The following is a 72089-nucleotide window of genomic DNA, read 5'->3' on the forward strand; positions in this document are numbered from 1 at the left end:
GAAATACTGACGGTTGTTGAAGCTTCCTGTGACTTCCTGGTGGGGGGGCGAGGATCGACCTGAGCATGTGCAGTGTGAGTGTCATCATTAACACGTGTCTGATTAGAAGAGTGAGATCCTGCAGAGTTTCTCCGGTGGCCCTGGATCTGTGAACGTGAATGTGCGAGTGACAACCAGCTGTTAGACACGTGCCCTGCACGAGGCAATCTGGTCTTTAATGTAGTCCCTGCAGGGACAGATGCGAATCAAGGACTGGTTGATGAGCAGGGGGTCAGACTGGAACAGACAGTGTTTGGTACCGTTGTAGGCAGGAAACCCCAGGTCACTGTCGGACACTTCTGATGTTTGACAATCTACATCATTTCTGGAAAAACAAAAAGAGGCAATAATCAGCAGCTAGGGACAAAGTTATAAAGACTAAGATTGTAATGTCAATGGAAATGGTCAAAAGCAATTTACAGTTTTTTTTTGTCTCGTGAACTCTTAGTTACTCTTTCCTCTATTTCAATTTCTAAATTACCTGTTATTTATCGTATATATTTGCAAAATGTCAAATCATGACTGAAAAGGCAGAGACAAAAGACAATGAAAGACCATGGAAAGACAGTGACGTTTGACTTGAAGGCAACCTCTTGAAATTGAATCATATCTTTATATATCCCCGGGTCACCTCACAGTGAAATGAAACATCTTCTCAATATTGATGGCAAAAAGAACAAGCTATATCATTTGCTACTGAATAATGTGAACAAATATTGGGGGAATTCTGCATAAAAGATGTAATTAAGGTCGGTTTTGACTCATATGATCAGTTTTAAATCGAATCTATTGTTATTCCAAAAGGTTTTTCAATGGTATCATAGAAGTCTGTGTTTGTGTGTGTGTGTGTGTTTGTGTGTTTACTCGGCAAAATCTTTAACACTGTTGAGCTATGGGAAAAACACAGGTTCACAGATCCTTCCAACCCTCTGACACGCCTGTTAAAAGGAAATGCCCGGCTCCGCCTTCACATCCAAGACTGGGGCAGAAGTCCTAAAGCAAAAAATATATCAATCTATCATTTTAATTCATAACTCTATTTCCTCTCCATCGTTTAGGCAATTACACAGACAGGCTCCAACCTGTTTCTCAATCAGGCCGCTGAGCCTCTGGAGCATCCCTTCACACGTGAACTCATAGGGAAGGTAGGACTCAATCTGAAAGGTCGAAGCAGAATGTTTAAGATGCAAATAGCTTCACTTCAGTGTGATGGTGATGGAAAATTGTGTGAAGGACAAAGTGAGGAAGGTATTTCATGAAGTGGAGCCTGTATTTTCACTTTTCTGTTTGAGAAACAAGTGAATGAGGCACAAGTGGAAATAATCGTACACTTTGATTGAGAATAGCAGTGAGAGCTTTCTCTACTTCCGTCTCATTGAACATGTCCACCAGCCATACGTACGGCTCTCCTATGGCCTCAACGTAAGGAGTCTGCGATGTCAGCTACAACACAAACTGATCAAGTGTCAGAAAATATCTTCCTGTAAAATGATTTGATTCGTTCTGGCCCATTTCACTGAGGTTTGACTCCACCAAAGGTAAAATGCTCTCATATCTTTAAATAATATATCATAGGAAATGTCACAGCTTGGAACATGAACACGGACCTCTCTGATGTTGGGCTTTCCTTTGAGGAACTCTGAGTTCAAGCTGCTCAGTGGGGGGGTGCAACCGCGGGTTCAGGAAAGCACAGCCATTGGCTAAGGCGTCCAGAGGGTCGGGGCCTTTATATGGGAAGGAAAGCCCAACAAAAACCTACAGACCACAGATAAAATAAAAACATTTTTTTCCACATGTATACAACATCTATTATATGTAAAGTAAGTATGATGAGCACATGCACTTGTTTATTTTCACCACAAGGTGCCAGACAACACCAGCACAAGAAATGACTGCACCTACAGTTCCTGCTTCTATACACAGGATCCATCAAATTCATTTCGCTTATATTTTAATTATTTTCAAACATGATATGATGAGCAACAGCATTTTCTAATGGTTATTCTACAATGTGGACATATTAAGAAACATGCAATGCTGCTTACTTTACACTGATGCATAAACAGAATATGTTACATTCATGATTAGTGCAAATAACTATTTAATCCTTCAAAGCAAAGATCTGTTTGTGTTGCTTGAAATCCCTGCTTCCACATATAACAACATATAGTACTGTGAAAATATTGTGGGCACACAAGGTGATCAGATCCTCAGTCTTCATGCAGGTGCTGGTCCACAAGTTATTCCGTAGCAACAAGAATAAAACATTCAGCTCGAGTTTCAAACAACTTTCGATCAATAACTAAATGAACAAGTAGTAGCTACTTGTGGTTCCCACATGAATCAGATCTCTAAACACCAAGGCCTGATTCCCAAAAAAATGTTATAATGAAAATCCATTTATTATTCCCAAGGGAATTAGTGAAAAAACGATTTGCAATGTGAAAAAGAAATATGCCCCTTTTTTCTGGATCCGCTCCAACAGTTAATTAGTTCTTTCTTGGCCTGTGTTCCATCCTTCAACCAAGTTTCATGAATATCAGTCGTTTTTTCAACCTCTTGCTGACAAACCAATAAACAACTTCCTCGACTGTAATTGAATACAACAAACTTAATATACACAACTAATTATCCACATTAAATGTATAAAATCAGGAAACTACTTCCCATTGCCCTGTGCTCAGAAAGTTTATGACTTTTTCCTGATAAACAATGCTAAATTATTAAATTAATGAATTTCCTGCACAGAACAATGTCTTTTAAAGTGTCAGTCTCAGTATCGTGTGGTTGAGCCACCTTAGAAATGGTCACTTTTCTGGTTCTGTTAAAGTTTAAATCCCTGGTAAAGGTTGTCTCAGAGGAACGATCCCTGGGTTTCAGAAGAATGTTAAACAACTGACACGGAACACGTTTAGTGACTGAATGGAAAGTTCACTGCTGAATGTGCTGCTTGAACTTGAACTGTCTGAGTCTTCTTTTGTTATTGGGAAGAAGTCTAGATGATTCAGAATTCCTCTTATCAATAGTTGCAGATAAGTGTTAAACTCATGCTTTGTGGTCATGTCTTCAACATCAATTTTTCAAGTCCAGGTTGGGGCAGAGAGAAATGCAATGCTTTGTAACATAGTGGAAATATTTAGCATGAGGAAGTGGAGCCTCAGTTCGTTTCTGGATAGTAGGAAGAAGAGGAGACACTTCCTCCATCTTTATACACAGCCTGTGATATAAAACAAACAATCAAATGCTGTAGAAGAAAGACTTATTGAACATGGTGTAGAGCTGCGCTGGGGTCAGCCTGGAGCCACCGAAGGGATTTTTAAGTTTGTGCTTCTGGGCCCAAACTGCATGATTGAAGTCTGGTTCAGTGCCAAAAGTGTCCAACACACATATCATGCATCTGGTGGACACACAAACACATCCCACTTATAATACACTTAATGGGAAATAACATGTACTGTTTTTTAACAACACAACCTGTAGCTCCATTATCAAAACACATCCTCTACAATTAAATATAAGATGGCCAGTGTTGGGGGCGCATTGAACCCCCAACCTCAGCAAGCGGACGCCCGGACATCACATCTGATTATTGTTGAACATTGTGTTTCAGAAGCATTCGCATTAATATACTGCAAACTAAGGCTTTTACAAAGCAGCTGCTGGGATTTGCTCCCACTCGTCCACGAGAGCATCAGTAATGTTGAGTCACAGTGATCTGCCTCAAAGCCAACTTTTCAATTCTTCACAAGAACGTTGGATGTGATCAGATCAGTTGTGTTCTTCCCAACTTAAACCAGAAATGAGATCATAAAAGTAAGAAGAGGAAGCAAAACGAGTGGTTTAAAACCACTATGTGTCTAAAATACACTCTCACTGCTCTCTGGAAGATAAATAAAGGATTAATGATCCATTTATTAATGACAGATAGACTATTTATACATTCTAAATATATCTGTACTTCAAAATTGTACTTGGAAGGTATGTAACAGTTTGTAAGGGTTAACTGAAGCCACTCAGTAAACAGTACTTCTGCTTCACTACTGGAAATAACCACATCTTTTGCAATTGTGTAGCATGATTTGAACGCTTCAGTATGTGCAGCTGAATTTCACACTGAAAAGCACATACAGTCACACATCAGAGTATCAGTGTGTTGAGCTGTTCCCCACCCACACATCATTCCATTCAATTTACAGAAATGTTCATACATGAGACTTACGATTACATGGAGATGCAGTTATGTGGTTGAAGGTTGAATGCCAGCACGAGCAGTATGGGAGTCTCTCATGTACCGCTATAGTTTCCATACACTCCAGCCAAATCCAATCTGCATATTTTTCTCTTCAACCTAATCGTTTTCTCCCAAACTCAAGTGGCAGTGAAGTGTGTCCAATGTTCTCCTTCCACAGCTATGATGAGTGATCACCTTCATCGTAAAAGGTTTTTTATCAAAATGATACTGTTCTCCATGATGACAAATGTCCCCCCCCCCCCCCCCCCCCCCGCAGTGTGAGGGGATGTGTGTTTATAAAAATGATATGAATCATCAGGCCTCCACACTCATCTGATCTCAAGCCAATTTAACTTCTACGCTGTGAAAGAAACTATGCGAAGAACGGTTCCAATCTGGCAAGTTAACAAAAACAAAATCTAGCCCCCTTGTTGCGATTTTGGCCACTGAGAGACATGGATGAGAATAACACAATTGTGGCAGTGAGCCTCATTTGCAAATTATAGTGTAAATCAGGCCAAAGTGAAGGCTCCATGGATACTACACTGTACCTAATCATGCAGCTTCAGAATGCACGATCCAGTATCTTTGAAGGAGTGATGTTCATTCCTCCAGTAACGTACAGAGATGTACAATCAGGGCCGAGGTGCATTGAAGCCGTCCTGAAAACCAGAGGGGCCAAGAAAATCCTGAAGCGGTTTCGCTTCATTGTAAGTGTATTATTCTATTCCTCTATAAATGTAATGTGTTTCAATATGTATTCATACAACATGAGGTCTATGGAACAGAGTACCGTCGATATATGAGTCACTGGTTAAAATGATTATCTTAAAATCTGAGGCTGAAATTGTACAAATTGTTGATTTCTTTATCCTAATATATACCCTTTATATTTTAATACTTTATATTTCGATACTTTATATTTTATTACATTATATTTTAATACTTTACATTTACCTCGGGTCTTGTCTGCAGAGGCTGGCATTTTTTTAACAATCGTCCAAACTAAACCCCTTAGGGTTAAGGGTTAGGGTTAGGGTTTTTTGACAACTGTTGGCGACCACAGGTTCTCTTTAATATCGGAGGAGGAGGGGGAGGTGACACATTGTCTCAGTCAATCTCACAAGAATATGCGACTGATAAGATAATGACACTCACTTGTATTTGATCCAGGATTTCTGAAGTACTTCCTGAAACTGTCTGAGCCCAACGATGCCCATATAGATCAGCTTTGTTTTTGATTTTGACTGACGAGAGGGGCAAACTAACGAGACAGAGAAACAAACCTAGAATGAATACACAGGAAACAATCAGGGAGAAATTAACAAGCAGATTATAACTTTAAAAAAAATACTACAGTGTGATTTTTTCATCTATAACCTCTTGTTTAAATCTAATTTTGTCTTCTCCCACTTTTTATTTTCACAACAACATCCTGATGGACAGCCGTCGGCTCTTCTCGTGTGCAGCCCTCACTTCTTTAGATCAGGTACAGAGGCAGAAAGGTGAAGATGGTGACAGAGGATTGTGAAGTGTGGAGATAAGGTCACTCCACTGGACTAGTTCCCCAAGGGGGCCGGCCACTGAAGGACCTGTCTGCTGTTCTGAAACCTGACTCGTCTCACTGGGCTCCAGGATCTGGGGAGAGGAAGACGTCGTTTGGCAGAATCCAGTCATTATCATTCTCCGTTTATTCATGTCTGTAGGGCTGTGGGCTCGGCCCCAGCTGTTGAGCTCCATCAATGGCCTGTATGTTGTCCCTTCTGATTAGACGTTTGTCAGACCCTGGTGATGAAGATCTGGTTTTCAGTCTTTTGTTTGCTTCTGTATCAAACTGACTACCCATTGAAAAATTGCCAGGAATATCAAGTAGAAAATCTGCCTCCATTGTTATGGTAAACTGCATATCTGGAATGGAGGAGTGCCGGAGCACCACAGACAAAGTAGAGCAGAGCTTAGCAAACAGTCGTTCACAGGATCAATGGGGAGGTCAACATTACGTGTTTGGCTTTTCGCTCTGTGAGGTTGGTTTTGGCTGAGAGAGACAGGGCGTCTGAGCTCGACCCAAATCTCATCCATACTTTGAATTCTTTGGTGAATCTCTGGTGGACTGTGTTTTTCAGAGATGAGTACAGACCCTCCAGACTGGTCCACAGTCTGGTCAGACTCTGCCTGCAAAAATCAAAGAGACACAAATTCACTGCTTTGTTGAACTTTAGTGCTGATATATAAATTCTAAATCTGATCACACTCAAACAGCCACTGCTTTTGTTTAGATAAGCTCTGCTTGTGCACAAACTGCAGGGCGCTTGCACTCAGATATATTTGTGTCTTGAATAGTGCACAGAAGCTTCAGCTCTTCTCCTTGTGCTTCTCTCCACGCTGAAAATGTCTGCTCTTGGATTTTTTCTTATATTTATTTTTGTCAAAATTCCTGAAAAAAAATAAATATGCAAGGGGTTGTGGTGAGAGTTGAAATTGTCCAGCCTTTGTTGTGGGTGTGATAGCTTGCATAGAAAATTTGGTAAAAGCTACAAGCATAAAAAGCACAGAGAGAAATAACAAAAAAAAAAACGCGTCTTGGATTCTTTGGCCTCGTCGTTACCTCCGACGTTTCTTCCCGAAGAGGAAGATCGACCTGGGAGCACAGAGCACCACGATTCAATCTTCAACACAACACGGAGAGGAAGCGAGGGCGAGTTAGACCCAAGCATTAACACAAACATTGCGTTGCCGAGCAGGTGCTATGTGAAATTGAAACCAGCTGGGTACCTCGCAAGACTGCTATAACAGGGATCAGTCCTCCACATCGCCTTCATCCACTGGAGCAACAGCAAACCACAATGGCCACAAGAATGTCAATACAGTGACGAGCAGAACAGCACCATGTCCAAATGTCCAAAATAAATCAGGCTGTTGAAGCAAGAACAGCTTCAGAATAAACCCCAGATGAGCTACGGGTGAAGATTGCTGCTCTACCTCATATCACATTCCAACTATGTTGAGAAACTATATGTTGATATTGTTTCGGTGAGGAAAACAGGCTGTCATCATTGTGGAAGAGCAAAGTTCGTTCGTGAAAGTGAAACACAAACAATGCAGTTTTTGCTCTATGCATTCAAATATAATAAGAGTCAAATGGTAGGAGATAGCAGTACAGACTCCTGATGATCGCTGTATGCATTTCAATTAGTCATTTCATGCTCTTTTTAATTGGTGATATCATTAGAAAAAAGAACTGGAGTAGATTATTTTCTTTCATTTCCATTCTGCATAAATAAACATGAGCTGACCCGAAGTGGGAGATAATGCCACTTTAATGCAAATGTAGCAAAACCACATTAGTTGATTAAAAGTCTTCATTAACATTCGAGGGTGAAGCCCGTGGGTTTTCACCTCCTGCTTGAGGAAGTCAATTTTTTTTATTTTTTTTTAAATCCAACTCTAATTGACAGGGATTCAGCCAATTTGTGGTGTGTATCGATTCTGTCTTTAATAATTCTACAAAAACTCCTGAAGGCCCATGGGAGGAATAATGAGTCGATTCCTTCAGTGAGTCAGCTGCTAAGTTGTTTGCTCAAACTCCTTCCAGCAGTGAAAAAAAATAAATGAATGAAGGAAAATAAGAATCTGTTTGTGTTTCTATGTGTCTGTAAACCTTTGAGCATTGCATGTGAGCTGGCTCTGCAGTAAACACTCAATACTTACTCTACACTGCACAATAAACACAGTGTGCCCAACTATAAACAATTGTACAGTGTGGTGGGATTTAAGATTAAAAATGTATTTTGATTTAATTGATTCTGAAACCATGACAGGGACCTATAGTCAAAAACATTTTTAACGGTGTCTGAATTGTTAATATATTACCCAAACCTTGCTGCTTGTTGCTAAGTAACTGCTGACAGAATGCTTATCCTTTTTAGTTTTGTTTTATATATTTTTTGTATTCATCTACTTTTTATCCATTTTTTTTTTTTAAATACTACATTTAGGCATTGTCTTATGTTTTTTATAATCTGTCACAATGTTATTAACATTTTACGTAAAGCCCTTTGAATTGTCTTGTTGTTGACTACGTATACACAATTAAACTCTCCTTGTTGATTTCACAGTAGCTTCACATCATTGTCAACAGTAACATTGAAAATCAGTTACATCAGTGTTTACTAAAACAGTAATTGGAATACGTTAACATATCAGACCTCAGCTGGAAATAGTCCCCATCAGTTACCACTCATTCTTAGTTGTTTTGACGGACTTGAACCTCTTCTGAGATACACCTCTTACATATGAATTATTTAGCTTGGGGTGGTGTGTGACAGACACTGAAAGGATCTATGGCACCATATATTTAATTCGTTTCATCATTTAGTCAACATGTCCGTTCTTTTCTATTAAATAGCGTTCTCACATGCTGATTAAATGTAATTGCTTTCCTCTGTACTGATCTGGTAACAGTTTTTCACTGTTAAAAACAGACAAGGTGTGAATATAGTTAGAATCCTCCTCTTAATTCGATCACAGGTAATTTAATAGTTATTTGGTGGTTTTGCTCTCTTCCTTCTCCACCTGTAGCTTCCGGAGTTCCTTCAAGTGAGCCACTTGCTGCTGCAGATGCAGGTTATCAGAATGCAGCTGCTTGATGCTTGAAGCTTGCATCTGAAAAGGACAGTGGAGCCAGCTGACCGCTGTGTATCACTATTCAAAGGGTATTCAGTCAATAGATATGTTCTGCCTTCACAGTACAAGCATATGGATTTTACATCTGAAAACATTTTAAAATCACATATGGAATAAATGTAAAACAAACTTGTTTCCTCGTCCCTATTCGATCCCATCTAATCCCCTTGGTTTCACATCTGAAGTTATATTGGCTCCACACATTAAAACCATATGGGAAATGCGTTAGGTTGGTCAGTGAGGTTGGGGAAATTCCAATTTTAATTGAATATAATAATACATATTCACAACTATGATATTAAAGGTGTGCTTACAATAATTTGAGGATTTCAAAATGTTCAGGAGATAATCCACAAACTTGACAAATCTCTTCAAGTCTAAGAGACGTGAGCGGGGAAGTGGAAGTGTACAAAGTAGTTAAAGGCGAGAGAAGACAGAGCGGAGCCGGAAGAATTTAGAGAAATTAAGTCTATTACAACATATTCATTTGAAAACAAAAGATTGTTCTGACATGAAAGAATATTGCTTTTTTTTAAATCTAATGTTAGTTAAATAGCCTGTTTTTAAAGTGTGATTTTCAAAGAAATGGTTTCAATTACTATCTATTCATTGGCACTGCAGTGGCCTTGAACTTATTCAAATAGGAAAAGGAGCCCAGGGTGAAGAGCTGCACATTCACTTCACTGTTTAAAGGCCATGTGAGGAGCAGAGCTAAAGAACATTAAATGACATCTAGATTCTAACAAAATCACTTTGAAATATAATTTTCTTCTCCTTCATGGCCACTCTTTTTTCACCTCATCACTTCTTGTGTTTATTTCTCATCTTCAGCCCTAGGCTTTTCCATCCACACTTTGTCATGCCTCTTCAGTTTTGTGGTTGTAACACAAAACACTTTTGTCCATTCTGAATGGGAGCAGATTAAGGTATTATTGCTGTTCTCATCAGCAGTGTCTGGTCATGACCTTCAGACTTTACGTTTAGTGTGAACAAAAGCGCGGTGTGAAAGGTGCCTTGGATCAGGATTGCCTGCTCTGACAATTTAATGTTTAAACAGCAAAGACGTTCATATAGCTTCCACAATGATTTTATAGAGGGAACGAGACTAACAGAGTGACATTTATTTAAAAAGTTAATGGATTAAAAGCAGAATTATTGACAATATGTTAGGCGCACACTCATCTACAAACAGAACAGTGTCAAGTAAGATAGATGCAATTAACATTTGTTGATCCCAAAATGACAAATTATGATTAAAGTCTTTAGTCCACTCACTGAAATGCAAAGGGAACCAAAACTAGCTGGATCAAATGTAACAAAGACCTGAACCTTGGTTTGGACCATGGGGTTCTGGATTAAATCAGCTGGTTCTTTACCTGAAGCATTTTCCATGTTATCAGTAAGTTTCAGTGGCTGTGCAGTGAAAAGTGTCATCGTGTTATTTAGCAGTGTCACTGCCTAACAGTAGCTCGGGATGTTGGATACTTAGATCCAAGATCAGATCTTAGATTAGCTCTGGATTTGTTAAACAACATGTTGCTTTAGAGGCCACTTAAATGTAAGTGGAAGAAGGAAGACACACACCTGGAGGAGATACAGTCAACTCAGATGATATCAGAGCCCAGCAGCACACACGTGGTCCTCCGCAGGCGGCGCTTCAGGATTCTCATGTCTGGATGACGTGTGACACTGGAAATCAAAATGAAGCGATTTTAGATCACAATGCGAATGTTAAAGATAAAGAAGAAACATAAAGCTGGGATGTGATGATGACAAACAGCAGAACACCTACAGACTTGGTGAATTAGCTTTCTGCATTTCTCACGCTACTTTGACTCGTTCCTGACCCGTCACATTGCTTTTCAAGTATCAAAAAGAGCTAAACTCAACTCCTCAAACACAGAGCAGTCATCTCTAACCTTGAGAGGGTTGACCATTCCTTCCAATACTACTGAATGAAACTAAAATACAAGTTCTTTTAGAAACATAAAATCTCCTTTCTGTGCCTTGACAGGATCTGTCAGGTGGAATGACCCTGTTCACCCGTTCGGCCACATACTGTAACTCCACGATAGTTAGCTTGTTCGCTCATTTGTTCTTCATCATTCATTACTGGACAAGCCCGTGTACTGTACATTATCAACATTCATCTGGAAGTTTGACTATTTCCAAGCATAGAGGCGCAGCAGGATCAGTTTATCACGGCTGGCATGTTTGGCAATTATTTCAAAAGTTCACATTGAAAGTCTTTTTATATAAGTAAATGTCAACGAGTTTTGACTCAGGCTTGGATGCCATAGCTGGTATAATATGATTTTAATTCATTAAATGTATTTATATAGTGCTTAGTCTTGATTACCACTCAAAGTGCTTCACAGTACAGCACAGTTTGCCAGTCCCATTCATACAGTGCATTAATGGGCAGCACTTTTACTACAAGAGGCCGTTCAGGGTTCAGGGACACTTCAGAAGGCGGATGGGGAAGACTGGGATCGAACCGCCCTGATTGAAGGACTACCGCTCTACCCCTCAGCCTCAGGCACAGCCGCCCCTCTCTTCCATATGTTCTGTTTCTTAAAATAGTATTCACATACAGGCCCCTTATAAAAAGGGTTACTCTCTCCACAGAGCCAATCAAGGCAGCCAGATTTCATTTTCTGATAAGGAAAGACATTTCAGGAAGTTTGATAAAGGTGACAAAAGACTTTAAAAACTTCAGGGAAAAAAACTATTAAAGTCCTGCAAGAAGTAAAACTGGAAAGGAAACTTGGTAGGAGGAGGTTCAGGGTAAACCTTACCCAGCAAGACAGACACACCTAAGCTTCTCTAAGACATGCACTGAACTCCTGATAATCTCCTGAGACTCTCCGGAGGGGGCTGTAAGTGAAAGTGCCTACGTCCCAGTGAGAGGCTCGGGAGCTTCTCTGGACTTTCTCCTGCCTGGTTCCTGAGCCCATGTGAGGAAACAGCAGGAGATCCTCAGTAGGATTTACAGCGAGCGAGTGGGCATGTTGATGTTGCAAAAACAAAAACAAACAGAAATACAAATACCTCAGGAATAAAAAAATGTTGACCTTGATCTTTGACCAATCAACTCCAAAAGTTAATCAGGAGAAACCCTCTGGATTAATATTCTATCCAAGTGTTGGGAAAATCCTTTTTATACACACACACACACACACACACACACACACACACACACACACACACACACACACACACACACAAAGCATGATGTGTGAAGTATACTGAAGTGTTTGATACCTTTTTTCCTCCACTTGTTTTAAAGTGTCTCAGATTGGACCTGGATCCGATGGAGAGGCTTGAATGATCCTTGAATCCTCTGAGGTGAGCTCAGGTGAAACCAATGACTGCTCATGTGTCGAAGATCGTGCACAATCGAGGACTGAATTCTAGTGTTCCATCAAGGTGCAGTTGTATTGTATATGAAGAACTGTGTAACTCTCCTTCAAGTAACACAAGTCCACTGTTGCTGTTACTTTTCTTTTTCTTGTTGTGCCTCTTGGATTGAGCAGCAATAACAGTAACGTAGATGGCTGAAGACTGCAGCCAGTAGCAAAGCATTTCTGGGCCTTTGATTGAGTTCAGGCAAGCTGTGCGATCGATGGCAGAATCAAACCTGTGTGATACTGTCTTATGTGCAGCAATTGATCCAAGTGGTTTTTTCTCTGGAAAAAAACTCAGGGGAAGATGATGAGGACACTTCTTTCTTTTTTTTGTCTTCTTCAATACGACAAGGGAAACCAAACGCTCTCTGTTACTTAGCAGAAGTACTTTGCAAGTGGTATTGACCGTGCAATTTGATACTGAGCTGAATAGCTTGGGTGCAAGTCATTGACAGTAATCTATATATTTAAATTGAATACAAACCAATTCCAATAAACTGGATAGGACGGGCGACATGGGAAACACTAGACACCAGTGTTGGAGGGAGGGAAGTTAAGATACTGGTATTATAAATGGTAGATCTCCTTTTCTTTTGCTAGGATCTTTCTCACGGAATTTGAAATAAATAAATTATCAATATGCTGGACAATAATGACTCACTACAGGACGCTTTTTTTTTTTTTCTGTTTCAATTATGACGACTTTACAAAAAAGGACATCCAAGGACTGTCATCTATTACATAGTCGTAAATAATTTGTTTGAAAAATAATCTTCTCAGGAGGAAATCTTGGAAACAAGTTGTATCTTGCAGTGATCGTGAGTTCATGCTACATGACTGACTGGACAGGAGGTCACACACTAAATGATCCTTGTCTTCCTGTTCACACACGCACACGTCAAGCTGGAGGAGTTCAAATGCTTCAGTGGACGTCATTTGTACAGAATATAGACTTAAACCATCCAAGCCTGAGTAGCATCCGGTCTCTGTGTCCGAACCCGACTAATGGAACAACTGGTCCTTGTCTTTTCTTCATTGATGGGTCATCAAACCATTGTAGCGGTGAACCAACAATTCGAATTTTCAAAACAGTCCAGTTAGTCATTCAGAGCATGATTTATATAACTGGCTCAACCTGACCTCAAGTGCACTGCCATCTGGTTGAAAATCCTTTCTCTTTTGTTGCAGCTCTTGACAAAGCAAAGCATGCACTGGTTTTTGAAAGGCTGCTATGTAAATAATGTTCCCCTGAAAGGCCCTTTTAAAAGCCAAATGCGTCTCTGTACGAGAGCACTGCAGGAGGAGGTGAAACGGTGTAATACAACTTTTGCAATGAAATCACGAACACGCTGAAGTGAGTGACGGACATCTTTCATCTGAAAACAGACAGGATGTGCCGCTCAGTCCTGGAGCTGCTGATCCTGGTAGCACTCGGCTGTCTGTCAAGTGCCGAAGATGCTTCCTGCCCAGAACCCCAGAGGGCCTTTCAAGGCTCCTGCTTTGAGTTTGTAGCTCACCATCGCTCCTTTGTCGGTGCTCAGGCCTGGTGTGAGGAGAGCGGAGGACACCTTGCATTCATTCCTGATGAAAACACTCAATATTTCCTGCAGAAGCTCCTGGACCCGCAGAGGGACATGTGGATTGGAGTCGCACGTGCCGCCTCTCTGAACGTGCAGTATTCTGCCACAGCTGAAGGTAAGAGCAGTGAAATGTGGAGCACAGACAAACGCCATCATGAGCTTCATGGTGTGCCTCCACTACCTGAAGTACAGTTTGGAATGATACATTCTTTTTTCACAAATTCAGATCATCAGTTGGTGCATTGTGACAGTGTATTCATGAACTTATTCTAAAGTTGGTAAAACTTTACATCAATTCACATCCACATCCAATTATATATAATTGGATGATAACAATTAAATATAATTGGATGTATTTAAGGGGAATGTGTGTGTTGAATGGTTTGAAATAGTAGTGAGAGAACATTTTGATGCAGCTGTTCACCGGAAGAAATCTACATTATTCATTGAACCAATAAATGGCACTTAGTTTAATGTATTCCTGAGTATTGTATTTTGAAATATGAAAGAGTTGCTGTGGTCCTATAGGGTTAAAGTGTCACCCTTGAAATGTTAGTGCCGCATTGTTTGGAATAATCTTAATGTAATGTAATAAAGAGATGTGTTCAGCAGTGGTTTGTTCCATCCTCAGGTCCTCTCTCCTGGTTGGATGATTCACATATCACCTTTTCAAACTGGGCCAGCAGCCCAGAGCCTGGAGCGGCTTGTGGACACATACTGAAACACTCCGGTTTCCAGTGGGAAGCCACAGGAGACTGCGACAGAGAGCTGAGCTTCATGTGCCAGTTCGGTACGTACCCGGACTCACAATGGAAACAGAAAACAGCACAGTCATTACGCATTTTGTCACTGGCCCTGGACCATTTTGTTCTGTTTTTTTCACAGAGTCTAGGAGGGCCATCGTGTGTGCTGGCCAGAACATCGCTCTGCAATGTGCTTCTGGCCAAGTGCTGGTGATAGACGGTGGATTCTATGGTCGCAAGAACGTTCATTACTGTCAGTCCACAAGCTCCACAGCAACCATCTCCTCACAGCAGTGTGGCTGGGTGAATGTTGTGGAATCACTTAAAGGTAAAACGTGCTCTAGATTAAATCATTAGTATTCATCAGTTATGAATCTAACTGATCTGATCTGCAGTGTCACTCCTCCGTCATTCCTCCCATTCCATCTGCTGAACTCAGTGGGGAAATAATGAAATAGGACAACAAACACTGATGCACAGAAAAGGTTCTGCCCAGATTATCAACAGTGATGAAATTCAATCCATTTCTGAAGGAAGTGATAACAACATGTCACAAAGCAACCATTATCTCACTGTTGACCAGTATTTGAAAAGAAGTATTGCCCATCTGGACATGTATGAAAGAAGAGCCACACAATAGTTTTAAGAGCTTAATGGCTTTGTGAATAATATGCATCTATGTTTGTGTAAACATCTTCTCATGCATTAAACCGATGGCACAAGCAGACCATCCGTCCATTAAAAGTCCAAACCTGCTCATCCTGTTCAGGGTCTCTGGGCAGGGCAGCCTCTCCCAGCATGCACTGGGCTGGCGACAAGTGCAATCACACAGTGTGTCATTTTAAATTCACCTCCATCTCCTCGAGCTGTGTGCACAAGGATGTGACACACGTAATTACTGGTATTACAAAATGTGCAAAACACATCAGTGACAGCAGTCGGCGACCCTCTTCACAGCAGCTTTCATTAGTCCTGCTATCGCCCTTGACTGTGCAATGATCTGTGATCTCCACAGAGAAAACAAATCACTACAGGAAACCTTTACCTGTCGAGTCAAGTCGAGCTGAGCCCAACAACAAGTTCTCTGGGAAAAATACAAGAATTTAACCTTTTCACATTTTAATGGGTAAAACTGCTTTACTTTAATGTCAATATGTGAATGCAAATCAAAGACACGCTATTTGTATATACAGGTTCATATTTTTAATTTGTGTTATTAGTAGAAAAGGTTAATGATTCCACTGTTCGGCGTCTGTAAGCAAATGCCCAAGAAGTATTGTCTGGACCACTGACAAGGACTCAGGAGCTTCAGAGGAAGTTTTCTCTGTGCGGCAAACTCTATGCTTCTTAACTTTGCAGAGATTTTACATATGCAATAGAGAGTTTTGTTGTGTTTGTAAAATCACACTAAAGGAGAGAAAACTCAAGTGTATTTATTGGTTCAGGTAATCATGACCAACTTTCCACCTTGATTGACAGACTTAATTGTTACTGGATTGAATTGAGTGTAAATGGGATTAGTGCCAATATAAGAAGCAACGCTACAGTACAATCCATGTCATGAACCCCAAGAAGATGATTGTGGATAAGTTAATGACTTGTTATCTGCAGGTTAACATCGTTGTTATCACTGGAATACTGAGTGTGTGTTCTCTGTGTTTTCCAGCCCTCTGTCAGGGCCGCCAGGTTTGCCTGATTGCCGAAGCTGTGAAGTCCTTTGGTGAACCCTGTCCTCCGCTGGGGAATTACCTGTCGGTGGATTACCACTGCGAAGAGGGTCGGTCACAGCAATTTAAATTCTCATCAGTCGGTTCTATTAAAAATGAAATGCTTGACAGACCTCTGCAAAAAAAGCCAACGTGCAATGTATGAAAACCCGAGAGCATCTCAGTAAATCATTCACACTTAAAAAAAAGGCCACATGTGTGAAGAGTAATGAAGCAAATTCATTGACTATAAAATCTTCAGTGTAGATCGAACAGATAAGATGAACACAAAGTTTCTCACTTCACTCTGCACCAGACTTTTTACATAAAAAGCTCTGAACACAACGTTCAAGTGCACAAACAATAAAGAGTGACAGTTCATAGTAGAACTGTTGGGGAATTATCCCGAGGAGATGATTCTGCAGATCATTAACACAGGACAAGTGCCGGTTCCAAACAGGCAAGTTAGGAACACTTAATAAACCAAAATGTCTAAGAGACGGAGACAACCACGAGGGACAAAACTAATTGTTTTGAGTATCCCGGGAGGATAGAGAGTAAAAGTTATTCATTAAATCCGTTTATTTAATTGTTTCTCATTATTGGAAAAATCATCAAAGCAAACACTTGCTCATAGCAAATAAAGCAGGAAACAATCAAGACAGATGTAAAGACCAGTTTGTTGTCACGGCTGCATTTGGTTCCCCTGTTGAATCCGTGCTGCTGAGATGATTGTGTTGTGTTTGTTTGTTTGTCTGTGGGTGGATGGATGTTTGTTATGGTTGATTACAGCCCTTTGCTACATTCCTGGTCATTTTCTACCCGCAGGGTTCACACTGACAATGAACACGGTGGCTGCTGTTTTTACTGACGTCACCATCATCATTAAGTGGCTCTTAACACCGTCACGTGGAAAACCTCTGTGCCGCCTGAGCACCGGAGATGGCCACGTTTTCCATGTGGACAGTCCAGCGGGGTGAGCATCATTCTCACAGAATGACAACGTGGGTTTGAAATGAAGGAAAAACAAAAAACTATGAGAAGCAGTGTTGATCTGAGCAGGAAGCGCTTCTCAGTCTGTGCATAAAACATGCATAAAGACTTGTGGAGCTCTGGGGGAGCTGAGAGCCGTGATGACTGGATGGTTAATCCTGAGATTTGAGGGTCTTAGATGGTAGAATTATGGAATTTTTATATTTTGTTGCCCAAAACTTGCATTATAAATATAGCAGAATACCCCTTTAACACAATGCAGATACTTTTGGAGACAATTTAACACCTATTAAACAAACGTTGCACATAGATATGAACTGTGCTATACTACCAATCAGAAGTATATATCAGTCTCTGTGTCCTGTTTAATTTGATCTGCCTATTTTTAACTGGTGCACGTTCATTTCTGTGTGACAGCAAATTATGCAAACAGCGAACAGACGTCTCACTGAGGGAGCACAGGTTCCTGGATGGGCTCCTTCAAATCGATGGCAGACATCTTAAACAAACTGAAGTGCCTCTATTCGTCCAGCATTATTTCAAGCGGACATTGAATTCTCCCATAACTGATGACAGAGAAATATCATCATAATTCAGAATTTATGAAAATACCAATGTCACATTACAAACTGCATTCCACAACCCGGTCAGATCAACTGAAAGTCATCTCATTGTGTTTTATCACACGCTGATAATGTGTCCGGGCCACATCCTGCTAATAGCGTTCTGCTAAATAAGACATCACTTCTGAGGAATATCCAATAATCAAAATACATTTCAAGTTTAGGCTTGTAATTGTTATACACATGAAATTGGTCTAAAACAGCGTTGAGAAAGCCTGTGCCAAACAGAGCGACTCTTTATCCGTAGATTTCTGTGAAGTACATTAAAGTACATTATCTTTAATCAGACGGTATCATCAACGCATGCTGATTGAATGTCAAGGAGGTAAATATGAGTCACTGCTAAATGTTTCTTCCTGTTCCTCAGGTTGGAGAGCAGAGTGATCCACAGATACACTTACCCGAGCACGTGTGTTGTGGCAGTTGAATGCACCAGCGATGACATGCACGTCACGTCGCAGAAAATAATTACCATCCTGGAGCCGGTCACAGACATCCGTGTCACCAGGTGCTACGCTGGAACACAGACTTTCAATGTAACCGACTGCAGAGCGCTGTATGGACGAGCATTTCAAATGCAAATGGCCGTAAAAACAGGTAGAAAGAACCATTAGTCTTTTTGTCAAATCTGATATCTGCAGGAAAGTGACTGCGTTTACATGCAATAGGTTTGTTGATCATATTCAGGAGATGGTGTTTACATGTGAACACTGAGAAATCTGCTTTGTCCCATTTTCCATAACAAATCACGTTTCACAGTTGCACAGTCAAAGCACGGCGCACCGGCAATTTTGATTCCTGTATGGTAGATATTGAAAATTATCTCTGTTTGATTTGGCCCATTCTATTTAATGCCAGCAACGGGAGAAACTAGTGACAGCAAATATTCAACATGTCCTCAACTTTGTCCAGGGCTCAGAGAATGATGATTCATAGCTGGGACTGGTGGGAGCAGGTCGTCATGATATTGTCTCATGGTTGAACCTCTCATAGAATTGGAGGGACATTAGTACTGGTTTAGTCCAGGATTGAGAAGATTTCATTGTTTGTGTTAAAGTCCGTCCCGTGGTTGAAGTCCCCCCTGAGCAGGGAGAAGTCTGTGGACAGGAACCAGGATAGGATGTGTCCATGCAGGTTCAAGTCAGGTTTCTAAAAACCAGGATAAGGGCTGATCCAGGATAAAGACCTTTATATGCATAAAAACAGGATACCTCACCTGGAAAGAACCAGGATACTGCTGTCCATGTAAACACAGTCAGGGCCTTGATGCGGATGTTTTATTAATTTGTGTAATTTGTGTAACTTGTCCTGTATGTAAGTGTGCTTTTTTTTATTTTATTTTCCGGAGGTCTAAATATAAGCTACAGAATCCAGAGTGAGGAGACTGTGTTCCTCGGTTTCTTTGTGGTCAAAGGAAACGTTTCTCATAACATCAGCGTGACTCCGGAGATGGTGGAGCAGCTCAGGCCCGGCTGCCACCAGCTCACGATCTCTGCATCTAACATGGTCACGTTCCCTGAAGTGTCCACAGAGCTGCAGGTAAACCAACATGTGGACGTGTTGTCCTCTCTCCCCGGAGCACTAACAGTCAATCATCCGCTCGTGTTTTTGTTATGATAATGACGTCAGCATTTAAATTGTAAATTCCAAAGTTAACATTTAGATCATATCGTTAGGTGGTTGATTGGAGTTAGAGCCTCTTTCTAAATTAGATATTAAATTTAACCTTTCATTAAAGACAATTAGTGTAATATCCCCTCCCCTTAAATGTAATTCTGATGGCATCCTGTGGCGTCACCTCTGTGTTTAACTTGCAAACCTTTATCCTGGTGTTTCCATTAGGCTGCTAAGGGCTGTAACATTAAACAGTGTTAAGTTTAATCAAAGAAGGACCTATGATGCTGCATGACTGCCATGATAAATACATTAGGTCATAAATCATAAATGTCAATGTTGGCCAAGTTAACTCAGAGATTAATCAAATGAAGTAAATTGAATATTGCTTTTCATTGTCCACACTTTGGGTTTTCTAAACTGTACCATGATTTTTCCCAAGATTATTTTACATATTCATATATATTTTCAGCCAAATATTAGTGGATGTAGACAATTTGTATTCACTAGAATCATGTTGCTTGAGAAGAAGTGAAACTGACTTGCAGAAAGATTTTCTGCATAAAAATATAAACAGAAACTAAAAGATAAAAGTAACTGCTAGATTCAATTAACCTTAAGACTTTCTCTCTAGTGTCACATCAAAACTTTCTACTTGAATCCTTGAGAATTAATTAACATTTGCATTGTCAGACTACTTTGACAGGCTTTGACACCTTCGCTGCCTGAGCTGAAACTCCAGACTTTTTTGTCTAGTTCAAACCAAAGTAACAGACGTGAAGAGGCGTCAGGCCAAGTTCTGCACCAACACACTAAAGTTTGATCGAGACCAAAAGTGATGCTTTTGATAGTTTGTACTAATTCGTTGAATCAATGAGGGAAAAAACAATTGTCTCATTTGTTGTAGGTCTTCAATGTTTTACTGCAGGTTATTATGTATAAAAGGTTTCAGATTATCACCACTTATTAATGTCTGATTCAAAAACCTTGATGGGCTGATCGTAAAGAGGGAACTGTTTCTGTGCTCGTGGTATTATACAGACAACTCACATAAAACAAGAAACTTCTGTTTCTTCATATACTGCAGGTGTGTATTCTGGAGCAAGTGGCCGGGCTCCAGGCGTCCGTGTTGACAGGTGACTGTCTACATTCTTCAGATATTGCTGTTGGCGTTTCCCTGGAACACGGAGCCCCTGCACTGCTCCTCTTCTTCCTGACAGGAGATAACAGCAGCTCATTCTACGAGAGCAGAGACATGAATGCAAGGAAAGCCATCTTTCATATTGGTCACCCAGTTCAAGGTAAGGAAGACCAGCTGCGTGTGATGTCGTTCAGTGATATGAGAACCATGTCTGTGAAGATTCTCAGTCATCCAGGTTTTCTGCAGGAGTTGTACATACTTAGGCAACTGGATTAACTTGGGTTCTTGAAACCATTAACCTAAAGACTGTATAAAAAGATGGATGACATGAAAGCCCCACATAAGTGAAGCCAAATCATCTTCATATCCCCTGGTGGCCGTCTTCGGTAAAGGTAAAAAAAACTGCCCCTCCCAGAGTGCACATTTTCTCCAAGATGGCTTCTGTCACTTTTAGGTCGTTCCTTTAACACTGATGAGTGACATTAATGATTCATTTTACTATTTTCTCTTAATATGTTTTTTATGGAAAAATGTGTAATTGTAAAGTAACTAGCAACTATAGCAAGATAGAAAATAAATAGTGGAGTAAAAATTGAATATCGGTGTCAAAGAGCTGCCCGGAAATTCTAGTTTACCTTTTTATTTAATACCACTTTTTTACCAAATGACGTTAAAAACGCAATATGACAGGTGTTATGGTTCAATTTTTTCCAATTAGAAGAAGTGGAGTCATCCATCTTTATGCACAGTCATATATAGTTACATATAGTTTCCCTTCTTAACAAAGACGTTTCTTCAGTTCTGACTGAGGGACCTTCCTGGTTAAATACCTGGAAGGACCCAACCGTTATATACATACATGTGAGAAATGAGAAAATATGAAAAATGATGTTGAACTGAATGTTTTGCGACAGGAACTGTACGTTTGAAACTCAGTGCGAGGAATATCTTCTCTTCTCTGGAAGTGGATGTGGATTTGTTTTCTACTTGCAGCAACAACTCCGTCACTAAACCAAATGGTCATAATGACGATTGGCTGAGCTCTAACACGGGGCAGGTACAATGTTTGTTTTTTAAATATACATACAACCATATTACACAAATATCTGAAGTAATGTGAGGTGCCTGTTGATATTTTATGGAAGCATAATGCCTGTACTGAATTATTAATGAAGCCTTTTGTTCATTTTCAGAGAAACAAACACTTGAGAGTTGTCAGAGATAAAGACTCGACATCCGACAGTATTAAGATCGAAGCAAAACCTAAAGTTCCAGTAGACAGCAAAGAAAAAAGAATCGAACTCTCCATTAAGGATTCCTCCTCCTTCAACGACCCGGGAGAACGGTACCAGTGGGAGTGCAGTAAGAACCACACTTTTCTACTTCCTTCTGACAAACTCGGTCAGAATTAATTGCTTAGACAATATAATAAATAATAATAATAAACTTTATCTATATAGCTCGATAAAGTGATCGAAAAACAGTTTTGCTGACTTTTCCAGCTGAATCAACTCAAACCTGTGAGAGGGACCTCAACTTATATTATCTTAATAGTTAACGCATGGCTACAAACATGAAATCATAGTGAGGCTAACGCTACTTGTCTCAGCTGACAAAAATTACCATCTCGCCAACTCAGTTAACTAGTACTAGTGTTATAAGTGCGGGAGACCGGGGCCTCATGTCACACGTTTCAGTCTCATTCATGTATCCTGGGATCAATACATCAAATTGTATAAAATTACACACCAAATTAAAAAGGACAAAGAAAGCAAAATGTTTGTAATTCATTTAATTTCCATATCTTAATTCAGTCCAGAGTTATAGACTTTTAAATAGTGAGTGAGCATATGTGACACATTGCCCCACCATGTCACATAATGTGGGATAAGTTGATGGATTTTAGAACAAATTAAAGACCAACCAGTGCATCGCTGACATGGCAGTCAGAACTGCCTTCTTCACCGGTGTGTCAGAGAGAATTTATATTTTTTGGGGGCTCCGAGACTCTTTTCTTGGCTTATAGGTTTTGTCAAATGTCCTCTGGAGTTGATTGGTGGGTGGATCAGAACTTTTTAGGTGAGTGGGTAATGGTCAGGACTGGGTTAGGGAGGGAGCCAAGAAAAGGCAGAGTTGGTGCTGGGACCTGGGCAGAGTCAGTATTCTTACTTGAGACATGTGACAACTTTCCCCCCAAATCACTGAGACAGTCGCAATAGTAAGTGTAATGACCTTTCGTTTTGATTTGCAGGTCATCCCTGTAAGTGTGCAGGAAGATTTGTGGGGCTGACCCATGTCATTGAAGAGGACTGCATACCAGATCAACTTGAATTTAATAAATATCATTTTAAAGTGGAAGACATCAATAATGAGGTGAAAAAGGAGGAATCCATCTGCATCAGCCGTAATGGGAAAGGAAGCAAAATTAGGTACATGATCCTTCTGAACTTATACCGGACTGTGGTCTAGTAAATTGGTGGATGTGTGTTAACCAACTCATCTGTCTTTGTTGTACCATAGTCTCTCGTGTACTCAAGGCTGTGATCCAGTGAAGCTGTTTACAGATGCAAAAATTAAAATGTCATGTGAGGAAAAAAAAGATTCAGACGAAACATGTCCAGAAGTCGTGTGGAACATCGAGAACCCAAGACCAGAGATTAGCTGGCCAGTAAGTTCCATCATTAAAGTCTGATTAGTTTAGGACTGAAATATCATATCTGGTGTTAAGAAATCCCATTCTATCTTCGACTTGATGGATTAGCATGTTTGTCAATTTATTTACAGGCGGAGACACGAAGCTGCTACGTAGATTCAAAGACAAGGCCACTCATAGAGAAGAAGAATGGTGGGGATGAATACACAGTGAAATCTAGCATTCTTACTCTGGCCAAGAGCTTGGGTCAGGATGTCACTGTGGTAGTGACTCATGGTGCGTTAACATCCCTCAACAAAACTGTCTGAGAACTTCTGGTACCTTGACACGTTCATTTTTAGTTTGCAGAAACACAACAAGTCAAACACTTTATTTTTCCTTTTGTGTAGGAGGAGAAGAGTATGAAATGAAAAAATACACTATAAAGATAGGAGACTCTGTCTTGACTCAACCACCGGCCACTGTTACGACAGCCGCAGCAGGAGTCACCACAGCTGCTCCCCCCACTACAGTACCTGTCACGATCAGTGCTACGCCAAACCCTGGAACCACGATCAGTGCTACGCTGAACACTGGACCCACGATCATTGCTAAGCCGAACCCTGGAACCACGATCAGTGCTACGCTGAACCCTGGACCCACGATCATTGCTACGCCGAACACTGGAACCCCGATCATTGCTACGCCGAACCCTGGAACCACGATCATTGCTACGCTGAACCCTGGAACCACGATCAGTGCTACGCTGAACACTGGACCCACGATCAGTGCTACGCCAAACCCTGGAACCACGATCATTGCTAAGCCGAACCCTGGAACCACGATCAGTGCTACGCTGAACCCTGGACCCACGATCATTGCTACGCCGAACACTGGAACCACGATCATTGCTAAGCCGAACCCTGGAACCACGATCAGTGCTACGCTGAACCCTGGACCCACGATCATTGCTACGCCCAACCCTGGAACCACGATCATTGCTACGCCAAACCCTGGAACCCCGATCATTGCTACGCCGAACCCTGGAACCTTGATCAGTGCTACGCCGAACCCTGGACCCACGATCATTGCTACGCCAAACCCTGGAACCACGATCAGTGCTACGCCGAACCCTGGACCCACGATCAGTGCTACGCCGAACCCTGGACCCACGATCATTGCTACGCCGAACCCTGGACCCACGATCATTGCTACGCCGAACCCTGGACCCACGATCATTGCTACGCCGAACCCTGGAACCACGATCAGTGCTACGCTGAACCCTGGACCCACGATCATTGCTACGCCGAACCCTGGAACCACGATCAGTGCTACGCTGAACCCTGGACCCACGATCATTGCTACGCCGAACCCTGGAACCACGATCATTGCTACGCTGAACCCTGGAACCACGATCATTGCTACGCCGAACACTGCCACGGAAAGTGAGACCTCAATCACCATTCCTGCAACCACTGGTCCACCAGTGTCCGGTGGCTCTTCTGAAAGCCTCTCGTGTAGCATATCGCCATCGAGTGGAACAGTCCTCGATGTTTTTGATATAACCTGTGAGACTGAAATCCCCTGCTTGAGTTGTCAATATTGTTTTAAGGCTGACGGTAAGTTTTTCAAGGGTTTCCTACCTCTTTTAATAAAAGGCTAATTTAACTGTTCTCTGACAATGTCTGTTTCTTAATCAAACTCATTATCGGGTTTTTGCAGGTAATCATCTGCGTTGCAGCGATGTCAAAGCCGTGGCATTCGTCTTCCTTCCTCTTGGAGACAGCAGTAACAACTATAACCTGATTATTACGGCGACTGTAAAAAAGGACAACTTTGTTGCGAGCACCACCATAAAAGCACAGGTTGGTCAGAACCTTGATGGTTTGAAAAAAAAACTAAATAAATAAGGAAAGCGAAGCCGCAAGAGAAAGAGTGATGCTCTGATTCTCTCAGACACAGCTGAGATAAAGATGGCTTTCTTCTCCTCAGGTGCTGGATTCAGCAGGAGACTCCGGCACTTCAGTGGATGATCTGAAGTCCACAGTGGAGAATGTTGTGGCACAGCTGAAGAAACAAGGTCTCCTGTCAGGAGAGACCATTGGACAAATCATTGGTTCTGTGTCTGACAAACTGAGCAGTCAATCGGGGGAATCAGGGAGAGCTGAAAGGGAACAGGTAAATCCTGACAGCTTAATGACTCAGTCAGTACTGATTCTGAACTGAAGCATTGTATAAAATGATCCACATAAGAGTTAACAAGTGAGCCCGAGTTCATCAATCCAGCTTTTTTATTTGACAGGTTAGCTGCCCAGGTTTACTGTATTAAACACAGATGTTCTACAGGCCTTTTTGAAACTTGTGATTCTGCCTCAGAACTGACAGCAGTTCAGTCACACAACTCAAACTCCAATGTTCATTGCGGCAGTAGAACAGGTTGGTGTTTGGCGTCTATGTCACATGATCAGAGCAGCGCAGCTCTCGAGAGTTGGCTGCCTGAACTAGCTCGCAGGCTTCGCTCCATGGTCGGCCAGGAACAAGCACTTAATATTAACAGGCATTCTCTGGATTTAAATATGTCCTTCTGCCTGTAGATGATTTTCATTCCACTGTCTTGTTTGCAGAAGTTCTCTTTCAAAAATTTTTTTCTCTGTTGTAGCTTCGGGAGCAGATGCTGCACATGTTGACTGATGCAGTGAAGGAGGTTCCCATCAAAACTCCACAAGAGGTTCAGGTGGTCGCCAGAAGTCTGACTGCTGTCATCAGCAAAGAAGTCAACTCCACTGCTCAGGTACTACTCACCCCACACTGAGGAATTCAGGGTATTGTTTGATTATAATTACATACGACTGCAACACTTCCAAAATATGTATCTCTGATTGTGAGAATCGATTTACCATCTCCAGGAGGAAGCCTCTTTATTATTTGTGAACCTCAGCTCGTCCCTCCTCCTAATGGATGTGAACAACAGTGAAGAAAGCAAGAAGGAAATGCAAAGTGCAGCCAGCACCATTCTGGAAGGAGCGAGCAATATCCTGGACAACTCTTCAAATGGGGTGAGTCATTTAACCTCACAGCCCCTGCTGATGGGATTAGAAAAGGTTTGGTGATTTATTGTGACAGTGTGATTTTGCTTATCCTAAGAATATTTATAACCCTGAATAGTTAAGTGCACTTCATTATTACCCGTTTACAACATATCGTCATGTGTTGTGTATCGACACGTCTTTTGGGACTAAGGTCAGTTTGTTGTTACTAATCTCCATACACAGAGTACGGTGACGATGGTCACATGATCACAAGTCCTATCAAAGAGCACTTTGTCCAGGTGTTGTGAGGAACGATGGGACCAGTAACTATTCAGCCATCTTTCCTTGAATATCTCATTCTAAAAAATTTGATGTTTTATTGTTTTTGCAGAAGAACGTCTCTGATGCTCTTCTCGTCGTCCTGAACAATATCCAGAGTGCACTGTTGATACACCAAACTAATAGCAAGGGGCCGACTGTTATCTGGAAAAATAATATTGGTGTTTATGTCAATAGGTAAGTGCAACCTAAAGGCATGAAGTACACAGGTTAACTAATAGGCCATTGTTTCCAGGCAGATATCTATCGATAAAGAGTGATGGTAAATTAATAGTAAACCCAGTTAGCTTAGATTAGCATACAGACAGGACAGAGCGCTCTCAAAATGTAATAGATCCCACCTACCAGCACCTTAAGTGTTAACTTCTTAACTTGCATTGCCTACAAATGAGGAATTATAACCGGCAAGTTATTATTTAATCTAGTTAAAATCCTGTAAACCTCTATATTTTTTTCTTTTTCTTTATAAAAACTCTGTATAGATCCAGTGCCCATTCCCGAGGAAAAACACTAATGAACACAAAGTTCAAATTGTATTTATTTCTTCTCACAGAGTTACTCCAGGAAGTTTGCACATGGAGCCTTTAACGTTTCCCAACTGTTCCTACCCATCGTTTTCTCTCCCGATTCTACCCTCCAACATATTCCCTTCAGATGAATCAGTGGATTTACGAGTAAGTCGGCAGGTGTTGACGTGTCACATCCCAAATTGTCCATTAGTGTCTCAGCAGCAGAGTGTGACTTGCTAATGGGCTCTATATCCTTTCTGCTCCTTGAAAACATTTACAGATGCTGAGTTTGGATAAAAATCCATTTTCCTGGAACGAGGGAGGGAACATCAGCGGTCAAATTGTATCTCTGTCCCTCACAAGACAAGATGGCTCCGCTATCCATTTACAGGATTTAAGTGAGGATGTTGAGGTGAGTGCAGCAGAGGACGTTCCTGCAGACCGGAGTGCTCTCCTGCTGAGAGGCGAAAAAACTATTCCTTTCTTTTATGAAAAAAAGTAAAAAGAGAAAAAGCACAGTGGAGCATTCTGTGAAATGAAAACCAAGAGTGATTTTGTATTGGGGACATGCACTACTCTTACGATATTTTAAATTATGAATCTTTTTTAATCATTTAGAAACACTAATTTGGTTAAGCATTTACGAGTAGCATTAAGGAGACAGGCAGTTAGTGCTAAATGGGTTAAATCTCTCCGGCAAGTGATCATGATGAAATCCCTAATTTATGCAGATTAACAGTGATGGAGACTGTAGTGCAGTTCCCACAGTTCCCAGTGGATAAGTGGAGGATCTTTTATGCTTTATTTCAATCTCCGTTTTGACTATTATTATCAACAGCAGTGGCTCTCAGAGAGTCTATAACTCTGTCAAGGCCCAACATTCTCCTTATAAAAGCACATTTGAATTCACTAGATCCAGATTTTTATTTGGATCTTCACAAAATAAATAAATAAATATCAATCCGCTAATTTAATTTCGTAAAAGACACATGACCTTATTCTCTGAGAAATCTGTGAAAGGTTAACAAAATTCCCTGTCTTGCTGTGTTCAAGTAAAAAATAAATCCTGGATCTGCTACCATTAAAATCCCCCTTCCCCAGCAAGATTTCATAGAAATCTGTCGACTCAGTAATCAATTTTTTTATCGGGCGAGGCAGACCATAATTTGTTCAGACTGGAAAAGTTTATCAATACAATCTGTAATAAAGTTAGTGCTTTACACAAACTTTGTCATGAGGACACGCTCACACATTTTTTAGTTACTTTATGAATGATTAGGATCAAGCAGTTCAAGGTAAGAGACACACTCCTTCATATAACTCCTTCCTGTTAGCAGCATGCATTTGAATAGACTTTATAACTGTTTGGAACTGCCTTGCCTCTCTGGAGAGAATCTGAATCCGTGTGTTTTCTGTATTTTTTGCCTGACAAACAGATTATGCTGCCAACGCCTGTTGGGGGTCAGGTGAACACGTCAGTTCTGGACCTGGGAAACTACAGCACAATGATCATTGACATTCCTTCAGCAGACTCTACGCTGGTTATAAAGGTCTGGTTACATGTTTATCTCCCTTTCTGAGACATACATATACTTTAAACTACTATGTTCATGTCCGCTCTGGTCTACAGTGACACAACGTACACTTTTATTCCAATGTCTTCATCGGTGTACATTGGTTTGTGTTGTTGCATTACTATTGTCGTACAATTTAACAAATCTATGCATGCTACACTTTGGTAATTTGTTTTTGTGGCTGCACCAACTTGTCCGTTATTGGGAATTTTTGCTGAAACCATCAGAATCAGAATGTTTTTTATTGCCACATACAGGAAATTGCCTTGATGTGGTTGATGCACTGTACAAACAACAATGTAAAAACACCAATATAAAAAACAACAACAATATCGAACAACATTATATACGGTTAGTAGAGTTAAGTGCTTACGTGTTGATGTACCTTTTAAAAGATGTTGCCTTCAGAAGATCCATTACCCTTCAAGCTGCTCCTTGGCTATATGAGCTACCCCACTGAAGAGAGTTACGTAGCAATGACAGAGATGCCTCAAGAGGGAAAAACACAAGGTAATAAATAGTTCTGTATGCAACTGGAGATTTCTCCATCTCCTGGTGCCTTGATAACGTGAGTGCTTTTGTGTTCGATGCAGAGGAGAGATACACGTGGCTTGTAGACGCAGAGAAGCTCAAGATGGAAACTGGAGTGCACTATCTTGTAGTGAGGCCCATTGTAGGACCAGGCATAAAATCCATCAATGCCACTTTGTCGATCATCTCCATCTCTGTTGCGTGTAAATTTTGGAATGCATCTAAGCTGGAATGGAGCGGCAAAGGATGCAGGGTAAGTAAAATATTCACTTTGTCATGTTTGCCATGTTGAGTCAAGTTTAAAGACGGTGCTGCGTTTCAAGGTGGGTGCACAGACGACCCATTTAGTCACCCAGTGCTTCTGCAACCACCTCACCTTCTTCGGGAGCTCCTTCTTCGTCACCCCCAACCTCGTGGACGCGTCCCGCACCGCTGAGCTGTTTGGGACCTTCGCGGAGAACCCCGTGGTCGTGTGCTTTGTGGGTTCCCTCTTTGTGGCTTATCTCCTGGTGGTTGTGTGGGCTCGACGCAAAGACATCCAAGATGCGGCCAAGGTAGATTGTCATCTCCACCAACGTTTGATTCCTAGTACCTGTATGTATCTTGAACGAAAACACAGTGTAGTACTAGACGCGAGAACAATCTTTTAATATATTTCCTTATTTTAATACCTTCTACTGGATCTTTGTGGCATCTTGGCAGGTGAGGGGGTCAGTGCTAGAAGACAATGACCCCATGGACGAGTACCGCTACCTGTTATGTGTCAGCACTGGGCATCGGAGAGGAGCCTCCACTTCCTCTCAGGTAAATGGGTTTTCAGCTCAACATGTACATGTAAGATACTACTGCTTCAAAATACTCATTGTGATGTGTATGTGAATTATTTACACAAAAAACGTGTCTGCAGCAAACTCACAGGCTGCTGTGTGCTGTATTTATAAATTTGTAATGTTTTGTTGTGGGGATAGAAGCTGGTTTTTCCATTCAATTATAAAAAATAATAATTCATATTTGAGAAATTATGCAAAAGAAATGCAAATGAATGCAATCCATCTGCTACCGTTCTGTGAGTATTGGGATTTAGTTTTTTAAGATAAACAACTGGTGCTGTGATCTCTCATGTGGATGCCACTGGAGTACTGCAGGAGAAAGCGTGCAACAAAATGATGTCAACATTTCAAACTTAAAACTGTGAAAAACAATATAGGAAATCTTTAATTTATTGATTTGAGGAAGGTTAATGTTTCCTCATCGCTGTTAATAAAAAGCTTTCTGCTGCTAAGTCCTCCTTCTCCACGGAGCAGAAGCCTCATTGGAAGTTGAAGCCACTTGCATTCACATCATGATTTCAGGACTAAGAGTACTGGTCTGTTTCAGATAACACTAACCCTCCTGGGCGCTGATGGAAACAGCGAGCCACACCACCTGACAGACCCGAAGAAGAGCGTGTTTGAGAGAGGGGCGGTGGACATGTTCCTGCTCACGACACCCTTCTCACTGGGAGAGCTGCAGGGAGTCCGGCTGTGGCACGACAACTCAGGCAGCCATCCTGCATGGTACGCAGATAGATCGATGAAGGACAAACCAAAAGTTCTCTTTAGGTCAACCTGTAGTTGTTATACTGGGTGCTTCTCCTCAGGTATGTCGGCCATGTCATGGTGCAGGATGGACAGACGGACCAGAAATGGCATTTTCTGTGTAACTCCTGGTTGGCCATAGACATGGGAGATTGTTCCCTTGATAAAGTTGTCTCCGTCTCCACAGAGACAGATTTGAAGAGTTTCAGGTAAGAGTAACACTTTGAGGTACATGGGCATCAAAATCAAACACACACACACACACACACACACACACACACACACACACACACACACGCACGCATACACACACAAATCCTCACGTTGAATGTGAAACCTAGACCTGTGTTTTTCATTTCAATATAAACACCATCAAATCAAAATGAATTGCCGTAGCTGGTTTGGATTTTATTTTTGAATACTGGCAACTTTCCCACATGTTCAGTTGTTGAAAACCATGAGGGGGACAGGGATGTTTTTTAATTGAGCAATTACTAGACATGTGAGGCTGGCAAGGTCTGAAAAAATGCTCTCAACACTCATCAGAGCAGCAGAAATATTCAAAAGGAGACGACTAAATTGTTATTTACAAGGAAACTGGAATAAATCCTCTTAAATATGTGACCCCGGACACAAGACTGTGGGAGGAAACCATAGTTCCCAGGGAGAAGATGCAAACTCCAGAGATGAACCCAGCGACCTCCTGCAGCGAGGAGACGATTCAAACCAGTGCAACTATTTTCAAAGTGCCAGTGTTGTTGTATTATCATTTAGTTTATTTTCTAAGAAACTCAAAAATGCCAATTCACATTAAGCGTGATGCAATTAAGCAAATTAATTACACGGAGAAAAATTATAATTAAGCCAGAAAAGAAAGATTCATTCTAAATCTAGTGATTTTAGAATGTGCGTCATGCAGTTAGCTGACCCTGGGATAACTAGCTTTTTATACCTTTAAAAACAAATAAATGAGCAAATATATATAATGAATCAACCCATTAACTGCAAATGAGACTGGATGGAGGAGTAATTTGTTCTGCTGCTAGTGCTTCAAAATGTGATGTTGTCTTGAGCAGTCTTTTTGATGTGTACGTGTCAGAAACAAAACCTTTGAACTCTGACCTCGTTTTAAAATAAATATAGGCTGCTATATCGCCTGAATAAATTCTGTCAGTGATGTGAAGGGTTGTGAATTATTCACAGATAAAAAGATACGTCTAGTTTGCAAAGGGCTTAACACCTAAACTCAATCTTGAAGCGTAAGCAGCAAACCAACAGGCTGCAGTCTGCTGTGTGTATCTTTTTTTATATTTAACTTCAGACTGATTTAAATGTATTTTAACTCAACTGCAGTTTATAAAAATTAAATGGAATTATAACTGTCACTTGCCTCTCATCCCAGCTGAGTCAGCCGGCGCAGCGAGGCGGTGATGTGCTGAGGATTAGTTTCTCTTTTTAAATGGCTTTGACTCAACGCCGAGGTTTAACAGCAACACAATAACCTGACATGAGATTAAAATGAGAAGCTAATCCATCCTCAGTTAGCAGTTCATGTGGGATAATCATTTTGTTTCTCCACACCACTTCCCCCTTGTTGCTTTTCTCTTCCAGTAACTTGTTCTATATGAAGACGACAAAGGATTTGAGCGACGGACACCTCTGGTACTCTGTGATCAGCCGCCCGCCGAGCAGCACCTTCACCTGTGTGCAGAGAGTGTCCTGCTGTTTCTCCCTGCTGCTCTGCACCATGCTGACCAGCATCATGTTCTACGGCATCCCCACGGACCCGTCTGAGCAGACCATGGACCTGGGTACTGCACGATGTCATTACAGCTCAATTTAACCTAGGAAAAAAGCTCCAGTGCTTTTAAATCCCCAGTTGTCTCTTGTGTTTCTAAACTTTCTGTTCCTGTAAACTGTTTTTAAACATGCACCTCCAGTCCCTCTTCTTCCTCTCCCTCTCTCTCTGATTGGCTGTCTCGGGTCTTTGCAGGTCACTTTGAGTTCACGTGGCAGCAGTTCATGGTTGGAGTTCAGAGTTCACTCATCATGTTTCCAGTGAACATCCTCATCGTTGGCATCTTCAGAAACACTCGTCCTCGTGAGACGTCGTGCTGCGGACGCAGAGCAGAACAACCGGATGCCGGCTCCTCGCAGACCGGCTCCACCGAGATGAATGGCCTCCTCACTTTAGACTCCATCACCAAGGTAGGTGCTTATCCAGCAGCAGCTACAGTATGACCCTATCCTTCACACCAGTGAGATCTCTAATACAGTCTCATATCCTGTATAGTGTCATTTCCTTTTTTAACTTTTACATTTCTCTCTTTCCCAGGACATTAAGAGAATACTCCGCTCATTCTCCAAGAGCATGAAAAGCAACATCCCATCCGCAGAGCTCGGGCCTGGACAACCAGCTGACATCCATGCTCTCCTCTCTGTGCTGAAGGATTACCTCAGACAGATTTATAAAACCGGTGACGAAGCAGAGTCCAGCACAGAGATCCTTCCTGATGTCGCTCAGCCTCAGGAAGCAGGTGGGCTCCGCTCTGGATAATGGACACAGAGTTGGTTTTATGCTCTGCCTGCATGGAGGATGTTATAAACAGCTGGAGCCCTGTGCGGTTTCCAAGTTAACATCTCCTCCATCGGCCAGGAATGTCAGGTTATCTGACCACTAGGCTATAAATCTAATTGCTCAGAAGTTTTAATCATGTGTATGTATCATATTCAAAAATATATTTTTGAATATGAGAACAAGGTATAGTAACAAAGACACAAAGTGGTATCATTCAATAACCACACATCCAGGACTCTTAACCACACTAGCACTGTCAAAGCTTCATAGAATACGAAAGTTAAGCTGTCATAGTTCTCTATCATAATTAATATGAGGAACTTCACATATTTTAGATATTTCTGAAGGAGCAGCACATTTCATTTAGTTTATTTTTTAGTTTATTGATGTATATTTTGCTTTTATTCCTTGAGTTTGGGAATTTTAGATCAAGAGTTTAAAATAAAGTTCAAACATTCAGTTTTAGTACAGTTAAAACCATGTACATTTAGACCTAATAAATCCAAACTAAAATGAAACAGAAAAGTGTCCAAGCGAGTTGTGGCAGCGTTAAGAATATCGTCTGCTGCGGGGGGGAATGCAGAAAATAAAAGATCCTGTGAACAAATGGGTGAACAGATCAAACTCAGAAAACTACAGCTGGAGGAAAACTGAGAACTGAGACCGGGAAGTTCACTCAAAGAGACAAAAGCCACAGAGTGATAACAACAGCCTCCATGCTGCAGAAATGCCTTCAGCATCCACAGAGCTAACTAATTAAAAAAACATCATTTCCTGGGGTATTTACAGATTCAGAAAGCGGAGGCAGTGTGCACCCTGTGACAGACGTGGAGGGCGTTCAGAAGAGCAACAGAACCCGGTATCTGTACCGGCAGATGTGCCACATCAACAGAGCGCTGGGCCTGCTGGGCTCGTCCGGCTTCCCGAGCCCACACAGCTACAGCCGGGCTCTGCAGCAGGTCCAGGGCATGAAGGTATTCCTTGAAGATCAGCTCCTCGCATCCAGCAGCACCAGCCCGGATGAACCCGCCCAAAACAAGTACGGAAGACACTCATTAAAAAGACCACACGTGTGGAGCTGCACGTGTTAGTGTGTGTTTTTATTTTTTGAAATGAAATCTTTATTTGCCTTTGTGTTTTTTGTATATTTATTTAAATGTTGTTGTTCTATCATAGTTCATCAATCACAGGCAGCGGGTGATGGTGATCAATTTGAAAATGTTTCTTTGATTGTGATTTCAAGAACAATTAAGATGCATTAGATTGGCTGCTGCTGCGTGGATGTGTGCGTTTGCAGTTTATGAATACATTTATCCCTGCACACAATTAAGTTTGACCCTAATTCAAATTGTTGCTATGATAGATTAGTTGTGTCTTGCATATTTGAAATTGTTTCAAAGCTGCTCATAGAGATACAGAGTCTATCTTCTCCTGTCCCTCCCAGCAAGACGGTGAATAAACATATTTCCCTAAAATGTTGAATAATTCATGGAAGAAAACTGTCTGTGAGTGATGGGCCAAAACTTTTGTATAATATACAATCATCTATTTCCTTCTCTGTCTAATTCATGATATCACAAGTGAAGTGTTAGGGTTCATCAAGCCTGAAGTTAAATCATCAGAGTTAATAGAGTTAAAGTGTCAAGGTAGTAGAGACTCAACTCCAGTAATTATGAAGTTGTATTTAAGTGAATGCGTTTCTTCTACATTCAGGTTGAGTCCTGCAGACAGCTCTAGTGATGACGGTCAGAAGAAGAAGAAGGAGAAGAAGGGCTGCTGCCATGGAGGGCTGCCCTGGTGGTTCATCTTTGTCGGCTGGCTGCTCGTGATAGCCACCAGCTCCGTAGCAGGATTTTACACGATGCTTTACGGTTTGAAATTTGGAAAGGATCGTTCCTGCAGCTGGTTGGTGTCCATGATCGTGTCCTTCTTTCAGAGCATCCTCATCATTCAGCCACTGAAGGTGAGAAGAGAACGAGTCTCCGCCTCCTCATTATAACCGCGCACATTTAGAACATTTAAAAAAAAGTTACTTCTATGTGAGTTTTCTTGATTTAGTCAAGACCACTCTCAAATAACTGAAATAAGTATAATTTGGGGATACAGCTCTGTTCTGGGACCTCCCTGTTCTTCCTCGTGCATTTATGAAAAGCCTGAGGCAGCGAGAGCAAAACCTCCATGTTCTCCATGGAAAGGCTGAGATGGAAGCAGCTGATAAAAGAGCCCCGGCACAGATGTTATGTACTGGCGCTTCTCTCATCACATCATTACATCTTTAAATATCGCTCTATTATTGTCAATATAACAACCAGTCTGATAGAGATAAAACAGTCACACAACTCTTTCTTCCCCTCTCTCTTCTGTCACCTCTCTTCCACCCACCTCTCCTCCCTTTCCCATTTTGTCTTTGCTCACCCCCAGTAAGTTGGTTCTGCTGGATGCTGCGTCCAGTTAATGAGGGAGTTTCTTCCCTCCACAGTCGAAAAATTTGTTTTTTGGGGGTTTCTTGTCTGACTCCTCTCAGATGTGGTTGTTTGTAAAGAGGCGATACTGTTGAAGCAGGAACAGAAAATGCATTCGATGAAACCAATTATATGAGCTGGTGTAGTCCGGCAGAGCCATGTGCTGGTGTCAGCTGCAGGAGAGTGGCTGAGCTTGACCTGGTGACCTACCTGACACGGCTCACTCGGATAGCCTTTGAATTCTCTCATGTCCCTGCCTCTCACTGCAGGTGCTGTGTCTTGCAGCCTACTTTGCACTGGTCATAAAGAAAGTTGACGAGGAAGATTTTCAAAATGTGGCATTTGACTCAAAAGCAGGTAAAAAAAAATTACCCACTATAAAATCTCTCGGTCTCAGACTTTGACAAAAAGGTTATCTTAGATGTTCTGGTTTCCAAAAACATCTCCTCCCCCACAGGCGAGTGTAAAGACCAACAAAGCGTCCGACAGGGCAGGAGTCTTTACGAGCCGCCTCCTCCTGGAGACGTTGAGAGGATGAAGAGGATCAAGATGATTGAGCAGAAGGCCTTTGCCCTCTTCAGAGAGATTTTCAGTAAGCAGCCACACTGATATGTTTCATCACAAAGGGCAACTGCTCATCTGCCCCCTTTGTCTGAGCTGCCAGATATTTGCTTGTTGCACTCAATTGCACTGCATTACACAGATAATCTCTTGAACATATTTATTTCTTTATATTCTTCTATCCTCGATATTTTGTTAAACTCTTAAAAGCACAGTTTTCATTGTGGGAGGCAGAGAATGGATTTCATTGTACAGGACAGTGCATACGAGAACACACGTTTTGAGTTTGACCTTGAGAACATGAACATGTGAGTCCTACAGCTTTGCAACCTGAATAGTGAATAGCTGAAATACTGGATAGATTTAGATGCTTTCATATACAGAGGCAAACATTTGAACAACCCAGCTGGATTTTGTATGTCTCTTATAAGGACACCATCTCTGAACTCGTGCTTCTCTTAGATACTCACTCACCTTCCTGACATTCCAGTAACAGCCAACAAACCAACAGGAATGTCGGTTAGGTTAACAGATATGTGCACAAGGAAAACCAACATGCAAAGTGAAGCAAACATACTATTCATGCAAATAACACCAAATCAGCCCAGCACCTTTACTCGGATGGTAAATATGCTGATCTATGATGATTGACTTTTCTGCGTTGTGTGATTCAGTCTACACAGGCTTCATGTGGATGCTGCTGCTGGTGGCGTACGGCCAGAGGGATCCCAATGCCTTCCACCTGAACCAGCACATCAGGAACAGCTTCAGTCCAAGCACCTCACAGAGCATGAGTCTCAGGGACGTGTTCACGTGGGCCAACACGTCTCTGCTCAGTAACCTCTTTGGAGATTATCCAGGTACAAAGTGTATCCCTACTGCAGAGGATATAAGAAACAGGCTCTTCTGTTTTCCTCCTATTAGCCACAATGTTATGTCAGAGCTGCAGAGAAAGGTTTGAACTTTAATGTTTTACAAATGCTGTCTCGGGAAATCTTATTCTATTTTGATTCACACAAAATATATATTCTGTGTTTCACTTCATGATAAATAGCATGCAGCCAGATTCTTATGCACATTTGTTTGTACAACAATGAATACATTTGAGAGTGTTGATCTAAACCTTGTGCTCGTGTTTCTATCACTGTATAAACATATATTTTTAAATAACTCATCACTATTGCATCAGTTCTATAAAGACATCAGTGTGTTCAGGGTCGCATTACAACGTGTATGTGTCACTGACAAACTGTGTGGCCTACAGAGGCTATAGAGAAACTGTTAACTGATCTGTTCCAGGATTTATCACGGACGGAAACTCGAAGCTGGTGGGAAACGCTCGTCTTCGTCAGCTGAGAGTGAAGAAGAGCTCCTGTCAGATCGCGGGCTCCATGCTGCATCTGGTGCCGGACTGCCACGCACCGTATTCATGGGAGGTGGAGGACATGGACTCCTATGACTCCGGTTGGAACCAGTCTGTGGGAGATAACGACACGCTGAGCGCCCCCAGCCCCTGGACGTACCAGACACAAGCCCAGCTCCGGTCCTACCTGGTGTGGAGCAAAATGGGGCTCTACAGGGGGGGTGGCTTTGTAGCGGTGCTTGTCCCTGATTTGAAGAATGCCAGCAGGTAAGTTAACAAACGGGAATATACTGACAGGAGAATCAATGACCCTCAGATTGAGGAAAGCAACAAATAGGGTGAATTTGGATAATGTGGGAGAACTAAGCTCCAGATTTGTGGTTCTAACTGAATCTAGTGTGACTGAAATCACATGACTTCATTTGGGGGGATGTCACAGAAATCAATACCCATAGATGCATATGAATTGTGTTGATTAACAAAGACTGTACATAAAACACATCATTTGATCACCAATAGTTTACCGGGCGGTTAAAAACATCCTTGTGTTCTTGATTGACAGAACCATCGAGTATCTGTTCAGGAACAAATGGCTGGACACGTACACACGGGCATTCTTTGTAGAGTTCACCATTTATAACGCCAACGTCAACCTCTTCTGCATCGTGACTCTCTTACTGGAGACTGCAGCTGCTGGTGAGTTTGAGAATGTATATATCACATATCTGTTTGGACGTGTGGGTGAGATCCTCATAAAACTAACACTAATAGAATGTTCCTTCTTAAAAAAAGAGCGTTAAAGATAACAAATGAAACCACAATCAGAGAACCAACCAACCCAATATGTATAAAAGTAAAATCAGTTAAGTTTAAAGACTTTAAACACAAGTCAAATCAAGAATATAAGAAAACAATCATTATGCAGCAGCAGTTTCAAAGGAGAGAAATTCAGCCACGATGTTGAAGATTTCATATTTTCAAGAAAAACAGTAATTGAGGATTAAACTGAAAACAGTAAAATAAATCTAAATAGATGTTCACAACCAATATAGTCAATGCATATGAAATAGACGGCTGTGGAGGGGAAGTGGCAGAGGGGCAGGATGTGTGTTAGGATGTGTAAATGCTTAGTTTGCTTTATTTTGTTTGTCTGCTATCGCTGAGTCATGACTGTTTACTTGCTGATTGTGGCTGAGCTATTTATGATGAAAGCTGCAATATTGCACAAAAATGTTTAATGAAACATGAACAAATCGAGGTTCAACTCCCTAAGAATTGATGGTAATAAATCTTTTCTTATTGACCTTCAGGGGCGTTTGAGTTCCACAGCGAGTTGCATAGTGTCCGTCTCTACCAGTCCGCCGGGAACCTCTACATCTTCGTCATGGCTGCTGAGATCGTATACTTGCTTTTCATCATCTATTACATGTTTGTGCAGGTAAACTCTGACATGACTGTGACAGGGTCGGAGGTGGGAGGGATCTGTTTGTTCTCCACGCGTCTCAACCTCAAGGAAGTTTATTTATTCTCTGAGGGATTCTGAAGCTCAGACTTACTGCAGAAGATGAGTCCTCATTAGTCTTCACATGCACCCAGCGGTCTGTGAACGGAGATTTGAAGGCAGCATGCTTCTCATAGATCCACTTTATACAACTTTAACATCGGTGTGACTCGCAAGTTGTTTTATTAAATAAGAAATTGTGTTTACAATTTTAATTATAATGCCTTAATGATGAAGTTAATACTATTGCGAGGCTGTAATTCCATTAATCTGTCTCTACAATGTGACTTTATTTTATTAATTTTTTAATCGTACAGCAGTGAGTCAGTCGAAGGGTCTAAGGTTCAAGCAGGTTTCTCATTTGTTTATTTTTATGCTCGAAGGGAAAATTAATGAAGCAACAGCGGTGGAGTTACTTCAGCAGCAAGTGGAACCTCCTGGAGCTGTCCATCATCTTATTGAGCCTGAGCGCCTTGGCTGTTTTCATAATGAGGACCCTGCTCGGAGACCGTGATGTGACCTACTACCAAAACCACAAAGACCAGTGAGACCAGCCTTAAATTCATCTTTAGACTGTGGGGCTTGGAAATCAAATGTCAAATCAACACTTTCAGAAATGTAGAGGCTGTGTGGTGGGCTTCATGTTCTCAAAAAATACCTCATTGTAATTCAAGTATTTCTTACAGGGTCTAGCTGGTGCTCCTTGTCTTGTTTCAAGTGTCAGCAAGTTCAAAACTCAACCACACATTACTTTAGTAAAAGTTTGAGTGTTAAGGAAAAGTAAAGTTGTACACGTTCCTCATCTCAGATTCACATCACAACCCAATAAAAAGCATCTTGACCATCATGTTGCTAAAACACGAGGCTCAAATGCTGACCTTTAAATAAAGTTTCCAATAGCTCCACCTCAACCAGCTGCAACAACACAAAGCTCTTATGCTTATGTGAACCTCCCCTTTTGCAGGTTTCCCAGTTTCTACGAGACGGCCTCCGCAGACTCGCTGCTTCAGTATCTGATCGCCTTCCTGGTGCTGCTCGCCACCGTCAAACTGTGGCACCTGCTCCGGCTCAACCCCAAGATGCACATGGTCACCGCCACGCTGCAGCGGGCCTGGGGCGACATCTCCGGCCTCCTCATAATCATTGGGATCATGTTCATAGCCTATTCCATTGCCGTGAGTATCTCGTCCATTTGCCACGATGTGAGACAGTCCTCTCCGTTCCTCATTCATTACAGGGGGATGAAGATTAAGTGCTCTGTTTTCATGATGTGAGCCCCTTTTAGTAGTTTTTAAAAATAACAATAAAAGGGATTTGCTTAGCCTCTTAATTAATAATCAATAAACCGGTTCCGTTTAATTTCCCTTTCTCCTTAAAAGCATGTTGCACTTGCACTTATTATAAGTTTAGGTTGGTCGGGGAGTTAAGGAGAAAGTAGCAAGAACACAACACAATCATTTAAGGTCAATTTATTTCCAAGAATCAGTTCTCATCTCACAGTTGGGATCTCAGGTGTTTCTACTGAAGACCAACAGACGGTTGGGTGAGTGAATCAAGTGACTCCAGGATTTACCATGGTCCTAGTACAGTGATGATGGTGCAGTGGGAAGTCGTCGTTGATATATTCATGAATAAAATCTTCTTATTTCATCTTTTGCCGTTCTCTGTGGTGAAAATGACAATATGTAAATGAAGTAGTTTAAATACTAATGACAGAATCTGAGTCCATCGTCTCCAGCCTGATTTGTTTAATTAAACTGGAAGCTTGATGGAACAGGATTGATTCCTCTGCTGGTGTGAACATCCTACTTGTTCTAGTGCAATGTGATTTACGGCTGGAAGATCTCCTCTTATAAAACCCTGGGGGACGCTCTCCTCACCATCATCAGCCTGCAGCTGGGCATCTTTGACTACGGAGAGGTGAGTGAGTTCTTCCCAAACCCACTGCACACATGTTTTGCTTTTAAAAAAAATCATAGAACACATGGGCAGCTTCCCTTTAAAATGTGTGACTCACTCTCTCGTCCAGGTTTTGGACAACAGCCCTCTGCTTGGTGGACTGCTCATCGGCTCCTGTATCATGTTCATGACGTTTGTGGTGCTCAACCTGCTGATTACAGCCATCCTCGTGGCCTTTAAGCAAGAGCAGCTCAATCACAAGGTGAACGTTGTCAGGAGTTTGGATTTAAACGAGAGACATTTTAAGCTTATTGTCCTCTCCTCATGTGGTAAAATGTTCTGTGTGATCAACGCCCCGTTAGTAAAACCATTTTTGACCATTAGGGGCAAATCATTACAAGTTATTACCCAAATTAGAAGTATGATTCTGAATGTGAGCACATTGTCACCTTTAAGGAGCAAAACAAAAAGTCACATCTTGTCTTTGTGTGGCTCAGATGCTTTTCATCATTTTGGGAATTACTCTCTGAACCTGTCCCTTGTCCTCTCTCACCCTCAAGCCCTCAGAGGAGCAGGAGATTGTCGACGTGATGCTGAAGCAGATCTACAGTTTCTTTGGGATCAGATGTAAAGAAACAAAAGAGGAGAGACTCCCGGAGCCTGAGGTGAACAGCAGCTCTGGCTTGATCCTCCACAGCAGCGGAAATATCAAATCTGGCGACCTAAACATTTCTCAGACATCTGAGAAACCAACAAAGTGACAAACCTGTGATATAACATATCTTTGTCTGTCTTTGAAAGTTACTAAAATCCTGACGCTGATCTGTTCATTATACTTTGCTTTGTGTTAATATGTTAATACTTACACATATTACTTTTTTTTTTTTTTTTAACAATATATTTATTGAGTTTTACATATAATAAACATACACTCAAACATTTATAAACATACATTCGTTTATGAACACCCCCAACCCACAATCAAACACTCAGGCAGAACTTAAACTTAAATAAGATCAAATAAAATAATAATAAAAAAATATATATTTACAAATATAAGAATAAATGGAAGTAAATAAAGACATAAATCTACAAATACAAATAAATTAAATTAAATTCCCACACATATGACTTTAAAGCACATCAGGAAACATACACAACTTAGGCTAGGGAATATATATATATATAAAATTCTTGTTTGTTTAGATCTGTATTTGTTATTATTTTGTATGTGCTGTATGTATGTATGTGTGGTGGTGTGTTTTTGTGTAGGTGTGTGTGTGAGCACTGTATAATTAAATGTGTTCTGCCTTTTCTTCCAGTAATCTGTACTGTGACGATGTGATATTTAAAGAAACCATCAAGATGTTCAATCTTTGTTCATCTGGAGACACACGTGTGGTAACCATGGAGGCAGCCAATAATTAAAATATCTCAAAGCCTTAATTAAGTCTGTCGATCGGGATCTGATTCCAACAGGAAGGAAAAGTGAAGTTCGTCTTTTTCTGCCTCGTCTTAGTCTCAATTATCCACAAACAAAAGTTGCTGAATGTGTTATGGTATGTTGGATGTTTGATTATCGCCAGCATGAATGTCCATCTCTTGTTCAACCAGTTCAGCACATGTAATTTGAGGCAGCAGTAATGGGGGGCTGTGTCAATGAGGAGTTAAGTGTTACAGCCCTAATGCACAGAGACCGAGCATTTCGATGTGAGGCGGATATCAATGTGTCAATCAATTGCTTTATCCAGCACAGAAATTACAGACGCCACCACTGACATTAAAACGTCTGTATCAAAGGGGTTATTACAAAACGAATCCCACCGTAAATAAAGGCAAAGGCAAGGCAAGCATATCTGTACATCACATTTCAACAATAAGGCAATTTAAACTGCTTTACATAAGATGTAAATGTTTTTGAAGCAACAGAGAAGTACAAAAAAATTTAAAGGAAATACGAGTCAAATACAGAATAAAGAATGAATAAATTTGAATAAAGAGTGAAAATAACAGATTAGTGTAAGAAATGGTAATTATAGATTCATTAAAAGGCAAATAGGAAACTACGAAAGTGCATTCACATAGAAACCAGACGCTGCATAATCCAATAGTCAAAAAGTGGAATTTGGCTTTATGTGAAAAGAAAGTTAACTTTTAGATTATTTAATTCATCACAACTGCTAAGAGTGTGGTGATGCTTGAAATGAAATAAAAACAAGAGCTTGTTACCACATCCTGTTTTGTTTTTTTTTACCTCATTTCTACTAATCTTTGTCACTTCATTCTGACAAAGGAGCTTATCTTCGCCCCGACAGATCTGAGGTCTGCAGAAGCTTCGGTCTTCACAATTAAGATCATAACCATTCAGTGCAGCGGCTCCAGTTGTCATGATAACCGTAATATAACAGTCACAGTGTGATTACCTGTCGACTCAATTTACATCTTCCACGGAAATGTGTTGAGTCTCCAGATGGTGTCAGGATATAATTTTCACCTGGTTGCGTTAACACAGGGTATTATAATGTGATTCCAGTTTCCACATCAAGGTCCGATGGCCATCTGGTCACTTTGTCCAGCTTACATCACATCGTCCTCTTATCTGTGAGTCCCATCCAGCAGCGAAGACATGTAGAAGATGGTTTTCATGACGCTGCTTCATTGTGTTGCTGCTTTTCGATTGGTCCTCTGTTAATAATGTGAGGACTGATCAGAGGTTCTCAGGGTTTGCTAGCCAGCCCACCCGTGTGGCTGTTGTATGATGTTCGAGGGCTTCTCTGCATTTACACTTGAGGTCCTCTGGAGGTCCATCGTCCGTGCATCTTGGTTTTACTTTCACGTGATCAAGCCCTGAAAAAAAAACATTTTAATATTAAAATTTCCTGTTTGTCTGGCAGTAAGAGTTTGACTTAGTCTAGAGGATCTTTGTCATCATGGTTTCGATAATAAACAAACCATTAGGGCTGTCCCAACTAAAAGAAACCACAATGAGAGTCTCAATAGGGAGTAAACTGGTCTCCTGTGTCAGAGACCTTTCTAACTTGCTCTTGGCGATAAACATGCTGCAAATCACATTCTCCCTCTTTCATATCGCTAATTGAGTCGGCAGTCAGTGTAATTAAAATATAATTTAGCTCCTCAGATCAGTTTATTTATCAACAAAAACACAGTCACAGCCATGAAACTGACAGAAATATTAGAGACAGCTTCCAGAGACTATGATCTACCGCAGTCACAATAAGTTATTAAAAGAAAGGTGAGAGACAATAACAGATCATTTATAAGACAGAACATGTAGGAGTCTATGTGCAGGAGTGTATGCATGGGAATTAGACTGAATGTAATAGACAATAGAAAAGGATTGAAACTCAAAGTTATAAACTCCTAAATTGTAATCTGAGACCTTTTATCTGGTCGACAAAGACATAGGAGCTGTCTTCATTCTGTCCCTGTGTGGAGCCCATGTTTTGTGGACTCTTGTTACTTTGACCTTGAAATCTACCTTGCGTTTGATTTCTGGATCTGTGTCTGTAAAATTTGTGTTTACTTCCCCGTTCGTCATTGATCAAGATTTATTTTTCTAACAACCTTCTCTCAAATCAAATTAAAGAACATCCATTGGAACTGTACCCGTTAGTAGAAGTTGTTAAGATCCTAGAATTATAGTTTAGAACAGTGCAGGGATATTCAGATGCCTGATATTTGAGGAAACTGAATATAAGACGTGAGACACTCCTCCTTTTCTCCTCCTGTCCTTTATCGTCTCCTCTCCTCGTCTCTCCTGTAGCTCTGTCTCTTCTGCTCCTGTTCTCCTCTCCTCTCTCCTGCTCTGCTCATCAAAAGAATGAAACCACGACTTCTTAACCAATCAGTTATTTGAGCAAATCAACCAATGTCAGATTACACAAAGTAAAGCATTAATAAACGATTTCACCCAACGGGGGATCAATGCTCATTAATATCCATACGGACACAACACAACTGGATGCCAGATACAAGCCAATGCAATGTGGTCTCTATGCTGTTGGAATTACTGCAGTGTAATCAGTGCATGTGCCTCCGTCCATCACCTCATTTAACCTCATTGCTTCCTCTTAGTGTTCTTTAAAAGTTCTCAAACAGCCTGTGAGTCACGCCTCAGGGGATTAGTTCCTCCTGATGCTGACAACGGAAAATAATTGGAACATCCATCTCTCCATTATCTATATCACCTACCCGCCACTGAATCCAGTGGAGAGAACCCCTGGACACGTCACCAGACCATCATAGAGACAAACAACCGTTCACTCTGTCAATTCTTCACTTCTTTCTCCATGTTGTGGTTATCAACACGGTGTTCTGTACATCGTGTGCAGTCTCCTATGGTCTCTGTTGTTTTTCATGTAAGTCAATGCACACACACACACACACACACACAGATGAGATGTTTTAGGACGTCACAATCTATTTGTAGAAGTGTTTAGCAATATAAGAAAATATTAAATTTTTTACACTTTTAAGAGTGCTGATTGAAGTCAGTTAAAATATGGATTTCAATTTATCAATCAAAACCTTTAAACATGAGCAATCATCTTAAAATCCTGAGAACACATGGACACTGGCTCAAAGTGAAACACGGTCAGAGAGGACACTTGCACTCCGGGGGATGATCAGCCTTGCACCAGTGTATGTGTATCATTGTCATCTGGCTGTGTGTGTGCGTGGGTGTGTGTGTGTGTGTGTGTGTGTGTGTGTGTGTGTCACAGTGCATGTGTCTGTACTTATGGCCACTCAAGTTGTTCTTGAGCCTCCCTGGAGAGAAAAAGTGATGAGAATGGCGATTGTCTCTCCCTGTCTTTCAGTCCCTGGAGGAAGAGGAGAGGCTTTACCTCAACTCCACAAATGGAAGACAATATAATTTCATAACTATCTAGCTGTAGCTAACTAGTCTTTCTGCAGAATGGTTTCCCCCATGGACTTTTTTACTTGTGTGAAATGTGCTTGTTTAAAATATACTTGCACAGTGTAGCCTCTTCCCTAATGCAACAGCCATCCACATCATTATGGCGGTGTCACAGCCTCTTTTGAATCCATTTCAGGTATTTCATCAGAACTGATCGTGCTGTGGCTCAGGGGGGAGACCGGGTTGTCCTCTTACAAGAGGGTCTTGGTTTGATCCCAGTCTTCCCCTTCCACATGACACAGTGTGCTGTTCACATAGAGTTCAATCTGTTCCCTCTTGTTATTGATAACTTTTAGAAATATTTGTAATGAACTGGGTTACGTTGTTTTTATATATCGATATTTGATGGTATGTGAAGCAAAAAATACCCCAAAATGAATCTACATAAGAAAAGTACAGTTGTGAGCAAAGTGTATTTAAGTGCAGTAATTAAGTAAATGTACCAGCACTGGTGGTCCATCGTGGACCTTCATCCTGCTGCTCACACAGGTACATAAGTCTCTTGCAAACTTGAAGTGTTCCCATATTTACTACTTCACCCTCTGGGCAAAGTACTTTCACAGGAGAGACATTTCACAGAGTACAATGGTAATCATTTATCAATCTTTTTTTTCTTGCAGAGCACCCATTATGTGTAGGACATGCACGCTGAAGTGAAGTTTCAAAAGTACAGAAGTGAGAGTGTGAGCAATCATAGCAGTTGCAATCATGGAAAAAGACAAACATACCGTCCATGGGCAAAAGAGAGCCTGAGCAACAAAGACCAGTCGTTGCTCAAAGCTTCAGTACGTGGACATATGTGGAGACTTATTGATTTAACTGAAATGCAGTGAAAAGCAGATTTGAAAGCGTTGACGTAGTTGGTCTGTGAATGGTGTTTTCTTACTTTATTTATTACTGTGCGTAGAGTAACAGACGCCAGCATTAATAATTCTGAGTTATCCTGTCTCGAATGTGCAGGGGCACCACAGGTCCTGCAGAAATATGACCTTAGTGGATGGAATGGCAGCTTCATTTCCAAGGTCAATGTGATGGGTCAACCCAACCCTAACCCAATGTTGCTCTGACAGGGTCACATCCATATCCCCCTAGTACTGTATGTATATCTGATAACTGAACCCACAGAACAAATATGTGACTCATGTATGTTGTTAAGTGATTATCTTATTAAATATCCGCCCCTTTGATCGGATCCGCCATCAAAATCGTTTGTGCTCTTTTTCGCCCCATTAACCAGCCAACTGTCCCACTTAATGTATAAAAACAGTATTTTCGATAATAACCCTGTTTTTCTGTCTATTTTCAGAACAGCTCCTCTTTTTTTCTCTCTCTCCATCTCTCATCTTACACGTGCAGCTGTGCTCCCTCTCTCCTGGTCACCATGGGTCTTAGCAGCTTCCCTGACGTTTCCTATTTTCCCATTCATAAACTTGTTTACCAATTCATCACCAGCATGTCAAGAGCTGATCTACATATTGTTATTCACCAGTTGTCACCCTGACTGACCGCAGCCAATCCTCTGCTCTTGCCTGGATGCCTGTTGTGTTCTCATTTACATATTAACACAAACATAAATTATGACGTCATATCAGTTCGATTTTATTATTTTTATGCATTCATGAATGGAGAGTGTTGAAATCTAAATGTTTTCTTCTTTGCACAGTGTGGGAGCCTTAACCCGAGCTTTGTGTCACGCTCCGTCGCAGAAATACAAAACGACTTTCAGTTGAAATCAGAACGGCTGTGTACACACAGTTAAAGTCCCGACACAGTGAGCCTCCATTGTCGTGTTTGCCATGCACAATAACTGCTGTCCATATTTAAATATAACAGCTTTGCTAGAAGGCTTCATCAAATCAACATTAGGGAATTTCTATATCTGAAATAACAATGATGATTTAAAAGTTTAAAATAACTTTTAAATCATCTTGATGGTACACAAACTGATAGAATGGCGTGAGTGTCATTGCCACAGCGCCCCCTGGATGCCTGGAACTGCACTGTGTACCGTACAGGAACATTAGCCCTGATTAACCGCACACCACACACACCAGCTACCAGAGCTGGAGCTATTGGATTAATCAAAGAGAATATTGTAGGGGGAAACAAAGAAGAGGAAAACATAACTGACTGAGTAAGAAACCAAACTAGAGTGGATATCAGGGTTGGGGTTGGCATTTTTCATTTGTGGGCAAGAGCTACAAGAGGCTAAAGGATGCCGGACGGATTCCGAGCTGTTGTTGTTATCCTTGATTGAAGTTATAGACTCGCTAGTTTACCATCAGAATACAGGTAAACCCATTTCAGTATAGGTGTATCAGGCAGGTGAGCCAAACTATTTGACGTGATTTGATAAACATCATGCATCAGCTACTTGATTTCTGTGTTGCGTTCAGGTTGCGTCATATTTGTGTAAAATCCTCGACTGTCAGGTGGAAATGATTCTTTGGCTTCTAAGGTTGTCGGTTCCTTCTCCGTCAGCTTGTGTTACAGCTGATGTAATTATTATCCTATAAAAACACGTAGTAAATTGCTGCTGGGGGAAATGAAACATCAATTCATCCCAACCATTCAATCTTTCCACGATAATATCAACATCCAAAGTGCCTCTTCACCTCTCACCCGGGCTCAATTGATTTGATTCCACGGTGACAAGAGGTAAAGATCCATGAGCCTTTGAAAGACGGTTTATTGTTGGTGCATTGATCACAAGAGCATTTATCACAAAGACTCTTCAACTGGCTGCACTTCAGCGTCAGTAATTAGGTTCAGAAATTGCGATTCCCAGGCAGATATTTGATGACTGTGTTCTGCTCCTGCATTAGTGCGATGTGTCAGGAACACAAAGAGGCGACTCCTCCTCATTCCACTGAGAGTGTCAATGCAGGACGCGGGTCAGACTCTGTCAGCAGGAGTCTGTCCACCTCCACAATAACAGAGAGGTATGTTATTGCAGGGCTGCAGTGCATAAACCACTCATTAAGGAGATGAGTGCACAGAGTTCAGCGGAGTTAAAAACCATAAGCACTAAAGAGGTGATACGGTCGGATGAGTCATCGTTCTCCCCGAGGGGGCAAGAGCAAATCAATACAATGCTATTCTAGGTGATCACCTTCATGAAACTTCTTCTGTCCTAATGGGAGTGAACCTCAGAGGTGAGTTACATCGACTCTTTGCTCTGAGGCTCCGTGTTTTCGGGTTATCCGTCTGAACTTGATTAATCGAAAGCACTTCGAGGAAATTGCTTCAAATTTGGCACGAACGTTCACAAGGACTCCAGGAGGAGGTGATTCTCTTTTAGGGGTCAAAGGTCAAGGTCATTGGGACCCTATGTAGCACAGTTTGGTCAGGTGAACATTAAATCAAGAATGCTGAAGGGGATTTTCTCTACATTCTGTGCAGACGTTCACTTGGACTCAAAGATCAAATGAGTGGATTATGGAGGTCGAAGGTTAAAGGTCAAGATGACCTCCTCTTCTTGTCATCCCAACATCTCAGGAACGGCCCATGGGATTTCACCACGTCTGTCACAAACCCTCCCTTGGACTCAGCCTTGACCTGATAAGAATTGGGTGGTCAAAGGTCAAGGCCACGGTGAGGTCACGGTGACCCTTACATGAGTCTGTCAAAGAAATGTGAGTTGACCAACTACCCATTTGATTGACGGGTTTCTCATACTTTCAGATGACACCAGACCAGCACATGAATACCCCCCCCCCCCCTTCTCCCGGCCACTGTGTGAACACTGCAGTGAGCTGTGCTTCTCCTGTGAGGAAGTCCAACAGGGAGTTTGATTGTTTGGTTCCGTCTCTTTTTGAGTGTAGTTACTGTGCTTTTCTTTCCCATAGCCGGGCTGTTATTACTCTGATTCCTGCAGCACTTTGAAATTAAGTGCACAGCAAGACGTGGAGAGGAGGGAGCCAATCACATGCAGCAGAACCCGAGGGTTGCAGCTTATAGATCTGTATCGAGCACAACTGCTAATTTACAACCAGGCCACTTAAACCTTTGCATCCCGTCCCCGCTGCTTGTTATCCCTCAAACTGAGCTGTCCTCATTAGATATGATTCTTTAGTTTGAAGAGCTTACCTCGCTGCTGCTCCTAAAAGCTGCTCTCCTGTCCACACACAAACAGATCCTGCAACAACATCCCTGCTTTCTGAGAATCAACCAGTGCTACACAAGACAATAGCCCCTCTTAAATTAACAAAACAACACGGGACACTTTACAGGTGGGCAATCTGAAGGGGTTTATGATGGGATTCATGCTGAAGACATCTATGACTGACATTTCACCATCAAACGAACACTACTTGGTCTTTCATAAGTGCCTCCATGCTACATTCACAAAACAAACAGAATGATTGCCTACCGGGAGGCTGTGCTGGTTGCACAAATGATCACAGAATTACAGGCTTTGTCTATGGCATATTTGAAAAACAAGTAAACCTTGAATAGGCAGCATAGCAGAGAAAGAGCTGATGCCAGAAGAAAAGGACTTAAGGAGAGTTTTGTGGCTGCGGTTCTGATATGCACAGAGCAAAGTGACCTGTAAACCCTTTTTTGATTCACAATACAACATATGATTTCAAACCGCCTTAAAATGAAACTTCCGAGGGAAACAAGTTGAGTGTTTCAGTAAAACCCCGATCGTCTGCACCTCAAGAGATCTTGAAACGTTCAGACATCATGGTATCTAACAAACTGAGGATCACTTTAGATGAACAGTATAATCTGCCGGTGTCTTTAATGCAATATTGCTTTTTTAAAGACAGAAATGTCAGTAGATGGGTCTAAAAGAGTCTGGATATTCCAAACTGTACATTTAAGAATGAGGAGTTTTTTTTAATGTATATAATTATAACCATCTCTAATGGATTTTAATAACAGGATGAGTTACTAGAGCTGTTGAGGGCTGCATACCTCACAGCAACTTGGACTATGGGCAGAGAAGGTCTCTGATTCGTCTCTGGTTCGACTCCACGGAGAGACAACAAAAAGACGAACCTGGATTGATCTGTCCAAAAATCCAAGAGTCTCCCTACCCTGTCTAGTGCCCCTGAGCAAGGCACCTTACTCCCCCAACATCTGCTCTGTTGTGTGTCCTGCACCAGATGGGTCAAAAGCAGAGATTAAATGTCCCTACCTGCATGAGTGTGCCTTTGCATGTCTGTGCATGTGTTTGGACTAATAAATGCATCTTAATCTTAATCTTAAAGCCAGTAATGACCAGACAGCACAGCTCCATCAGTGGAGCCCCCAGTAACACTGATACAAAATGAGAGATCATGATCCCTGACAGCTACACACACACTACCACATGCATACAGACATGCAGCAACACTTCAGTTATACAGCAAACCTACACCACAGCAGTGTAACAGCCTGAGACAGCGGCCCAGGCAGTGGGCCTCGTTATGGCTCAGGAGGTCGAGCGGGTTGTCCTCTGGCAAGATGGTCGGTTCAATCACCACCTCCACCTTTCCGCTTCTGGAGTAAACAGCAGACATCCAGGCCGTGACTCCATCTTCCATGAGCTGCACAATCTGATCTGTTGACATTTCGATTGATCTCTATTAACAGATATCTGCATATGAATGTAGCTTCTTCTTTCTTCTTCTTTCTTTCTTCTGTTCTCTGACCAGTTACCTCAGCAAAAGCCTGCACCAACGTGATTGGTGAAACTAGACCTGGGAACAAGAAGAAGAACTATTGTAGAAGAATTTTAGATTAAATTTAAAGTTAATGTTTCCAGTTCTGCTTCCAGTAACTTTCAACACTTTTATCCGACTGTCAGTGACAGAACAGTGATATCACTGAAGTGTTCGTCCTTTGGGAGGAATAACATTTAGTTTCATGAATACAAATACTACCTTGAATCAAACATTATACTTCAAACCTGCTACAAGCTTCTGGGCTTTCTGTTATTTCAGGCAAACCATGAACACCATTGACCTGAAGTGAAGCCAAAGTATATCCTTCGCCATCTAGTGGCTGGCTGCTGTATAGGCCACAAACCCCACCTCCTCCATGTTTGCAGATGGGACATGGATCAAATTTAGGAGTAGGCATCAAATAATCGTTCCCTCAAAGATAGTGTCTGTTATCGCAGGTTGTTCTTATCATGTTTGTTTTCCCAGTAAATTTGGTTTTAACTCCTTTTTTAAAGCTAAAAAAAATGGGGTGACACATTATGATTGACAGGTTAGGCTGACTCACGCTTGGTCGATCCTGTGTATCGACGGGAGATCACTACCACGACTCCATCCCCCAGTTACCACTGTGCAGACTGTCATGCATCGTTAAACACTCAGACGCCAATTCGTCAATCAAATTCTATCAATTCCCAGCTAGAATATTGCACAAGAGTACTGGTTGAAAACATGAAACATTTATTAGCAGATAAAAGAGAAGAGAGGTTGGGAGTAGAGGGAGAAAAGGTGAGAAAGACTCAAACAGCTGCACTTAGGACACAGACAGATAAAATTACAAAGGAACCTTTCAATTCTACGTTTTAAAGCTTTTGCTGGGGCAGGACAACAAAGATCCTGTTTGTGACAAGCGCTGCATTTCACTGGCTGACAAACATGCTTCCAAAAAGCAAACATCAAACCATTCAGCTGGCGCCAAGCAGAGCCCTTCACATTCAGCACAATCTGATTGTCGAGAATACAAAAGCGATGATTTTGCTGCTGCTCTACTGCCACATGGGATGTTCCCCAAAATTCTGTGGACTATTTCCGTGGCTTTTTCTAAGAAGTGGTAAACATTGCACGATGGAAGTGTAAAAGTGTCCGTGCACAAGTGGACATCAACACATCCCTTGAAAAGTCAACTGTGTTTGCATTTCAACTTCGGTCTTAAAGTTGAAACGTCAGACATGTCGTCACACGTGGCACAAACATTCAATTGGTCTGATGTGACATGGTTAAAAAATCCATTGGTGACGCTCAAGGTCACCTTGACTCCACAACACACAGTTTTTGGCCATAACTCAAGAATTCATGCACTGAATACGACATAATAGGCTAAACATCTTTCATTCAATCTTTATCTTCACTATATATACATATATATTTATATATATATATATATTATATACACATTAGACGAGCCTGGACACACATAGATGTAAACTTCAACTTGACTAGTTGGTGCATAAAATCACAAGGTGGTTGTTCCAGTTTCTTTTAAATATTTTCTGGTTCATGAGTTTGAATGTGTGTTTTTTTGTGTGTGTCTAATCATCACCCTCAGCTGGAGGTACTAATGTTTGATACAATCAATGCAACAGAAGGTAAAGTACACTTTGTCGGAAATCACAGTTTCACACACAGCACGACTGTTCCAACCTGCCGACTGGCCTCCTGCTGATGGGAGACAGCAGGGGGCGCCATGATGTTTCCTTTACTGAGACAAAACAAGGTTGGTCGTTTTTTTAGTCAATCATTGTGTCTCTTTTTCTTCAGACGCTTCTCAAAGTCAATATCATTTTAAAGTTTTTCAGTTGGATGGGCCAGTTGGATTCCCCCATCAGGCTGCTGGGTGGAACTGTGACTTCTGTAAATGACGCTCACATACAAGAGATTTGAATCGTCCATCAAGAGCAGGCAGTATTGTGAATGGAATAAATCAGCTTAAGACAACCGCAGCTCAGGTTCAAATGATCACGCAATATTTATCTTTACAAATCCTTATTTGGTTAGTAGTAGTATCTAGACCCTGTGGCTGCTTCATAAGTCATTCGTAGTTTTGCTGCAGGGTTTTTTCTTTTTCTTGTACACAGTCAAACTGTGTTGGTCTTAGATCAACTCTTCTGAAACTCTTCTGAATTACATGAGGCTGTGATGGGTTGACACGGCTCCACCAGCAGAAGATGACAGGCTCTATGATGTTAGACAGCTGCTACAGTGTTTCCTCCTCGTCCTCAGCTGTCGCACTTGAATTGAGAACAGGCAGATTCTCCTTCAGCGAGATATCGTCCACCTGCTTGGGGCCGCTGTCCTCAGGCTCCTCGGGGATGGACGGGTCCGAGTTGCTGATCACGTAACCCGGGAGAGTGGCGTGCAAGCTGACCACGGGGGGGTCTGTGCGCCGATAAACATGGCCTGAGACAAGTGTGGTGGAGCGTGTGGACGGCCCGGCTCCCCCGGCCAGGTGGGACTGACTGCTGGTGCTGTTGTTGTTCATGCCCACGACCACGGAGCCGTAACGGTAGCGGCCGCAGACCACTGGCCCCTCCCACTCAAAGGCCAGGTTCCAGCGCGTCCACGTCTTCTTTATCTCTGTCTGGACCTGTGGGGGGGGGGGGGGGGGGGGACAGATTCTATCACAAATAGATCTCACAACAAGTGTAGAATTGTCATGTAATGGGATATGAGATATTTTAAATATCGGATTTATCTTGATTCGTAAACATTTTCAATGGTGGGATGAATAAAATAGTTTTAATGGAATCATAACTCAGACACACTCACTACTTATTTGTGCTGTGTAAACAAATCGCCTCCTTGCAAACACAGAGAAACAGGAGCTGCCCACTGGAGTCATGTTTCTGGTCATGTTAGTCATCTGAGTCCAATGTTTACCCTCATTTCAACTGCAGTTAATCTTTGTTTTGAATAATATATAATATATGTATATAGTATATTATATTCTCTGTCACTGGCACTTAATGCTATGGTAGGTAGCAAACACTGCGCTGACCTGAACTCGTTAGCTGGAAACAGCTGGCAGGTCGATGAAAGGCTATAACATGTGTGGGCTGAATGAGGAAAACAACCCATTAACATGTCAACTGTGTGGGGTTTAGTGGGGGATGCATTTCCACATATGGAATGGCACTTGGCGATAAGAATTGTTGTGTTTTCATTAGTTTAGAATGAGCAGTTCATATCTATCTTTATTGGAGAGTGTGGTCCTTCAGATTAAGAGCAGGACTTATTGATTTCACGGTGAGATGTTGGAATGCTTTCACTCAAATATCCCCTGCTTGTGCTTCCATCTGCTCTGCTTGTGCTCAAACTTTGGGTTTGCACACTTTAGATGTTCTGCGTTCAGACAAATTAAACCCCCGTCTCCCTGTGGGTGTTGTTGACAGCGTCAGTGTTTCTGCCATTGTCAGTGCTCCCATAATTTAAAGACAACTTTTGCCGCTCTGCTGGATTCCTGCTCTATGAAGATGTTGTCATTTTTCCTTGAAGCACAACAAAGGAAAGCGTATCAATGGAGCCTCGGGGGGGGCTGTTGTACATGAACAAGTAACCGTCCATACGGGAGACTTACAAGCGCCGTTTGAGCAGAAGCAGAGCACATCTGAGCAGAATCAGGGGCGATGTGAGTGCGACCGCAGCACAAAATCCTGATTGTGATATTGTGGCGGTGCTCTCTTTGAAACTCCCAAAAAAGATGTGAAATCAAAGGCTGAGTCGGAGAAGTGAAGATTGACCAATTGTGTCTTGAGACCTGCTGATGTAACATGAATCATCCGGCTCACAGGTTATATCCAAATTATACCTTTTTGGAGCTCTAGCTATAAAAATAAAACGGGCTCCATTTCACTTTGTCTCAATTTCAGAAGAAAGTCACGCAGAAAGGTCTTGGAGGAAGAAAACTCATACATGGTGTTTGACATATTTGAGCACGGATCCCAAACAGCAGCAGTATTGCACTCTCACCAGAGGGCCGTGGAAATGCAGAGTTTTGTGCAATCACAGAAGCCTTTAACATTTTCATCACATTGAGCTGATCGGAGTCCATGGAGTTTGGGATTAATAATGATCTGCCTCTATGTTATGTCCCCTGGGAACCAAAGGGCCACTACCTATTTTGGATCATCACATTCAGGAGCAGCCATCTTCAGTAATCCCTTTGCCTCAGCTCTTAAGCCAAACAACTTCTTCAGGCCTCATCCCATGCTGACTCAATGTCATCTGAAAACGGTGCCAGAGCTGGAGGCAGCTCTGAACCCCAGGGCCTGATCTGCCTAAGAGAAGTTTCCACTCACCTCACCATTGCAGTAGCAATAGATAATGGACACGAAGAAACCCTGAAAGAAAAAGGAAAGCTCAGGTCAGAGCAGAAGACCACAGATTTCAATCAGTTCAGTCATTGTCATTCGATCAGAAAACAAATCAAACATTAATGATGCTCCAGGTTCCCAGCAATCACCTCTTTGACTCCGAAAGGGAATCAAGAGAAACGTCTCCATAACCGCGTGTGTCTGTCTTTGTGCTTCTGTTGGTTTGTTTTTCTGAGGATTTGATTATTGAAGAAAAGAAGCTGCCAGACAATTTCATTCTCATTTAATGGGTAGTCGGTGAGCAAGCAGAGAAAAGCAGCAGGGTTAATAACTTCTCTGTTCTAGTTTCATCGTTCTTCAAGATCCATCTGGTCCTTTTTTTTTTTTAATCAGACTTTAAAAAGTTTTACAAGTTCTAAAACACTTCTTTACCAAATGTGAATATCAAAGGTGTGATTGAAAGCAATCAGTTTTAAGGATGCTGTGTTGTTAACTACTTTGATTTATTATAACTGGAAATGACTCAGGCTGAGACATTTTGATTATTATTTTGTTTTGTTTTTTGAAGTTGCTTTCACAAATATTCTGATCTGGATTCAGCAGCATTTCCTCTGACAGGTAGAGAGAGGGAAGAGCTCAGCACAACGTTTAACAACATCCTTGTAAAATGAACCAGTCCGTGAATTATAGAGATATTAGGAGAGAGAATATTGTATTTTATTCCTTAAATTAGGACACAGCGTACATTTCTGGTTGTCACAAAGAATGACCCCCGGCTGCATGCAGGTCTACTAAGATTTCTAATTCTTTAACTTTAATCATTCCAACATGACACAGTATTTCTTTCATAAGGTCCATTAATGTGGTTAAAAGTGTTGGATTTTGAGGTTAGGAGAAAAGAGCTAGAAGAGCATTGCAGGTAATATTAATTTAACATGATTATATGTATTTTTCTGTATATTCCCTTCAAAGGATTTAAAGTGTGTGATATAATGACTACGAGTGAAATGTACGGTAAGTGATAACTTCATTTCGGAGACTTTCACAGGTGCTCTTTATTTAATTGCTACCAGGTGAACTGCGGGATCTGAGCTCTTTTCATGATGTTCTTCAATCAACAGACACGTGCGTTATTCAGAGTGAGCATAGAGAGGGGCTGAATGAACTCACCAAGGCTCTCTACTTTCTATAACTGGCTCCTGGAGGTGAAGAGGGGCCCCCAGTAGATGGTGTTTAGCCTCAGACGCTGGACCTTTTCCTCGTCTCAGCTCTATTGTTATTTTTAATTTATATTGTGTAACTTCGGCTGCTAGGGGTCCCTCAATCAAATGGGTTTCTTCTTTGTCATACATTGCATCTGACGGAACTTATAGCCAAGACATCAAACGACCCGTTACAATGAATACAACTGGGGCTTGAATATTGACTAAAACAGATATTATACCTATAACATGAAACACAAATTTACTCCACTATTGTTTTTTTAACTTGTTCCAGAAAATCTGTGGCCTATGTCATAAAGCAAGTTAAATATGGTTCAGTGGCATAAAATGACACTTAGAATACTGACAGCAGAAGATTATGGACAAGAGTGGAGCTATTGTACTTATAGAAATCATAATAAACTTAATTCATTCGTTTACAAAGTTCTTTGAAAGCAAAGCTGAGAGAAAAGACAAGAGATATAAACAATGGTGGAATGCAATGTGACATGAAAGCAAGACGACAATGTTGGTCTAAAACAACAAGAAAACAGAATGAGTAAAAGGATCAAAGAGCGTTCAGATAAATTAAAATAAGACTATGTCTAATAAAAATTTGAAGACCTTTGGACAGTGATGGTAAAAAATTAATGAAAGAAAGAGTTGATAAAAAGAGGACATCACATTAAAGCAGGTTTCTCCACCGGAGGATCTAAGGCTGCGAACAGGAACAAATCTTTTATGTGTTTCTCCCTCCGAAGATGCTTCACTGCTCCGATCTGGAGTCGCTTCACTTATATCATTCAATCCTGATAATGATTCTGCATGACTCATCCATCCTGTTTGTGACCACATCACTCCGTGCTCCTTCAGTGCTTCTCATGTTTTGTGAATAGGATATATATTTATCCATTGAAGGGTCCATTAGGAATAATTACTACTTATTACCCGAAGATGAGGAGAGACGAAGGAGCTTGGTGAGTTTTATTTCAAGCTCTGTGACCATTTTGTTTTTGTCAAACAAAGACAGTATGCTGAGCTTCATAGGTGATATAAGCTCAGATCACACCCACACATATAGTTTGATTTTAGGGCCAAATTAAGACACTGATCCCAACTCGTTACAGAGCTGCTTCTGCCTCACGACTATGACACGCAGACTAGATTCTGACTCTGGGCATATTCACAGTGATCAGCTGGTGATACATGTTTGCAGTCATACAATATGGTTACTTCCACATAGAAACTCCTTAACCTCCACATGGACACTGCAACACAACGTACACAGCGAGTGGCAGAACGAGAGGACGCACCTGGAAGGAGTTGAAGAACAGCTCACAGTACATGCGGACCTCCCAGCTCGGCCCCTCGAACGTGTGAGGCATCCCCACGAAGATGATGTAGTGGATTCCAAACACCAGCACGAGGACGAGGGTGGACTTTGCCAGTTTCCTGTAGAAACAGACACACGGATATTGAGCTGAGTCTACTTCCTTCACATCTACAGAGGTTGATTCATTCACTTCTGACTGAGAACAACAGCCATTGAACGGGAAGTCGTAAAAGCAAATGTTCTGTATTTAAAAGGAGCTTTATAGTCTTGAGATCCACACAAGTGCTTCACAGAACTTTTTTTGCCATTCACCTATTCACACACATCTATTACATCTCTATTACACATCGACCGCACACTCACCGACTGGTTAGAGGACGACCCGCTCTACCTCCTGAGCCACAGCCGCCATAATGTAAGAAGCTGTTTAGGTGTAACATCAACCGTGACAGAAAGATAATGATCACATACTAAATGATTGTGTAATTAAATATAAAATACTCCTATGGTTGTTATTATTGACATACGCTTCACATTAACAGCAACATGTCATTCTGCCTGCCTACAATTAAATCTTACGGAACATTTTACATTCTCTAATATGCAAAACTTTAATGGTTCTAACTGTCTTGACAGGAGGGACAAGGTTCAGCAGCCAATTCAGTTCTTTTTTAATGGCTTGTATAATCCTCCATTTATTTTTTTGGTAATGATTTTTCTTCCCGAGCTCCTTCCACAGTTTGACAATTTCCCCCGGCTTGGAAACAAAGGCACAGGAAACTATCATTTATAGAATTGACTCTGCTTCCTCGGCTCGGCTGCACTTGTCAGCCCACTGCCTCGTGACTCCTGTGAACACCCCCCGGGTCTCTGTAACCCGAGGCATGTACCAGCTTTCTGACACGTTGTTGACCTCAGTCAGAACGCAGGCAGCTCACTTAAACATCTGAATCATGGAGTTGACCAGGAATTGAATTTCATCTTTAGAAAAAAACTTTTTCCCTGGTGGAGGCACATTTTCTACTCCACTCACCTTTAATCTTTTGACTCTCACTTTTGATGTGAACTCCCTCACAGCTCTCGAATGAGAAGATCCATTTTCAGCACTTTCGTAATAATTGCACTCACTTTCCATCCAACATCCAGATATCAACGCACATGGAGGAGGTGTGCTACAGGTGCACAGTGATCCCTTCAAGCAACGTCTGGCAATTTCAGATACACATTGGAAAACCGAACGTGTAGGTTTTAGGCTGAATGACATGCAGATGCAAAACGTCTCAGAGCCATCGACCCAGCACAGGACCACTTGGCGAGCGGACGATCGGGACGTGAAGCAATAAACCTGATTATTTGCTGATGAGAAGCTAGTTCTTCCCTTTTGGTCTGCAGAAAGCAACGTACACTCTCACAGTGGAGATGAGGAGTCCAGATCTCTGTTTAGTGGTTTCACGTAACCCATACTGGGAGAGGTAGTCTGATAAATCCATTAAAGTCTTGCTCCGATAAAAGGAGTCCTGTGAAGGGCCCTAGGAAAGATTTTTCTAGATAATAAAAATCCCCTAAAGACGATCGCTCACAGGAAATATACAGACACATACAGATATATGTATGTATTATATTAACGTATATTTTACATATACATATATTCAAGTTTTGGAAATTACAATAAATGTGAGTGTAATATACAGGAGTATGATTCTACTCTGTCTCCCTCTCTTCACATTTCATATATATGTAAATGAGAACAGGACTGAGCCTCAAACTGGTAATTCAGTGCAATCAATATTCAGACGCTTCTATCATCATTAAGTAATTACCTTTCTAGACTTTAGCAGAAATTTGAGTCCAATCATCTGTGTTAAATAACTTAACGTCATTTACGTTCTTCTCTGGTTTGAATTTTTTCTAAATACCCAATTAAGTGATGTAAGTTGTGTTTCTGTCTGCATAACACTAAACATCTTTGAGCATGAAAAACCTGACAATTACAGAAGCCACGACAGGTAAAGTTATTCATCCTTCAGTTCACAAACTTTACTAAAAACAGGTGCAGACGTGTGATAAGACGAACACACAGGTTTTTAAAATGAGCCAGAAACGGGGCCATGGAAGCCTTCATTTCATGTGGAGGTAAAACCGCCTGGAGCCTCTAAATGAAGATGGATGGCGTGTCACCACCTCATCCCACTGTGCACAAATTCAGGCAAATGATCTTAAATAGGGGAGCGGCCATCGTGCACTTTGTGACATCATGAGGAGCCACAGTATCAAGATCCCAGCGATGCATTCAATCAACACATTACCACTCAGTTATAGCTGTCAATCAAGGCATTTCACCGCATTTTTATACCATCAAATAATAATGAACACTTGAACAAACATTCTTGTGATAGGAACTACCTAAAAAAATACTACTGACATGGAGGAGGTGGGGTTTCTAACTGACACTGCAGGGCTGCTGCCTGAGCCTGATCTATCAAGTCCCTGCATGTGAATATAATTTGCATTTGAAATATATTAATATCGCTCACCTGCTTATTTGAGTTTTGTGTGAGTCTAGCCTCAGTTCTTCAGTGTGTACGACTCCTGGTGTATACTTTGCTAAGTGTCATCTTCCATCTTCGCTCCTGGTTTGCTGCACCTGATCACTATCATCTTTTCTGACATATTCCGCTCATGAACCCAGTCATAACAACCTCACTCGCAGTACAACGGCCCCTCTCCCTGAATAGAACACTGCAATTATGAGGTTTTTATCTGACAGATGGATGGCACCATCCACGGGAGAGAATAAAAGTGATAATTGCTGATGTGAAAAAACCAAGCGATGCTCATGCCCGTCTGTGTGTGAGCATGCAGACGTCTTCTTCCGCTTCTGTGAGGATCAGTTGGGGAAAGGGGGGGGAAAGTTCAGTCCTCAATTTCTGAAACAACCTTACGGAGCTGTTTGAAGGCTCGGTTATCAAGTTCAGTTTTACGTTAATGTGTTTGGCATTTAGTCTTTATGTCCGAGCGAGAGGCTCCAAAGAGGCTCCAGACATTCTTCTGAGTTTTCCCAAAGACATTCTGCAGAGAATTCCCAGCGAGCAAGTCGGTGCATTGAAGAGTCACACACACACGGAGAATGACGTCAACTTGGAATGAGAACAGGATCTGAGAGCTGTTGGTGATCAGGGCTGAGGTGTTGATGAACTGAAACACAGGATCTCCGCTGAACGCTCCGGGGACTTTTCAGTTGTGAACGTTGTACCGTCAAAATCATAACCTCATTGATTCCTGGTCTGAAAATGACTTTAAATGTGGTTGTTCTGTGATTTAGGTGCAATCTGCCGGTCGGTAGGTTTAGTGTCATTAACCTGCCGTCGACACCAGAGTTGATGAAGTATCGACAGATGGCTCCAGCCTTGATGATTAACCCGTGATTCAGAAGCAGAAATGATGAACTGCAGTTCGACTACAGGACCTCATATTCCCAGGAGCCCCTTGACAGCTTAAACTTGTACAGTGAAAACAGATGAATGAAACTGGCACATGATTTACAAACAGCTGGTGTTATAGATAACGTGAGAACAACCTGTACTGTTTCCTGGTGTCGTATCGTCCTGCGTTTGTCTCTCGGATCTTCGTGGCCAGGACTCGCACAATGTTCACGAACAAGACAAAATTGAGCTGAAAAGACGATAGAAGAGGGAAATTATCAATTTCTTAAATTAACACCAACAACCACACGTCCTGTCATTGTACCTGACGGGACACAAATCACTTTCAAATGATCGTATCAAACGAAATGTCACAAATTACACAAACCCATCAAACTAGTGTCACTCGCTGGATTGTTTCTACTGGGAGGAAAATCACAGTGTTCTATCATCCACTGTTCAGACTGTAAACCAGAATGACATCACGTTGATATAGTTTTAAATTTAATAAATGTTTATACCAACACTTGCATTAAACTTTCTAAAAACAACAAGCCTCCGCATCACAAGTCAGGAGAATATAAATATAGATGCTCATTAATTTCGAAGACGACAACATGTGCATTTGCCCTTTTTACAAACTTCTGGGATTCACACCGAGACTCTAATGAGACCCGGGCAAAGTAGTGTAATTTAAAACATGCAAATTGAGGCTGTAGCTTCCTTCTGAATCGACATCCTTTCACTCTTACGCTCCGATGAGTCTGAATGGGAACATAAATACAGCTTCAGAATACACACAGCCGGCAAGACAAACAGTACTTTGTATGCACATACAATGCATCTCTAAGAGGATAAATCAGAATGGGCAAGTATAAATATTAAAGATGTAAAAAAATAGGAAACAAAATTATATACAGAAAAGTTGCTCTGGAGCATTAACACAAGACGAGAACTGGTGAGAAGGTTTAGAACAAGAACTGTACTAGTATACACATAGTATTATATATCATTATATTGCTTATGCATTGTGGACAGTGAGGAGGTACAACACTGACTTGATGTATTTCAGATTAGTAAAATATTTTTTGATTAATCAGAAAAATGTTAATCAGTCTCTGCTCAAAAAGGAGAGAATTAAACCACAACTTTCACTTATTAGCAAAAGTCTTTAAACCTGTAAGAAAAACTAACATGACATTTATTGTGTGAATTATCAAAATGGACTGATATGAACATTCATCCTGATAAGTTGTTATTGTTTTTTTCCATATCGTTGATTAGTATTTAAGCTTATTTTGCTGTTTTATTAGAGAAGTACATATATTTATTTTTATACACTTCAACTCCTGCTTGGGATAAATTATTTAGGAAGAGAAGTTTGTACCAAGGGTGACCATGACTCAGGATGAGAAAACTACAAGTTCTGAATACAACTGCATGACATTCGTTATTTCTGCCATCATTAAAAGCTGCACATGTGTTAGAAAGTTCTCAAAGTGCTTTCACGAGGAGGTAAACTCTCACTCTCACCCCAATAGCTGTCAGGATGGGAACCTGGTAGATCCACTTAATGTCGCCAGCACTCAACTCCCAACATCTGCAGTTGATGCAAACAGGAGAGGAGGAGGAAGTCAGGAGAAGCAGGAAATACAAAACCAGCAAAACAAGAAGATCGGTGGAGTCATTCAAAAGACAGAGAGAGAGAGAGAGAGAGAGGGAGAGAGAGAGAGAGAGAGAGATGAGACGGACTGAGTCGTTAATTGGCTCCTTATGAACGTTTCTATTCAGTGTGAAGGGGAAGAGGGAGGCTGGGGATTTCTCTTTTGTTATAGATTATTAACAATGACACAAACTTTTTGGTTTTTCAGAGAAGGGAGAGAAAAAAGAAAACGCACTGACAGAGGAAAGAAGCAGCTCAACTGAAGACTTCATTTACACACCGCTCAGAAATACCTGACGCGACGACCTTTAAATGAGAACTGCATGTGTGATTGGATTTCACTGATCCCTCAAATGTCAGGTCCATTAAGCTCTGATCACACCTTTTGTGTCTCCTCTCATGTTCATGTCTCGTTTAGACTTGTTGACCTTTTATAAAAAACAACTTGGTGTCTTAACTTAAAGTGGTAAATGAAACAGGGCCAGACGGGTTCTCTCTCACCTCGCGTCTGCTAGTGTCGCCCGGACAATCGCCCACACTCCCACGAAGACTGCTGGAACACCTGGAATTAGAAAATCACACACCACCAATGAGCCGGGATGTCACCCTGATGTCACAGACGCAGTTTACCTCACCTCATTCGTGGTGAAAGTCACATGTTACAGTCCCAGTGCATTTCCCACATATTGAAATTTGGTCCCAGGAGAATTTCCCATCATTTCTAAAATGTGGGCAGCATCAGACGATTATGTCAACTGGTCACGTCCCCGAACTGACTCACATGTGCAGAAGGACAAGGTGTCGTACTACACAACACGCAACAACACGCCGCCGCAGGGAACAAACCAACAAGTCGTCATGTACAGTTCCATGTGTAAGTTTTTGCAACTGAAGTTATGAGTCAATGATCATGAGCAGGAGAGTGAGGAGAAACAGAGCCAGGTTGTTAATTAGGCTTCATGTGGAGCAGTGGTCGATACCTCTGTACAGATGTGTGTGTGTGTGTGTGTGTGGAGGAGGAAACCAAACACTGCAGAGATATTGCATTGCTAGGTACACAATGACTCCAGATCCTTTGTAGCACAGAAATGAAAGTAGGCATTTCTTGGCTGCATTTAAAAATGTGACAGTCTCCGGCATCTGCGACCTTTGAATTGGGACGTAGCTATTTACTAGAGATATGAGCTCTAGGCTACACACTTCAAGTCACATGAATGTATCTGTGACTATGAAACACAGGGGAATAACCCACAAGATAGTGTTGAGGCAGCGATTTACCGTAAAGCACAATTTACATTAAACAACTATGAGTAAGGGCTTATTGTGGGTTGAGGCGGAAAACAGGTACAAAGCAGAGAGAGCAGACAGATGTACAATCATGTGGACAGATCACTCCAAACCTAATTGAGATCAGTCCAACACACAAAACACGGGGAGAACACAGAACTACACATGTGGACAAAAACATTCTGGCAACTGGAAGATGGAAAAAATAAAATAATAAGACAGTTAGACAAATGAGACACAGATAATATATATGTGTATGTATATATATATATATATATATATATATATATGCAGGACAGGAAGTACAATCTCAATTCAGGAGCAGTAATTTCAAAAGTCCTTGCAGTATAACTCTATACTGGGAAGCATATAAGAACGATGACGCACTTCTGTGGTGGCGTCCGTAGAAGAACTGGTGCAGCGGACCTCGACCAATCAGGAGCGACATGTATACTTTACCCAGCCGTGTTAAAAAGGCGGTGAACACATTGAGGCAGCTGCTCACATCCAATGCTGTTTCAGATGGTCAAAGCCAAGTATGAAGTATTAAGCACAATCAGGCTGTTATAAAAACCAACATCATTTATAGAAACTTCTGAGCTGAGAAGAACATCCTTGGACATAATTTATAGAAACTTCTACATGTTGTCCAAGGACGTTCTTCTCAGCTCCCGTATTATTTTGCGTTCAGTTGTGTTGACGTGCTGAACGCAGCCCTGGACTCTGGGGGAGCATCCACCTCTCAAGGGACTAACAGCTGGGTGAGATGAGGATCAAATCTATGTTTAACAACAATACCCTCCTGCCCTCACTACATAATCCAACTTGAGAATAGCGGAGAGGGATTGGATCAGGGACTTTATTTAAAGGTGAACGTATTCATTGGGTGGTGCGACCATGAACCATAACGCCTTCCCATCGGTAAGAGTCAGCAATCCTGGCCAAATGACTCCCCGTCCACCAAGAGGCTCCTTCTACCACCTCCCCTTTTAGCTGCTTTGTGTCTCCCTCTAAAAGAGGGAGACACAAAGCAAAGCATGGATCACAACAGCTGTGAGCATTCTCCACAGCCAACCTCCAATCGGGAACAGCCTGGCCAGACCACCTCTCTCCTCACAGTCGTGCAGGAGACTTTCTTTCAAAAGGTTGGACACAGCCTCCTTCTCACAGGACTTGAAACTCCAGATTTATTCTTTGAACATGTAGCGGACATTCCCAGCCAGGCTTCAGGTCTCAACTGAGCAAAGAAATGAATGGAAATGACCTAAAACCTTCATTTCAGACAGGAAACCAATTCAAGAGGTTGCCGTTCCTCCAAACTGAATAAATATATGACTGGCTCCTCTGGTCAGCATGCAACACATTAACTTCTTCTTTCATCTACTCATCTTAACGGTGTCGCATACTAATGGGGAAGAGAAGTAAAAAACTCTGAATAGTAGAGACAGTTCTGTTTGATGTAAACCATCAAAATGTTCTAAAACTCTAATCTGTGTGTTTAATTTTTGATAATATATATATATATATATATATATATATATATATATATTAGAGCTACAAAATCACTGTCAAAAAACTACATTCAAGATAATGATGATCATTATGTCTGTAATTAATTTTCTTTCAAAATGTTAGAACTGCATACTGTCCAAACTATTTAACGACCACAGACAAGGAAATTATATATGAGGGTAAGAAAGCTGCTGTCACCGCTGCATAATGTTCTCTAATACATGGCTTTCTGCAAAAATAGATAACATAGATTCAGTAGAAGATGAATGCATTGTACTGTGTCCTATGCATGATAGTTAAAGCTGATTTGGAAGTATCAGTCATACATCAGCTCTAACTTTCATCCTCTTTGCTCTAGTTGTTGGAGGCACGATGGTCACACTGCCCCAGGACATTAGAGTTAAATAGAAGCTGTGAGAATTATGCGTATGTGCAGCTCACCCCATCCGACGAGCGTGAAGCCCCACAGGTATTTGGAGTCGGATCTGAAGGCCATGAAGATGAGGCTGTGGAGGTACAGGCCCTCCACCAGGATCCAGTAGTAGTTGGTGGCCAGGAAATAGATGAAGAGCAGCACGGTCACCTTGCAGCCGATCTAATAATGAAACACCTTTCTTTTTAATCACACACTTATTTGTACGGGCTTTGGTGCAGCTTGTTTCTCCACCTGATGAAACAATGTGATCACGAGCAGTTCTGATCTGACATCACAGGTTCCCCCCTGTGAGAGAAGGGGATTGAGTCACGCTCCGTTGAACCTCGCTGAATAAATTTGCACAGCAATGAAGAAAGGTTCAAGTTAATGAGAGCCGGTAAATTCTGATTTGCAGCGTGATGTTTGTCGCACACATTGAACAACAGATCTCATTTCAGAAATAGAATGAGTTCCTGAGGATGAGCATTCAACTAGTGTAGAGCACATTCCTCAGCCCAGCCAAACAGCAGCCTCAATAAACTACATTTCATTTCACAAGGTCCAGATATTAATCATAAATATCAGTCCCCTGAACATCAAGATCCATTAATTGTACTTAACACGATGAAAAAAGCTGAATCTTGCAATATTACAGAAAGATAAATGGGGGTTAGTTTTACTCTTATCATGGGATATGACTGATCTGTATTAAAAGAGCGGAAATTGAACATGATTCTTATCCAAACCAGACAACATCCCCGGCTCTGTGGACGTGTTTCCCTTCAAGTCGTCAGATCCAACAACACAAAAGGTTTGTTCGGATCTAATCAGCAAACTGAGGCACCGGCTCGGCTCGCTGCCTCAGGGACACGTGTTGATAACCTCACACCTCACAGTCACATGAAAAACACCGGACTCACGCTGGGCCTCTAAAGTTAACGATAAGTGAATTCTATTTCTAGAGGTGGTTTTTCTAATTACTGAATTCACCTTATAAACATGAGCCACTTTACACACAGTGAATAAATAAACACAGTGTGTGTTCAAAGCCGGATTATGTCTCACACCCCTCAGGCTCACTTTGATGAAACTAAACGACACAAACTAGAGATATCGACAAGAATAAGGAATCACTGGGAATATGAATAAATGTAGTTTCACTGTTGGCAGGGTTGGAGACACTGGGTGAGTTGGCACGTTGCTAAATTCATCTCGAGCCGATGTGACATATTAATCTGAGCAGACAGGACTGTTCCTGTTTATCTCTAACCTCCACCTGCTCATTCGCTCTTTTCATCCGAGCACAACCTGACACCTTGAAAGCTGTCAAAGTTTTAAATGTCCCCCTAGCTCTCCTGTCATTCAGCTGTCGGTTCAGTCCTGAGATCAATTAGTGCCCCCCCCCACCCACCCCTGCACCACCTTATTCATTGGACTGCTGTCAAAGTTTTAAATGTCCCCTCGCTCTCCTGTCGGTTCAGTCCTGCGGTCAATTAGTGACACCCCCCCACACACACCTGCCCAACCTAATTCATTGGACTGGTGTCAAAGTTTCCACCGGTGGGTCTTAGCACCGAGGACGAGTTCCCTTTTGTTCACATTCAATTTCAATCAAAACACATTTGAAACAAAAACAGATTTTTTTCAGAACTTCAGAATTTCCTGAATTTTCTGAATTTACTTTGAACTTTGTGTTGAAACCTGGTGTATAAATCAAGTTATTATATTTATTATTATTAATTCCATCTCATTGTTAAGTTTTCCTTCTCATTTTTTCACTCGAAAAATATCTCCTGAAATAGTAGTTTTAAATCTTTAGTTTCACAGTTTTGCATTTTGATTAAAGTGAAGAAATATCTGATATTGATGATAGTGTTTGACTTGTAGTGTCCGCTGTCTCTAATAAGCATTTCCACCTCTCGTTTTCTCTATATAAGGACATCCCTTTGTTATGTGGAGAGTGGGGGGGCTGAGCAGAGAAGTTGAAGTTATATAAAATGGCCCCAAAAGGGAAAAAAAAACAGAAGAATATCACCACAGCAGAAACTGAAATAATTGTGTTGGAGGTGAAAGGTGAAAAGACACTTTTCCGTAGAGTGCTTAAAAATAATGAAGCCTGGGCTGCGATAACTGAGGCGGTGAATGTCCCCTGATGTCCGGACCCCGGCACAAAGGAAAAAAAAAAAATGGTTTGATGTAGTAGATGCCAAAAAACGAATCGCAGACAAGAAATAATATATTTAACCTCCTGTTAGTGCACATGCTTCCCTGTGGAAGTGGAATATATACTGATTGAATAAGTTAGTCAAACTTACGTATTGAGACTTGTCCAGAGATGCTATGCTAACCGTCTTCAGATTGTCCAAAAGGGCGGAGTCAAAGTCCTGCAGCCCGGCGCTGGAGTGGACGACTTTGTCCTTCACGAAGATGCTGACGGCTCGGAGCATGAAGGACACAAACAGGTGCATGTGGATGTAGTTCCTGGTGCAGCGGAGACGCCTGGAAAGACAACAGGAAGAAAGAAGAGCAGCGAGTCTTATGAATCCATTATCAGAGCACAATCACATGAAAGCACTGGGAGATTGGTGTGTGTGGGGGGTGTGTGTGTGTGTGGGGGGGGGGGGGGGGGGGGGTCAGGTTGAGGTCAAACACATTGATGATCACAGTCACTTTCAATTTGAAAGGATAAACAGTGAGATGCATTTGAGCGTATTGGATTAAAAGCATCTTCTCTGAAGTCCAAGGCTTCAAGCCACATTGAGTAAATTGATTAATGTGGGCAACTTGGTGGTGATTGACAACTTGTGATGAAGTTAGATGACAAAAACATCTGGTGGCTGGTTGTAGTGCAGGTCATAAACCCCTCCCCCTCCATGTTAACAGATGGGACCAAAATCGAAGTACTCACCAAATAATTATTTACAAAAAATGGTTTCTGGGATCGTAGCCAATTCTCATCACACTAATGTATCATCAATCACGCCGTCTGCTTCAATCCTGTGTTTTCATGCTTCTGTCAACCTCACGGCTAATGAAGATAAATCTAGACTCTCACAAAGTGCAGCCGAGAAGCTTTCTGCCACAACAATGTACCGGACAGTGGGTCTGTCTCCTGTTTTAAACTGACCCTGCTCCTTTCTGCAGAGAAGACGATCTGTCCTGACAATCATCAACTTATCAAGCAGCCCACTCGTGGAGACAAAGACCTTGTTGAGGTCTTTGTGAGCCACCTGTCAGATGTTCAATGGAGCCACGTCAAAAGGTTCCTGCAGCGGTCCACTGTTGTCCTTGTAAACACAGCAACTCTCTCCCTCATTCTGAAAGCCTCTTGTTTCGGGGTCAGTTGAGTGGTCAGTGTTAGGAAATTGCCCTTTGGCTGAAGTGCTCCTCGTGCAGGACCAAATAAAACCACTGCTGCAGTTGCTGCTTCTAATTACCATAGTAAGTCCTCCCGTTCTGTGAGGATGCTGAAGTGTGTGTGGGGGGGGGGTGATTTCCTCAGCAGTAAAGTTTGCTTTCAGACGTCACAGTGAATCTAAATGTGTGATTGTTTCTTTCCAAATTGGCTCTTATTACCTCAAGTACTGCAGAGAGCTCTGCTTCCCAGATGTGTTTTTGTAAAGTGATTTAAATGTTGGCCTGTGCACCATGTTGTGTATGAGGTTCTTCTCTTTGACCCACAGATATTATTTTATCTATATATATATTTATATAATCTAGTTTGATGTAGTCGTGTCCATGCCAAGGAAATTGCCAGTTTAGGGAGTTGCAAATTAATGCAAACTCAAACAACTTTATTAATCCCACTGTGGGCTTTTCATTTGGGACAGCTTGTATAAAACACAAACAGACATGCACAAGACGCCAGATACAAGAGAGCTAAAGTAAATATTGAGCAAATAAGTTAATGACATGGATAAAAGATTAGCTACAAAGAATGCTTAGAGAAAAATGTAAGGTCCATGCACGGTTTGACATGTGGCTCACGGAGTGGATGCACGATTCGTTTTTTAAGAAGGTGAATCATAACAATATCCTGATGGCAACAAGGAAAAGCTCAACAGTAAGCACATGTTCAGAAACCGAAGATTTGTTGATTGCAAAATAAACTCAGACGTAATTATTTTTGACAAAAATCTTCAGGCTGTTTCTGTCTCTTACTGTGAGGCTGTGAAATCAGCAGATGAAAGACAAACACAGGAGGCTGCTAATAAAAGACAATTTCCTGGGTATCCCACATGTTGCTCGGGACTGTAATAGACTAAATGTCAATAACAAATTGCTTATTGATTAATTATGGGTTGGCTGTTGCCCACATCCTGCCGGCAGAATTGTCCTCTGGCAAGAAACTACACCTCAAAATGCTCCTGGTGGTTTTGCTGCTGGTACGTGACTGATGTTTGAAAGAGAAGGTGCTGCACATACATGCACATGATGAATGTGTCAGTGAAGGGTGAAACTCTACTCTAAGTGCTTTGACACTTGAAGATAACCATATAAATTGACCATTTACATTGACGTGGTTTGAATCTGCCATTAAAGAAGCTTTATAGATCAGGTTTAAGATTGTGCAATGCACTTAGTTTACAGTGACAGCAGAGAGCAAAGGCGCAGAGCTGAGGAAGGTTGAGGGAGACGGCCTCTGGACGTCTGTTGGAGGTTCAGCCCCAACTCGTCTATTTAAATATGCAGCTCTGATCACATGTCAGCAAACTCAGGTGTTGTTGAATTAACTTTCTATTTCCACCTCGGCTCCTGAAATCTTTCAACCGGCTCCTGTAGTGAAAATGGAGGTTTTTCTTAAAGTCAGGAGATAGGTTGTTATTATGCACAGTGCCCATCAAGAGAGTTCCCATTAACACAGAGGGCTGGTGTTCACTATGTGATGGATCACCTTTACCTCAGTGGAAAGCAACACTGTGGCTCTCTGCTGCTTCAAAGAACCGATGAAAATGACCTGTGTCAGCAGCAAAGAGGCCG

The 72089-nt window shown here is 41.5% G+C and overlaps 2 protein-coding genes and 1 pseudogene across 2 annotated transcripts in view; 1 reads left to right on the forward strand and 2 right to left on the reverse strand.

Annotated features, from left to right (window-relative positions):
• Nucleotides 1–180: 180 nt before the first annotated feature.
• On the reverse strand, nucleotides 181–10890 carry LOC133967001 (alpha-1,6-mannosylglycoprotein 6-beta-N-acetylglucosaminyltransferase A-like; annotated as a pseudogene).
• A 2861-nt stretch (nucleotides 10891–13751) lies between these two features.
• LOC133967002 (polycystin-1-like protein 2) lies at nucleotides 13752–42108 on the forward strand. Its single transcript, XM_062402148.1, has 39 exons — nucleotides 13752–14055; nucleotides 14572–14730; nucleotides 14826–15011; nucleotides 16350–16460; nucleotides 17218–17365; nucleotides 18373–18513; nucleotides 19442–19544; nucleotides 21954–22122; nucleotides 23803–24837; nucleotides 25115–25257; nucleotides 25385–25570; nucleotides 26052–26183; nucleotides 26299–26448; nucleotides 26813–26937; nucleotides 27314–27434; nucleotides 27550–27681; nucleotides 28706–28819; nucleotides 29239–29353; nucleotides 29437–29627; nucleotides 29698–29928; nucleotides 30077–30178; nucleotides 30752–30930; nucleotides 31014–31160; nucleotides 32563–32762; nucleotides 32945–33159; nucleotides 33287–33488; nucleotides 34319–34568; nucleotides 35267–35492; nucleotides 36261–36381; nucleotides 36461–36583; nucleotides 37227–37412; nucleotides 37852–38182; nucleotides 38478–38611; nucleotides 39226–39353; nucleotides 39800–39960; nucleotides 40381–40591; nucleotides 41235–41336; nucleotides 41446–41577; nucleotides 41876–42108. The coding sequence occupies exons 1-39, from the start codon at nucleotides 13752–13754 to the stop codon at nucleotides 42074–42076; spliced, it is 7347 nt and encodes a 2448-aa protein (XP_062258132.1). The 3' UTR covers nucleotides 42077–42108.
• A 10521-nt stretch (nucleotides 42109–52629) lies between these two features.
• Nucleotides 52630–72089, reverse strand: part of pth2ra (parathyroid hormone 2 receptor a) — a 32167-nt gene continuing 12707 nt past the window's right edge. Inside the window, exons 6-13 of the mRNA XM_062403144.1 lie at nucleotides 69425–69608; nucleotides 67136–67289; nucleotides 64397–64457; nucleotides 63766–63832; nucleotides 62388–62482; nucleotides 58791–58929; nucleotides 56261–56302; nucleotides 52630–54549 (exon numbers count right to left, since the gene is read on the reverse strand). Of these exons, the coding sequence (XP_062259128.1) occupies nucleotides 54160–54549; nucleotides 56261–56302; nucleotides 58791–58929; nucleotides 62388–62482; nucleotides 63766–63832; nucleotides 64397–64457; nucleotides 67136–67289; nucleotides 69425–69608 (1132 nt within the window). The 3' untranslated portion in view covers nucleotides 52630–54159. The remainder of the gene's footprint in view (nucleotides 54550–56260; nucleotides 56303–58790; nucleotides 58930–62387; nucleotides 62483–63765; nucleotides 63833–64396; nucleotides 64458–67135; nucleotides 67290–69424; nucleotides 69609–72089) is intronic.

Source organism: Platichthys flesus, chromosome 13, assembly GCF_949316205.1.
Source record: "Platichthys flesus chromosome 13, fPlaFle2.1, whole genome shotgun sequence".
Classification (NCBI taxonomy): domain Eukaryota; kingdom Metazoa; phylum Chordata; class Actinopteri; order Pleuronectiformes; family Pleuronectidae; genus Platichthys; species Platichthys flesus.

What these genes read in the sequence shown, in the direction of transcription:
- LOC133967002 (XM_062402148.1), top strand. Translation starts at nt 13,752, where the DNA reads ATGTGCCGCTCAGTCCTGGAGCTGCTGATCCTGGTAGCACTCGGCTGT. An exon ending in GCCGAACACTGCCACGGAAA is followed by an intron (nt 24,838 to 25,114) that starts GTGAGACCTCAA and finishes GGGTTTTTGCAG; the next exon opens with GTAATCATCTGCGTTGCAGC. An exon ending in CGCTCAGCCTCAGGAAGCAG is followed by an intron (nt 33,489 to 34,318) that starts GTGGGCTCCGCT and finishes GGGTATTTACAG; the next exon opens with ATTCAGAAAGCGGAGGCAGT.